At 31.4% G+C, this 72,089-nt stretch overlaps 2 protein-coding genes across 4 annotated transcripts in view; one reads left to right on the plus strand and one right to left on the minus strand.

The window, feature by feature from the left end:
• The first annotated feature begins 378 nt into the window (after window positions 1–378).
• Window positions 379–22,052, plus strand: mRpS30 (mitochondrial ribosomal protein S30). Its single transcript, XM_075364461.1, has 7 exons — window positions 379–997; window positions 4,910–5,051; window positions 10,401–10,725; window positions 13,187–13,357; window positions 16,843–17,046; window positions 19,263–19,492; window positions 21,794–22,052. Exons 1-7 carry the CDS (start codon window positions 549–551, stop codon window positions 21,968–21,970), a joined length of 1,698 nt encoding a protein of 565 aa, XP_075220576.1. The 5' UTR covers window positions 379–548; the 3' UTR covers window positions 21,971–22,052.
• Window positions 22,053–41,344: 19,292 nt separating this feature from the next.
• The window catches only part of LOC142323989 (uncharacterized), a 102,053-nt gene continuing 71,308 nt past the window's right edge, over window positions 41,345–72,089 (minus strand). Inside the window, exons 2-6 of one of the 3 annotated variants that reach the window (XR_012756190.1) lie at window positions 68,291–68,439; window positions 59,997–63,537; window positions 57,312–57,425; window positions 47,513–47,621; window positions 41,345–42,122 (exon numbers count right to left, since the gene is read on the minus strand). Coding sequence is in view for 2 of the 3 variants with exons in the window: in XM_075364463.1 (XP_075220578.1) it covers window positions 42,039–42,122; window positions 57,312–57,425; window positions 59,997–63,537; window positions 68,291–68,439 (3,888 nt within the window). In the remaining variant the exon portion in view is untranslated. Of the gene's footprint in view, window positions 42,123–47,511; window positions 47,622–57,311; window positions 57,426–59,996; window positions 63,538–68,290; window positions 68,440–72,089 lie in introns of those variants that run through there. The other 2 variants (XM_075364463.1, XM_075364464.1) reach the window with 2 other exon arrangements.

The raw sequence follows: 72,089 nt of genomic DNA on the forward strand, positions 1-72,089 counted from the left end.
TTTAACTTCATATTAGTAAGTAATCGCCAGGTCTGCCTGGATATATACTGCATAAGTATATATCGCCAGGTCTGTCTTTCATTCATAATATATTCTTTTTTGTTTCCACAGATTACAATTTTAAATAATCTTTTTTAACATCACTTATTAAACAAAATTTGTTAATGTTAAGAGTGTTATTTACGAGGTTTGCTGTATTAATTGGCAAATATAATCACAACCTATATATCTTTTATGATTTATTCACTGTTAAAGAGCTTTTTAATTGATATGAAAGTAAGGTTCTAATAAAAATTATAAATGTACTCAATAAACATAAACTTGTATCATAGCTTACAATCAAATTTAAAGTTATCTTGTGTCGGTAAAGTGGCAGTATTGGTGAACAAACAAATGGAAGGGGACGTCTTTAATGCGTGATTTGGTAAAGCCCGTTCCAGATAATGGTGTTTTTTTCTGTTTGTTTGTAGGTTATGTGTAATGATTTAATTTTGTATTAGAATTAGTTCAAGAACATTACAGACTTGTGGTTTTTACGGCTTTGAAAAATGTTTCCCGCGTGTAAATCAAAAATTATTTTTAGATTATTGAAAACTTACGGTATTAAAAAATACAGATATTGTAGGCACCTATCTTCAGCTGTCGAAGAATACGCTAAGCCGAATTATCCGCCTATTGAAGATTTGTCACCTGCTGCTCTTAAAAAGAAGGAAAGATTTACCCTTCATGAAAAATATAGAAAATTAAATACGATAGAGGAAAAGTTGATGGCTCTTAATTTTCCAAGATATTGGGGTTGGGAAACAATAGTTTTAAAGGAAGGAGAATTGCCGTACAATTTTTTACCGTTTGCAAAGTATGTGACTAGGACTCATTTTAAAGAAACATTAACGCTTCCCTTGAATAATTGCACCCCTGATATTGATCCTAAAGATTTGGTAAACGTCATTAAGTCACAAATACAAGATGCTATACTTTTTGAGTTGTTTGAACGAAGGTAAGGTAGATTGTTTCATATTCTTAATCCGTATTTTAGTTGTTTGTTTATAACGATGATTTATGTTTTACTATCTGTTATACTTAATATTTTATATTCTGTTATGTTTTTCATCATTTTTCCCCCTTTGAAAATGAAAAAATTTGTTCTATTCGGTTGTATAACAGGTGCATCTTACATTACTTAGTTTTGTTATCTTTTCAATTAAAGGCTTATGAATGCAATTGGTTTATGTAACTGTTTTTCTTATTGTATTTGTGACTTATGCTACATTATTATAATGTCAGTTACAAAAAAAGTATACCCCTATATTTTCAGATAATTGTACATTATGTACTTTCTGCAAAATCATGACTTAATATTTAATAAAACTGGTATATGTTTGCATACACCAAACAAGATTATAGAATTTGAAGAAGATTTGATATATTTTCTTAATTTGTATTATAATTATATCCCCCATTTTCATCTACTTGGAATGTATATATATAAGTAAATGGCATAGTAAGATTTTACTCCATTCTGTGTGTCTACACAGAATTCCCATGTAAAAGCATTATTTTTACACAACTGCCCAGAAAGGAGTGTAATGTGTTTAGGGTGTATGTTTGTTCCCGTAGCAGCTCATTAGCTGAATTCTTACATTACTGGTTATCTTAGGCTCTATATATATAAAAATTTAGATTCTAGCTAATTATATAATATAAACTTAGTCAGCCACTCGGCAAAGTATAGAATTAAAGAACACTCTTACCTTACTTTTTTTTTCATTAAAACGTAATGTGTGTAATGTAGCAGTGGAAATTTGCTGGTTGAAGCACAAACTTTAATGAATTGGGTTATTGAACTGTGAACCTTTATCACTATGTGAGCTGGGTTGGGTTTGAACTGAATAATTCAAATCAATTGAATGAACAATATTACAAAAAAAATAGGATTAAATTTACATGAAATAAAATAAAATAATATTAAATCAATTAAAAAAATTCTGTTTAATAATAATGGCTTCCCATAGGGACTCTGTGTAAGGCTACAGTGGTGAGGTAATGCGAGCACCTTGTGCGAGGCTAGACCAATCATCACCATCAACTGGTAACAAATGGAGTGCCCCTGGGGTGCTGTTTTGGGAGGTTCAATGGGGTGATTTTATAATATCTCTAAACAATCATACAATTTAGAAATTCAAACGGAGAATTTGTTAGTAGGTTAAAGGCTAACTTTTGCATGCATCAGGTACACACTCTATCTAACAAGAACACAATCTATATAGCACTAGTTATTTGGAAATGTTGTTATATCTTTGCAAACAATCTTCTGATTTTCAAAATTCAAACAGGGTATTAGCTAGTAGTAATACAAAATCATGATGAAACCAAACCATAACAGAAATTAACTGATATATTTAGAAATGGACCTTATTACATGACTGCCCAAAAAAGAGTGTAATGTGTTTAGGATATATGTATTATGTTTGTTTCACTGTAGCAGCTCAGATATATTTAGATATATGACCCCATGGTGGAATCCTTACATTATTGGGAGTGTCATAGGCCATATAAACTATATATATATATATATATATACATGTGCGTGTGTGTGTGGTACTATTCAGGAAGATTCTTGCAGCTGATCTGTAGTTAGTTGTTAGATGGTGCCACTGAAAGGAGAAAATAAAGTAGTACATATTTTTTCCTTACAAATACATATGTTGTACTGTAATATCATTAAAATAATACAGTGATACTATAATAATAAAATAGTAAAATAAAGTATAGTAATTTACTGCATAACTTAACAAGAACCTAACCTTTTCAATTTACACGCTTTCATTATACCTGGAAATTTCTCAGGTTACCTGGACTGTAACACCCGTGTAAATTGAAGGTGTACTGTGTAATAAGTTTGTATAAATAACTAAATAAATATATTACATATAAATTTATATAATAAATAAATCTAAAAGTATAAATGTAAGCAACAAACCAAACTTAACTTTAACACCCACTTTGGTCGCTAGTCAAGGTTAGCAAGTGAAGTGAGCGAGGTTAAGTTTGGTTAGATTATATTTATTTTATAAAGTTGTATTATGATTTTAATTTATTTTCTCCTTTCAGTGGCGCAATCTAACAACTAACTGACTAGCTACAGATCGGCTGCGGGCATCTCCTTGAAAAGTAGAATACACACACAAAGTACCATACACACACACACATATATATATATATGTATATATATATATATAATGCATGTTAAAATATTTGAAAATATATTCTATATACAAAATTGTCACATGCTTGCTCTTTAACTATCCTATACTTTCTTTTTCCTGTTTAGCCTCCGGTAACTACCGTTTTAGATAATACTTCAGAGGATGAATGAGGATGATATGTATGAGTGTGAATGAAGTGTAGTCTTGTACATTCTCAGTTCGACCATACCTGAGATGTGTGGTTAATTGAAACCCAACCACCAAAGAACACCGGTATCCACGATCTAGTAATCAAGTCCGTGTAAAAATAGCTGGCTTTACTAGGACTTGAACGCTGGAACTCTCGACTTCCAAATCAGCTGATTTGGGAAGACGCGTTCACCACTAGACCAACCCGGTGGGTTTTAACTATCCTATACTGAAGGGTAATGTTTCTTTTGGCTGTCATGTTTTTTAATATTTGTTCAAAGATTCCATCACAAGTTTTTTCCTTCGTCTATCTGTATTCATATCTTATTCAATCAACTGGCTTATAAAATTCTGTTGTAAACATCTTAAAAGCTTTTTATTTAGAATGGATTTGCTTGCTTTGTAAATTTAGATTACTATTTCATATTATTCTATTTCTGGTATTGCATCATATGTTTATATCCCTGAGGGAGACCTATGGATTATGTTAGTCTCCATAATTTTTATTCATTTCTTTACACCTTTTTCTGATCTTTCTTGGACTATTTTATTCAGCCCTTCTCTCTTATGTCCCAGTCAATTAACTTTCAATTCTGAATTATACTGATTAAACTTCTATTATTAACTCCTCATTATTCTCATCTTTTACTCTGTCCATTTAATTATCCCAAAATTCCCTCATGCTCACATTTTAAATGCTTCCTTCTTTTCTTTTTCAGTGTTGATGTGTCATATTCATACAGAAGCACTGCAAATAGCATTTCACAAGATGCTTCCCATAATTTAACTCTTGGTGTGTAGTGTTAGCTGATTAGCTGTCATAGGTAGAAGCAGTTTGCTAATTATTTTATTAAGGCTTGCAACTGACATTCCAACTTATCTTAAATTTAATCAGTAATCTATCAAATATTGAATGAATGGTAATAGGTTGCTTTAAGCCTATTTGCTTTACATAACCTATGTATTTTTTTGTTTATTTACTCTTAAAATTGAACATTTTGCATAAATATTAAATTATTCTGGAACTTTTTATTAAGTAATATTTTTGTTATTGATCTGTTATTTTTTTTTTTGTTGCAACTAATATACCTTTGTAATCTTTATATAGCTGTGTATTGCAGTTCTACTTTGTAGCCGAGTAGTGAACCCAGCATAACAGGCCTAAAGAAAATGTAATAAGGTTATTACTTAAACTTTGTCATATACAGAAAGTGTTATTGCCTGAAGTTATGGAACCAATGTTTGCATTCTGTTTTGTTGTGTCTAATTTATTATTTATAAAGCCCCATTTGCTCCATTAATCATATTAGTTATACATTTTTATTTATATTTAGCCTGTACACAAATATTTATGTAAATTATGTTGCTTTTAGAAGAAATTTATTGGTCAGCATGATAAAATATGGTTAAAATTTAAGAAAAAAATACATGCCTCCTATTTAGGAAGCCCCCTAAAATGTTATATAATTTGGTTATTGTCACTGTATAGTGTTTCATTTTTGTTATTGTGTCAGGCATCGACATGAATTAGAACCACTTGAAGATATTGATGAAGTACAGTTAAAAAATTTCAGACTAAACTCAATTATAAATCAGATAAATCGTATTTTGACTGTAAATTTGATACAATATGTGCCACAATTGATTCATGCAGAGGTAGGTAATTTTTTCCACTGTATATATTAATAGAAAATAAATTAAATTATAATAGATAATTGAAAATTACCATTGGTTTCTATTCATAGTGAAGAAGAAGGATGTGATCAGAGTTAAAGTTTTTTTTAGATGCCGTTGTTTAAATACTTCATTTTGGTCATTATTGATATACTTCAAGTGTTGTGATTATTGAGCTGTGAACTCAGTTTGAGGTAGTAGGAGAAGGCATAGAGTTGTATTAGAAAAAATGTCATATTGAAATAGAAAAGAAATTTCATATAGTGGGAAAATGATCAAATAAAAGTTTAAGCTTGGCAAAATCTGTTTTGATTTTATTTTTGCATAGAGTTGAAGATGGAATTGTACATGGAATTCTATGCAGATAAAGTCATATGTGCTCCTAAATAATCCTATTTGTAAAAAAAAGTATGATCATCAATTTTGAAAAAAATGCTGATACAAATTTCTGTTTTGAAAAAGCTTGGTACTAGAGGAATTAAACATTTAGCTCTTCCCTAAGGAATATGTGCTGTGTAATTTTCAAGTTTAATCTTTTTAATTAACTTAGAAAATTATTTGAAAAATTGCAAAAAAGTATATCCAAGGTGTTTATATATCAACAGTATTAATGAAGCTTTTATAGCAATAAACTTAATCAAATTGCATGATAAAACATTTTATAGATATTACTTCAAAATGTTTTCATTTATGTTTTTCTTTGTGGTCATCCTCCAGTAATTGGTGCTTTATAAGTTACACAGCCTGACATTAACAGCTGATGTTACTATCAGCAGTTGTTTTTTAAGTCGTAGGCACATATTAAGAATATTGTTGAAAATTTTGCGGTTTGAATTGTTTGGTTTTATTTGTTTTCTTGTTAGTGTAATATTTTCTATTAATAATATTGTTATTGATTAATAGCGTATAAGCTGAATTATCATCACCATCTGGTGTTCCTCCAGGTACTAGATCAGATTTATTACTTAGAAGTGAATTATCTTATTTTTCATTATAAAAATTTTCTTTGATTACTTTCAAAATTTATATGCAACAGTTCTTGTTCAACTGAAATTAAAAAAAAAAAAATTGCTTGCAGTTTGTAAATTGTTAAAAAAATATCCGACAAGATGGAGGAAGGAACCACCCAGCTTATTTGAATATTTTTTTTACTTTGGCTAATTGTTTACCACGTGAAGCAACATTGGTCTTCCAGTAATTTGTTCTTTAGATCTGTTTTTATCTTCTCTATTCTGACCAGAAGTTGTTGGTTTCTTTTTTCTACTTCTCTTGGAAAACCCTGAAGAAATCTATCCAGTTTTCTGAAAGTTGCTTTTCTTTTAGGTCTTTTTAAATCACTGAAGTCATTGAATTCTGTTCTTTTTATTGTAATGTGGTTGAAGATCTGTTTTATGAGAAAATTTTTACTTTTATTTTTTTTTATTCTCTACTCTTGTTTTTAATATTAACGTAGTTTCTGGGTATTAATCATAAAACGGGTGATTCAAAAACGACTTCACAAATTTAAAAGCACATGAACATTTATGGAGATAACTTACAGATTCAGTTGAGGTCTCATTTTGTAGAAAAACACATCTAGTTTGTCATCCAACATTCACTTTGGCACAATATGGCTTCAATTTGTAATGTGACATACATCCCAAGTCGATTTCATTCCAGACAGTAGCCAGCAAGTCAGACGTTAACACCGCAGTTGCGGCGTTAGTTTGAAGTCTTAGCTCAATAAGATCAGCAGGCAAAAACCCAATTTTTATTGAAAACCCAAAAGTCAAATCTGAGGAGCAAGGCGGTCATGCAGTTGAACTTTGTGACCAATCCACTGACTTGGGAATTGAGTATCAAGAAAAATCTCAGACTTCTAAGTTGTAGTGAGATAGCTCCTCGTCTTGCTGATAGTAATGGCATCCATCATCATCTTAACTGATGAATTAGAACATTTTGAGGCATGTCCAGATAAATGATACCGTTTATGGTTGCCTCCTAGAAGAAGAACAGGCTGTTCTGTCCAGAAGAAAAACAACCTGTCTCAGCGAAGGTTTCATATCAGAGTAAATTATAAGACTACTAGGAGGCTTCCTACTGTACTCTCTATGAATATTATGTTAAAGTGCAGTTGCTGACTGCAAATCATATAGCAAGCACTTTCCACACCAGTAAATGTATCCATTTTTAACAACACTGATGATAGCACTGGTGGCTGAATTCGATACTAATAAACTACTTAAGTCAAAACTTAAGTGTTTTGCTATGAAATGAAACCCTAGCCAAATCAGTAAGTTATCTCAATAAATTTTTATATGCTTTTCAAGTTGTGAAGTTGCCCAAAGAAGCAAAGCGCTTCTTGAAGGTCATAAAATCCAAGAAGAAAAACTGGATAGTATTTGATAAATAATTTGCATGCAGAGTTTCTAAATATAACAGGTAAAAGTATTTCCTATGGCTATGAATATTATTCAATGGAATGTTTGTGGTCTCCGTTCACACAGTGAGGATATTGAAATTTTAATAAACGAAGAAAATTCTTTATTATTGTCTGCAGGAGACTCCTTTGTCTACAGGTTGATCTATCCTTTCACGATTATATCTGCCAAAGATGTGATCATCAAACAGGGCATGAAGGTGTGGCTCTTCCTGAAGGAAATCATACTAGCCGCACATATTCTGCTAATGACAAACATCCCTGCAGTCTCAGTGAAGATATTGGCGCATTTAAAATGAATATCTGTAATTTATATCTTCCACGAAATACTGATATCAATGAGGATGATCTGTCCAGTCTGTTTCACAGATTCCTTTATCCTGCCTAATAATTGGCAATTTCAATGCCTATCACTATTCATGGGGCTTATCATCATATTCTTCCCGAGGCACTATAGTTGATCGACTGAGGCAGAACTTAGATTTCTACTTGTTGAAAGATGGGTCATACACATTTCTATCATCTTCATCAGGTACATTTTTGTACATTGATTTATCGTTGTGTTCAGCAGGCCTACTTCCACATCTTACCTGGTGTGTTTCCAAAAATTTATTTGGAAGCAGTCGCAAATTGGTTGTAATCTCAGTCTGTAATAGTGATTTGCCTCAGAGTCAGCCATGCCGATGGGTGGTTCAGAAAGTGGACTGGATCAGATACAAGGATTCCTTTCACCAATACAACAAGAGTGGGTAGCTCGATCCACCAACTAACCAAGTTATACCTTATACTCAATAGAGCAAATGAATTTATCCCTTTAACATCTGGAAAGCCAAGGTGATCTGCCTGCTGTTCCTTGGTGAGATGAAGACCACAGGAATGCACTAAGGGATCATCACAGGGCTTTACATAATTTCAATCAAAGACCTATCATCCTTTCTCCTTGACTAGTATTTGGTGCAAGGTGATGAATGAAGACAATGATAAACCGTTGTCTAGTGTGTTACCTTGAGAGAAATGCCCTAATTGCTCCTGAACAATGCACATTCTGTCAAGGCAGATTGTCTATCGATTTTATAGTTTCTCTTGAATCTGCCATTCAAAATGCCTTACTATTTTGTCAATGCCTTGTTGCTATATTTTTCGATATGCAAAAGATGTATGACATGGCTTGGAGGAGAGGAATCCTAAATAAACTGCATGAATGGGGTATACAGGAATATTCATGCATTTATCAGGGATTTTCTCAGTAGTCAGTCCTTTCAAGTTCGATTTTGAACAACGGTATCCGACAATTTTACACTAGAAAATGGAATACCCAAGGGAAGTTTCCTAAGTGTTACCTTATTTGCCATACCCATAAATAGTAAACAAATTGTATGTGAAAAACTGTTACGTGTTGTTTATTTATGGATGATTTTTCAATTTGTGTTGCGTCTGGGACTTAAGGGACACAAGAGATTGCTCCAAAACACATAACCTGTCTAGAATCATGGTGATAAAGGACTGAATTCATGTTTTCTCCTGAAAAGATAAATACATTTGCCCTTTATACTTGACGGAACAAGTTGACCGTAAACTATTTTTAAATGGTGAACAAGTTGAAACATGTATGCAGGCTAGATTTCTTGGATTGTGGTTTGACCAGCTAATATAGGTAACACATTTAAAGTAGCTGAAGGTAAAATGTCTAAAAATGCTAGACATGCTGAGAGTTCTATCAAAATACTTGTTGGGGAGCTGATCGTGTATGCATGTTGTGTTTCTACTGAGCTCTGGTTCATTCCTGCTTAGATTAGGACTGTGTGACATATTTGTTGGCATGGGCTACCTCCTTCAAGATGCTCGATGCAGTTCACCATTCATTCATCTGTCTGGGTACAGGTGTGTTTTGTTCGAGCCCTGCGGTAAGTCTACTAGTGGACACTGTTGAGCCATCCCTTGGGAATAGACAAAACCAAATTATCTGCTCCTATGTAGCTTGCATTAAAGTGCAACCAAATCGTCCTACTTTTGATGGAGTGTTCTCCTACCTATATCTTATACCTTAATCGATATCAGGAACATCTGAGATCTACTACTCAACTAGGAATCAGAGCTTACTGCCTTTTCTTAGCTGTAAATATACAATCATCTCTAGTATCTCCTACTTTAGGTTAATATTTTAAATTTTATTGTTTGTTATATAAATATTGTGTTCAGGTGCTAATGACAGTACTTCATTTTGCATCAAGGAAAAAAATGTTATTTTGTGTTACTCAAGGAACTGTTCTAGCACAAGGAAAATTTAGAGGTCGGTCAAAATTTTGGAAAGGTTGATGTTTCAAGACCACGTTAATCTAAAAAACACAAAAGAGCCATAGAAATTTCCAGCTGTATGTATATGTGTTCATGCTGGGAAAATTGTTCAACTCTTGCCTGCCTTTTTTTCTTTAATCGTTTTAAAAGAGGAGAGGTTTTCTTTCTAATCATTAGGGCAAGTAATATGATGAGAGGTAGTTACTTAATAGTAGTAATTTTATATAAAAATTGAAAAATTGCTAGAGGATATGTGTTACCTTCAAGGTATTTTATTACAGCTCTATTAATAAAATTTTGATTCTAAATTAAGTAGAAGCTACCATAATCATAATAAGAAAATGTTGCTTATATTATTCTATTTGCTTATTGAATTATATTTCACATAGAGTTTAATTTTTATTGTGTAATCTTATTTATAATTTGAGTTACTATGTATAATATATCCATCACAAAAAAATTTTTTAAGACTTCTAATTCATCTTTAAAAACTATGGTTTTTCTTAAAAAATAAATTTGTATTGTCTGTGTTAAAGTTTAATTTTTCCTTTTTTTGAGTTATGTTCATGTACTAATACAAAACATTTTCCTTTTTTTTTAAATTTTTTTGTATAAAGGTTGATTACAATCCAAGATTAGAAGCATTTTGGAAGGTTGGTGGTTTTAAATGGTCTGAAGAAGAACATAAAATAAGAACAGAGAAATTAGATCGTGATGACATTCCATTTGAATGGAAAAATGAAGCTGGAAAAGAACTTGAACATTGGTTTCAATATTTTGGTGAAACCATTTTACAATTACGCTCTCAGTTACCACTTGAGCCAGTAACAGATGATCTTAAAGCACCTGTTGATCTAAAAGAAATTATTTCATCTGAAGTTCGTTATAGTCCAGATTTTCATGGACTAGGAAAAAAACGGCGGTTTGGTACATCTGTACCAGGTATGTATACATTTCTGCTATATACAAAGTGAACTTATTAATTAGTGGTAGTTAATTAATGAATTTTCGGCAGTCTTTTATATCATTAATTAGAATCAACTAATCTGACTAATTTGATTCTGTTTCCTTTTCTAATGTCTGCCAATCTTAACAAAATAATATAAAGTATGACAGTTAAGGTAAAAAATATAAATAAATAGAATTTTCTGAATAAAATAACAGCTTCAGGAATAACAGCTTTAATGAATATATTAATATTCATTAAAGAATGTTCAAGAAGTATAAAGTCCATTTAAAATCTATTTCCATGTACAAACAATCTTTAGGCCAAGTGATGGAAGAAATATTTTAACTTCTGGTTCAAATAATAATAATGTTTCATCCTCTAAGCAAGTTTTCAATCCAAAGTGAAAATTTTAAAATGAGTTGCTCATATTGCTTATATCCAAGATGTACTCTAGATCATTTTTTATGGTCTAAAAGAAATGAAAATTCAAAAATACTTCAGTTCAAACATATGGACCAAATGTCCTTATTTCAATCATATATCAAAACCAACCAAACCAACTATCAAATACAAATTCTTTTCTTGATAAACTTGAATCTTTTAACATTCTCACTTTGAAAAGAAATAAATTATTTTAATAGGTGATTTCAGTATAGATGTATTAAACCACGCTGACCCCTGCAGCTTCGCGATGTTCTGAACACTTTTGATTTAAATTGGAACGAGCCAACTAGAGTGACGCCCACGTCGAGAACAGCTCTCGACAACGTCATAACAAACATCCCAAATTCCTGAATTTCTGTGGTGAAAACTGCCATTTCGGACCATTACACCCAGAAGGATGAGTTTAATGGAAAGCCAGAAATAGAAAGTCCAACCTTCACAATAAAAAGATTAATTAATAAAGAAAATATTAACTCCAAACTTAAAAATGAAACTTGGAATTTCCTACAGAAATGTAAGTGCCTAAATGAGAAATTTTATAAATTTTACAATTGTTTTAACTATTATTTAGAAATCTGTTGACCTTTCAAAAAATTCAAAAATATATTTAAAGTAGAGCAGAATTCCTGGATGACTCCAGGTATTCTTGTGTCAAGAAAAAAAAAAGTTTTATTATTCTATTTATATGAACATCAAACAAAACCAAAATGAAAGATTCAAACATTTTTTCAGAAATTACAGAAAGATCTTCAAAAAGGTTATTCGCGCGGCTAAATCCTACGATATTAATAAAAGCAAAAATAATAACAAAAAAATAAAAGCAAAACTAATAGCATCTTTTGCACTAATAATAGCAAAAGATTTTTCGAAAACCTTATGGAAAATTATTCATCACAACACAAAGCGAAAAAACCAATCGAAGAGTCAGAATACAATTTTCATTAAAGGAGAAGATAAAAACTGTTTGTTCTCGATGTGTAACGGTGAATCTATAGTTCATTCATTTTTATAAAATGTCAAAGAAACTTAGCAGGATTTTATTTAAATATAAAAACATCAATCAAATTGTTTTTGGTAGACTGTGGCATCCGTAGAGTGGAAAGTTATTTTATACTCAAAATATTGTTTAAAATGTAGTGGATGTGATCTTTTGAAATGTTTGCAATGTCTGTATGCTTGTGTGCTTTCATTTGACGATCATTTAATAAAGTATTATGAATTTTTATAATAATTTTGATGGTGATAGTGATTTTTTGGACCTGAATGGCTCACAATAAAATTTAGTAACCTGCTTTTTTACAATTGAAAATGAAGAGAATTCCTTTAAAATGGAATCTAAACTTTTTTTACATCCAGTAAGGTAAACTTTTTAAAACAATTACTTAATAACAGCTCTAACTTCAAAGTTTATCCATTTTCCAGAAGCAATCAAATGCCTTGCATCTGAAACTTCATAGCATTCCATCTAAAGGATCATACTTGACAAATAACATAACATAGTCATTTCATCATACTTGTGTAGTCTCTGTGTCAGGTCAAGAACTTTCTGAAATTCCATTGTATTGTGTTTTCTTTTTCTGCAGGACTACAGGTAATCTCTCATTGTGTATGTTAATCAACTCTTGATATTTTACTTGCTAAATAAAAAAAATCTTCCAATTTCCTGTGTATTATCTTATTATTATTTTGTGTTTTGTTTAATTTTTATCTTTTAGCATTTTTATTTAATTTCAGATTGAATTTAATTTCTATTAATGAATGTTCATTATTTCTTTTTATCCATTTTCAGTTGTTGAAAAGTATTGCTGTAGAAGAGATTTTTAATCACAAAATGTTTATTTTTTCTTTGAATTGTTTTCTTGCTTTGAAATTTTTTTCTAATTTCCTTTTTTCCTTTTATTATAAACAAATTGAAAATGGGGATAAGTCATATTTTATGTTCTTTATTTTATCACATTTATACTGTAAGCTATATAAATTAAACAACTTTTATATTTTGTTGTTTCTTAGGTTTTTGGCCAGGAAATGATACTAATGAGTTTGGATTATTATCATACCATTCATGTAACCATCTGTCAGTTCGACCACCTCATTTTGGTATAGATGAACATAATGAGGCTATTCATGCCCAGGCCATATTAGCAGCTTACTCATGGTTACATGGTCTTGCTTCTTATCAAGGTATGTAATTTATAATATTTGTTCAGCATAAATGAAAGCAATAAAAGTATATATTTGTAAGTAATTGTTTGGCTGTTATACTGAAAGTATAGTACTAGATCTTTGAAATGAACATTGTAAGTTTTTTGTAAATTTAAAAAAATATTGATTGATAAATTAGCAATTATAATTATCACCTTTTATTCCTAGATTTGTCATTTGCAGCTTTTTACTTCCTTGTACGAAGTAAAGGAAGTATTGTGGTCGCGAAAAATTTCAATTTTCAGATTTCAATGGAAATATCCATTTTGATCATCCCTAAATCCACTTTGACTTGTTTCAGCGTGACGTCTGTACATACGTATGTATCTCGCATAACTCAAAAACTATTAGGCACAGATTGTTGACATTTTGGATTTAGGACTGTTGTAACATCTAATTCTGCACCTATCCTTTTGATTACAATCGACTTTACCAAAAGTGGTCCAAAAAAGCTCAAAATCCAAAAAAATTGGATTTTAGACTTTTTCTTAACTGCAGTAATAAGCCCTTATAAGAGCTTTTCAACAATATATCATAAGTGGTGCTTATTTTCATCGGTTCCAAAGTTATAGCCAAATGAAGTTTTAATTAATGAAATATTTGGATCTTACAAGGGGAAGGCACATCGGTTCGAATCGGACTTCTCCTCCTTTTTTTTAACTTTCTTTTTTTTTTAATTTAAATATATTGATTTATTAATAATTATTAACCTCTGATAGTAAACAATATTTTACAATAAATAATCAGTAACAACAAAAAATAAATATGAAAAAATATCAGAAGTTGTTAACAAAATAAAATTTTATGTACTTCTCATTTAAAAAAAATGTGTTCATGTAATTTAATAGGCATACAAGGAAGTCATGTGGTGTCCACATCAGTTTTTTTGTAGTTGTATGAACTGGCTACAAAAATTAAGTAAATAAAATTTTCTTTCAAAATGTAACCTTTTATTGTTTGTACTAAATATAAAATCGCTATTAACATGATCATCAAAGATTGTAGTTATTCTCAAAGCATACTGAGTTTTGGAATTTAAGTGCATTACAAAATCACCAAAAATTGTTTAATGTAAAGATTACAACATAGTAGTAATTGGTATAGCATACAGTTCTTTTGATACCATCTCTTCACTGGAGGTAATCATCTCTATTCTAAGCTAGCCTCACATAAATCCAACATTACAAATGTAAAACTGCTGTTTTCTAAATCATGAAAACCTTTAACAACCAAACCCTTGCCCTCCTTCAATTTTAAACTTCATGAGACCATATTTATTACCTCTAAAAATGTGCTGCATTTCTCTTTTTCATGTTATTTAATAATAATGTCTGTATCTTATCTATTCTTCTGAGAACTTCTATAAGTGCTTTGAGAAAGTTATAAAAGGATGTTTTTTTCATGTTAGAATAGTAGACTTGACAGTATGAATAGTTTGTTAATGGAAACATTATTTATGATATGATTACGAAAGAGGAATTTAAAAAAATTCACCCATTAATATTTCATGACTTGTATACTTACAATGAAGTGAATTTACAGGGAAAGATCTAGAGGAATTAATAACTCTGAATTTGTTGATAGAATTTGCTATAAAGTCGCTGAATGAAATTTTTAGTTTAGTGATAAAGATTCCAAAGCAAGTTCTGTAGTTACATTCATCCACATTGAATGAAGCATAAAAATTCAAATAGGAGATTGAAATTCTAATTCCACTATTTCTGGGAGAATTATAAAGAAGTGCAGAAATGAGCTGACTGAAAAATTACAAGCTTTTTTCAGATAGTGGAAAATTGATTCATTTATTGATTTTTCTTTTTTCAAAATGTTAATTTTGAATAATAAAAGCTAGATAAATATAAACAGCCTATTAATTATTAAAATTGCTTTCTTGTATGTAGAATCATTTAAGAGTACATGTGATATGCTGATAACAGATGTAAAAGAAGATTTGAAAAACTTTTTTTAGTACCAAATTTACTTTCATATAATTAAAACTTTAAGTAATAAGTATTTTACTTTAAGGTATTTAAAGTAAAAGACTGACAGGTATTGTCAGTCTTTTCTATTTATATTTTTAGCGTTACTGCTTGTAATTTTCATACTTTTCACATTTTCAGATATTTAAGTTGTACAAATAGGAAAGGATTATTGTAGGTGGAAAAGTGACAGTAACTGGAAATAATTAGTTCAAAAATGTAAAGCTTTAGAAAGAACTGAGAAAGGAATGGTTAAGAAGTGATTTAACATGAAATATTTGTTTAAAGCTTTTGGTGATTTTTTTTATATTAGGCATAAATTTGGATCTAATTTTTAAGGAAATTTATGTTGTAGTATTTTACTATGTCTTTCTGTGTTGAGGGATAGCTGTGAAATAAAATTGGACTAAACTGCTGAAAATTAATGGAAATAAAATGGAACCTCTCTTGTATTTTTAACACTATGAGTTTATAATTTTTAGCTGCAAAGTCAGTATAATCTGAAGATTTTAGTCAATTATAAGTATGAACACTACTTGAAGTTTTTTTCCAATTGGCTTGAAAGAACTATTTCAGTATAAGAACATAGTTGTGTTTTTTGGGATTGACCTGGATTAAATGTTGATTGTAGCTCCACGTGAACTTTTCAAAGTCCACCCCTCCATTATTATAAAATGCTTTTTTTTTAATTTTTTATGATTATATGAATCAGTCCACTTCATTAAGAAATGTTTTTAAAAGTAATTTAATTTTAGGTATGTTAAAAAATAATGAAAACTTTAGTTTTTATCAAAAAGGATTTATCTATTCTTCTATGGTATTGTCCTTTTCAGAGTAGTCCTGAAAAAATGGAGCACATGTGTCAGTGTTTCATCCAATGCTTAAAACATTTGTGATAAGCATTTTTTGATACAGCCAAGAAAGTTGGCTGTATCAAAATGTGATTTTTTCTTTTCTTCATTTATTGTCGCACATCACTGTCCTTTTAACTATTATTTAATCAGTGGAAACAAGAAAAGGCTATAGGGTGCCATTTCATATCCAAAATGTCAGTCAAAGTTGTTTCAGTTGTGCCATAATAGGAGATTCCACCTCTTCAGCAACTTCTCTAATAATGATTCAAGGATTATTGATCTCAATGTTCTTTATTTTATTGGTTTTTTCATTGGTTGATGTGTAAGGATGTTCAACCCTGTTGTTGTCTTCACGGCTTGAAACTGTTCATACCATTAAAAAATCCCAATGTCAACAAAACATCCTCACCAAAAGCCTTCTTTAATATCTTCATCACTTCAGTCTACTTGACACTAATTTTTAACTAAAATTTAAAGCAAATCCTTTGAAAAATTATTGATTTCAGTATATTATAATATAAAACAATAAAAGTAATTGTTTATTTTTATTTTAAAATAAAACCAACTGGGTTATCATTTATATTCTCTCTTTATTTAAATTACTTATTTTTAATTACCTATGTAATTTCAGGTTTTTCAACATTCAATGAAATGGTCTACCCATTGGTTACTCAGCATGTAATTACAGATGGCCAGTCGTTTTCATTTTATTTATATCAGTTGAATACTATGCTGATGCATCAGGATTATTATGAAAGTAATGAACGATGCAATTTATGTTACGGTACACCCAGAATTAAATTGTATGATCATGTAAAAGGAAGGGAATTTGTAGGTAAGAAATAATATTATTTACTCATACCATCAATTTAAGTAACATGCTTTTACTTACAGAATTTAGGTTCCTGAATGACACTACAAATACATGTGAATTATAAAAGGGATGTGCTGTACTGTTCCATTAATGTTAGAAAAACATTAATTATAAAATATAGGTTTTATATAAAATAGTGGCATGAATGCTTAACATTATTGCTCATTCTTTTCTTTTTTTCGTAGCTTGTGAAAAAATGCTAGTCAGTTCATTTGTAGAGGTTGAATGGATCTTAAGTTAACTTCTCATTTTTTGTTTGGACTGCCTTATAGAATACTTTGCATTGTGTATTAATTGGTAATTTTATACCTTTAATTTTATCTTTAAAAATAACCATTTGGCATAGCTAAATAATAGTACATATCAAATTAATAAAATGTGGTTTGAATATTAATTTTATAACATTTAAAAATTACTTAATTTTTCTGAAGAAAAAGGTATCAAAAATTTTCTCTTTGTCTTATGAGTGGTACTGATTAATTTAAGATCATTAATTAAGATTAAAATAAATTTAATAATGATTCATATATTGCATTTTTTATATAACATTTATTTATTATTAAAAATTATTAAAGTGAAAATCCACCTTACCAGCAAATTAAAAGTGTTTTCCCTAGATCTTTCAGTCCTTAGCCCATTGTCAGAAGAATAAAATAATATTATGAAATAAAGCTAAAAAATTAAAATATTAAAAACAACCTTTTGGTTTAGAGATGGGTGAACCGTTATCGGCTATTATGGCAGAAATATACCTATAAGTTTTAGAAGATACTTATATTAAAAAAATCCTAACCCAACATGATATGTTGTACAAATGTTTTGTTGGTGTCTCCATAATCGTATGTAATGAAATAATGAATCAGGTACAATATTAAATAAATTTAATAAAATTGATAAACACATAAAATTTACTGTGGAAATAGAAAATGACAATTGTTTATATTTTTTTAGATATAAAAATATATAACAGTAATAAAATAACAAAATAAAATTAGAAATACATCGTAAACTGTCTTCAAATGATACAATAACTACAATTCATTTCATTCATGGTCTCAAAAGATGGCTGTTTTTAGAGCCATACATTACCTTACATAATAAAATTTCTCTAAACAAAGAAATAGAAGTAATTAGAAATATTGCTATTACTTACTAGTGGTTATAATATTAATACTATAAATAAAATAGATTAAATAATAAAATTAATATAGCAGTATCAAATCATCACCAGATAAAAACGAAAAAATATGTATAAAAAATGAATACACTCCATTTAGTCAAAAAAATTGGAAAATGTATAAAAAATTAACATTACACCTGCATGTACTACAAATAATAAATTAATTAAATATATTAGTAATAATTATATTACTAATAATGATATAATATAATGATGATGATGATTTTGATAAACAAGGAGTTATTAGTTTAGGGACGTGAAGATTGTGACATGATATATATCGGTATGACCAATTGTAAATTCTCTGTATGAGCAACAGAAAATTCTAACTTTGCTAAACATATATTAAATAATAATGGTCAAACATACAATCCAAATACATTTATGAAAATTTTAGACATTTATTATAATTATTATAATACATCTAATTTAGAAAAATATCACATTTACAGTATTGATAAAAAGTTAATTAATGAGCAAAAAATTTTTAAAGATGATAAAATTGTTTAAACATGCCATGAGTATAGATATAGACATAGTAATTTAAATAAATAATATATCATTCTTATAACATGGTTCCTGTTAATTTCACTTTGTTTCACCAGATTACACTTTACATTTGAATTCGGTACTGATAAATAGCAAACAGTCATGACTGCTTGCTTAATTGTTTTAATCAAAATAAAATAAAATATTATAAAATATAAAAAAAATAAAATAAATTAAGAAAAATTAAATTAAATAAATAAAATAAAAAATTAAATATTATAAAATAGAATAAAATATTATTTTATTCTCCTGATGATGGTCTAAGGACTGAAAGATCTAGGGAAAATACATTTAATTTGCTGGTAAGATGGATTTTCACTTTTTTTAATAATTTATTAACATAGCGGTAAGTGTTTAAGAAATTGACATATATTTATATTTCATTTACTTTTATTTTTTAATATTTATTTCCATTAAAAACCTTAAGATTTGAGTTTTTTTCTCTCAGGTTGGAATGATGATGTTATATTAAGATTAATATCAATGTATATGAACAAAACAGCAAAACGTAATTATGATATGAAACCATTCGTCAATCCAAATGAAAGTTATGTATCTGAAGTTACTGACATTGATGAACGCCGTGAATGGTTACATAATGAATTCAGATATATGTATTCAAATAGACCGCGAGAGAAATTACCTTATGAAATTTTTGATTGGGAATGGATATATAAGGTGAGTGTTTATAGATTGTGTATTATCAATTATTTAGTCGATAAGCAGTATCATTTTTTATTTTGTAATTTAATGTGTAAAACGATTTAAATTGTTCTGTTAGTTGGAAGTAGAGGTGCTCTGAAATAAGGTAATGTTTTTTCTCTTATTCTAAACCAGGAAGAAGAATATGTAACTATTTCAGCTTGTAATTCTTAATTACAGTTTCACTGATTTATTTTAAATATTCTTTTATAATGCTGCACCTATTGTCTTTCTCTTTGCTTTACTATTGACATCCATATTTTGTTACCATCAAGGGCACTATATTCATTTCAAATATTTAAAAAGTTTTCTCTCTGAATTCTAAATATGATGTATTTATCATTTACCTTTGAAAATTTTCTTACAAACGTATATTTTCTGTGCAAGTTATTTATTTACTTGTACATTTTTCTACTATTAAGGAGTTTACAATAATTGTATCCTTTCTTTCAGCATTCTGTTGATGTCTTATGTAATTTTATAATTTTTTTGAAAAAAGGACAGAATTCTCTAGAACATTACACGTTTCATCTTTTTTCTTTTCATTGTAAAAAAGACCAAAATTCCTCCCAAAAAGCTATATGTAACACATTTTAATATTTTCAAATAACATATAATAATTTTATGATACATCACATGGTTATTATTTTTTTCGTACTTTTAAAAAAAAGTGATTATTTTCTTTTTAATGTAATAATAATAATAGCAAATAAATTAAAAATATTTTTAATTTTTTGAAGGTTTTTAAAAAAAAAGTATTGCTTTCAAAGTAATGAAATTTGTGTTGTTAAACATGGCAACTGTAATTTCAGTTTACTCAATCTTTAAAAAATATGTTTCAAACAGCTTTTAGTTAATTTCCTTTGTGATTAAAGGTTATTTTTCAAATTGTGTCATTAATGTCTTGCTTATGTGACATTTAACATTGTAATTTGACTGCCAAATTAATATTATTTTTCAGTTTTATTATGTAATGTTCTCAAATTATAACATTAAAAACCCTTTCTTTTATTTGCCTTTGCTTTGCTCTTATTTATTTTCAAATCATTTTTCACTTCTGCCAGTCTATTAGTAACACTTAATGTTTCTTCTGACTTATTTTAACTGTACTTCCCTAAAGCAGTGTCTTATGTGTTTAGACACATATACGATTTCTGTCTGTTTTAGAGTTTTTTTTTGTACTTAGTTAAAAGTGTAACCAGTTGAATACTAGCATACTTTAACCTAATGTACTTGATATAATTTAATAGGTTATGTGTTCAAATCATTTAATTAAATAATTATTAATTAATAACAATTTGATGATTTTTTTATCTCTAAATATTCTTGTTAAAAAATCTCTTAATAACAACTCAGCATCCCCTTTGTTTTCTGAACAAAACACTTTTTACCTATTCACAATGGATTATTAAGAAAAGAATTATGAGAATAAATAATATTCTTGCTGTTAAATGTTTTAATCGAAAACCTTTTCAAACTTTAAAACAGTTATTAACAGATAAACATTCACACGGACATTGCTTTTATGTTAAATTTCAATTGCTTAATTTTGCTGCACACTGGTTGTGGTTCCTTACATGCAGTTTTATTGATATTTTGTGAACTTATTCTTTTGTAAAATTTGTAAAGTTGTAAAATTTGCTTACTAGAAGAATGCATAAATTTTCACTGAAAAATAATATCTCATTAGATGATTTTTTAAAATGTTGTTACTCTCTTAGATTAGAAGGTTTTTGTTTTTATTGAAAGTTATAAAAATTAAATCACAGTTTCATGTGACCTTTAGTTTTTGTTTTTCATAGGTAGTAAGCTGCGAGAAGGTATATGATGATTTTGAGTGCTGTGCAGTACAAAGTACTTTAGTAAAGTTGCAGTCAGCCCTACTTAATTATAACCTCGTCAGCCCAGGGTGGATCTTTGCTTCCTCTATAATACATCTCCATTATTTCCTCTTATTCAGTTTTTCTCAAAACTTTGTAAACTTACCGTCCAGCTCTCCTTTAATTATTATAATAATCACTCTAGACTGCCCTTCCTCTCTTTGATATCCTATCCAGGAGTTATATTTGTTGCATTATCATCACTTGTTTGAGTCAACTAATCCTTCCTGTTTTTGCAAACCACACACTTCTTGGAAAGTAATATATTTTCAATGCTGTTTCTTAATCTGTTGTGCTATTTCAAAGATCTAAACATTTTCTGGTAATTTTGAAAGAAACTTTTCTCTCAAATCTATGTGTTAAGTATATACTAAATTAATGTTTTTTATTATTTCAGATAAAATTCATGACACGTCCAATGGATCGTAGAATTAGGCCTTTTGAATTGTGGCAGCATCCGATAACTGAAAGAAAATATAATGATTACTTGCCTCGTTATATACCGAAAAGTCTTAGAGATCCGTTAAAGCGTAAACAGAAGAACTGTAACACTTATTTTCCTGATGCATTTTAAAAATGTAATTCATTGGTTTTATCTAACAATTCATTATTTTTGTTTTGTTCATACAAATAGTAATAAAATTTTTCCATAGTTTTGTTGTTTATTACCATTTTGTTGATCTTCATCAAAATAAAACTTTGTTTATTGGTTTTCTACTTTTGTTTGTGGTCGATAGCAAGTTTGGAGAACTGTAGTGGAAATTTGATGTAAAGGCTAAATTACACAAACATTAATAATATTGCAATAATTTATATAATCTATTTAAGTTTATATATAAAATCGATGTGGAGAGCTGTATATTGAGTTATTAATATAATAATATTTCGGCTTTTGCGGTTAAGCCAGCCATACAATTTTCAATGACATAGTTTTTTTAATATTTACGTCCTTTTGCCTTCAGTCATGGTGTGAAGAAAAATAATAAAGCTTTACAGGACTTACTTAGTACATTGCTCTTCTCACCAGTCAACCATGTGAACTGGTTTTTTTTTAATTCAAAAGCAAAATGTTTATTTTACCTTTTGTTTACATTTAGCAAAAAATGTTTATTTTCCCTTATGTTGGTGGCATTGAGCATTGTAACTACACTGGCTGCTGAGCTAAGTTGCAGTCCAATTAATGATAAGGTAGAATTGCAGTTCTGTTTTCTAAGTTATATATTTAATTCGGATTATCACTTTTAAAATAAAAGGAAGTTTTTATCATGCTTTTGTGAATTTAAAAAAAAAATTAAATTATTTTTAGTACAGAGTTCACATCAACGTAATGAAAATGTTTGAGAAAGTGAATCAAAATATTCTATTAAGATTATAGTGGGTGAACAATGTAAAGTCAGCTGGCTTGAATTGCATTTTGACTGTCATTTATAACACTGCTGGTACAATCATCACAATTGGTTTGTATGGTACTAAACTCATGTATTGCTGCCAGTTGTTAACTGTTCAATATAGTGTTGTTATTTCAGTTGTGTTTTTCTAAAATGCCTTGTTTAATCAAAGAAAGGGTTTCCATTTTGGAAACTTAAGTTTGTTTCTTGGATAAGAAGTAAGTGTGGATTCTTTCAAGAAACATAAAATATTTCCAGAAAAATTTCTGAATACCAGTATCCTAGGTGGGAGTAATACACACAATTTGGTGAATAGGCAGCGTACTACAGGGTTGTTTTCAAATAAGTGATCTGTTAGGACTCCAGAGGCCATAGCTGATATTCAGAGAAGAATCTTTGCCAGTTTGAAAAAATTTATATGCAAGTTATCACAACAAAGTGGTGTAAAATACAAACCTTGCCATAAGATTCTTCACGATTTAAATTTGAAACCATCAAGTAAAACTCAAGAGAAGAAACAAATCAAAATGTTGAGACTCGCATCTCAAAAACAATGATGGATAGATATTTTATTAACCTGTTTTAACCTATTATATAAAGTCTGATATTTTATTTCATGTTGGACAAGGCATGGTTTCATTTATCTTGTTAATGTTTCACTACATCAGGTATTGCATAACTGAAAATACTCATCAGATGTTTGATTATTCACTTCATAATGAGAAAATCTGTTTTTAGTGATCAAATAGGGGAGCAATATTTCTTGATGTACTATTAATACAGCAGTGTTCTGTAGATTTTTTGAAGAATCCTATGCTCAGTTAACAGATTGTGAAAAAGAGTATGACTTCTTCCCATAAGATGAAACAACATGTTGCACATAGAACAGTTCTCCCGTACACCATTCATGTGGCTTTTACAGAAGAATACATTGTCAGCAGAGGGCAATGGGCTCTGCATCCTCAGGTTTGTCTGGATGCAATTTTTCTCTTTGGGGCTATTTGAGGGATAGAGTTTATGAATCGAATCCCCATATTTTCAGTAAAGGTGAACATTCAACAACAAATCAGCAGCATTGACTACTGTTTTGCATCAGGTGACTCAATATGATCATGCTAGCTCAAAAATGCATTCTTGTGCAGGATGTTCATTTCGAACATCTTTTGTAAAAATATATAAATTTTTTCTTTTGTAAATACAGAATTTGATTTAATGTACAATTTCATTTCATTTATAAAATGTTACATATTGCAACTGTGTTTAGTCTTTAGTGGTTTGGTTTTAAGTTTTGCACCTGTATGTGTAATTTTAATTTTACTCTTTTGTACTGATTACTCCTTTAAACAAATAATAAAATATGTAGATAATTATCTTTTAAAAATAGAGATAATTGAAATTGAAGCCAGGCAAGTATGAATAGAGATACAACAGATGCGGTAGTGAATTGGGCGATACTAGGTTGAGAATTGAGAATTAGGGAGAATTAAAGTTTTGTCCTTGTAGCCCTTGTTTTATCTTTCATTCATAAATAGGGTAATGGAGCAGTGCACCATGTGCTTTGCTGTAAGTACATTACAAAAACAGTTATGTAACTACATAGCGACTGTTACAGAATTACTTTAATATTTCTCTTAATGATCCGATGCCTTCTGCCTGAACAATAAAAATATTTACTAAAAATCTTCAAGGAAGTGAATCTCCATGATTCATGTTAGCTGCATGAATCTGAAAGTGTTGCAAGAGTGCAGAGTGCACAAGAAACCTTTGCGTGGTCTGTTTGATAGTATGAAATGTCATTAGGCATTTCTGAACACAGTCTAAGGAGAATTTTACCAAAGATCTCTACTACTATCTGCATAAGATTCTGCTTGCACTGAGTGATGGTAATCATTCAAACTGACTTTTTTTCTGTCATCAGTTATTGATCAAGACAAGCGAGTCATGTAGTTGCAAAACCAGATACATCTAAGTTTTACAGAAACAATTTTTTAGTTTTCAATTAGGAAATATAATAATTTTACTACACTGTTAAAATTCAATAACAGTTACATTGCATTAAAATTCATATCTCAATTTGAGGTTTAGTAGCAAAAGCAGCTACATGACATTACTTTCAATAGATAAATCCATTGTCACTATCTTGTGATCCTGTTGGCAGTGGTAGTAAGTTTTGAGGTTGAGTTGTTATTGTATCGCTTATAAGTTACAAAGTGTTTAGTGTGATTGGCTGTGCTATAGAAATGAGTAAATAAATAATATTATCAGTTACTTTAAACATCCCAACCCTGTAGGGGGAAGACACCCCCCTTGTGATGTTATTGATCACCACTCCAAGCCCTGAGGGGCTTTATCAGAGGTTGTCTTTAGACCCTCTAACCGATTACATCTCGCAGTCATCTGCCAGGATGCCTTAGCAGATATTTGCATCAGTTAAATACATTTCAAATTTTGCCTTCACATAGGCCTCAAACTAACTGACTGAAACCACAGAAGAGCGAACCCCGCGCCTAGTCCAGATTTCACACACCTGTTTCCGGTACGCGCAGCAGCTGGGGACAAATCTCGCGCCCCCCACCCGTTCCCATCATGGTGTCTCACGTGGCATTACCAAGTCACGATCAGGACCGCCAGGGCGGAAGAAAGCAACGCCCCCCGTCGCACGGGTTAACATACCCTGGTGGTGCAGCCACCCCTACCAGCGGGAGCCCCGATTCGAATCACAAACAATACCAGTATAACGATGCCAATGATCTATCTCCAACCAATTCAGTGCCTAAGACGGGATCCTACAACAAAGCACTTCGATTAAACTCCCTCTGCAGACCTACACACTGCAATGGCGCAAAGAAAACCAGCCACTATAGACCATTCTTCGCGGATCATCCAGTTAATACGGAGATCCAGAAAGGAATATATTCTCTCAAGTTACTTAACAGCTCGTGAACGTTCGACCCTGTATCGGGGACAGATGTAGAGGACGTGATTCACTGTATCATCAGTCCCACAATGCGGGCATTGACTCGAATCTGCCAAACTTTCCCGGAGAGAAACTGTGATGTACCGATTGGGGGAGACCCATCCAATCGCACCTAAATCAGACTATAGGAAATATACTTTGCGTGTAGCGACCTGTGGAGAATTCGTCCCACCTGACCTGCCAAGACGCAAAGCCCGTTTTCTATCTCCTGCTTTCGTTCTGACGTCTATAGATTATTTACCTTGGAAATGTAGCGTTCCTTACGCTCGTTAGCCAAGATATCTCTTTGTTTCACTCCGGCTATAACACTGCCGGACTGCCTTCCGCAGTCAGCAAGAGGAGTCGCTGGGCCTACAGCAAAATGTCCGCGCAATACCTAAAACCATGCGGTAAGCCCAGACAGGCGCAGCATACGGCATAATAGCTTCGTCGACACCTTTGTAAAGGATACGCATGGTACGGTAATTCAACCCCAACCGGGTTAAATTACTCTACGGATTCCATAAAACGCATTAGTGGCCTTTTATGCAACATTCTGTAGATGTTCCTTGAACTGAAAATTCTCATCAAGGATAACACCCAGGTATTTTTGAGCCGTAACGTACTGAATGGGGAGACCAGCCATCCGAACCCGGATTCGCTGGGAAGCAGCCAATCGGTCCTTAAGCAACATCATTGTGGTTTTCTCTGGGCTGAAAATAATCTTATGTTGGAGACTACATAGTCGGAGTGTCTTACAAGCATGAGCACCTCAAAATCTATCTAGTTACGCGAATCCCCTTCAATCAGTAGCAGCGAGTCGTCAGCATAAGCGACGACACGGCAACCTTAAACGCAACATGCAATCGAATTCTATCATCCAAAGAAGGGGACTCAGAACACTGCCCTGAGGGCATCTTTCAGTTAAGGTCTTACGAACCGCCGAGCTGCCATCACGCAGGGAAACTGTTCAATGGTTGAAATAACTTGAGAGAACTTCTAATTAATTTCGTGTACACTTGCGCTTCTGCATCTGAAACAGGGCAGAGGGCCACCATAGGTTGTTAAATGCCCCGGATATGTCCAGAAAGTCCCTAATACATATTTACATGAACTGGAGGAACCTATATCCATCACCTTTAGTGTGGCGTCCTCAGTGCTTTTGCCTGGTTGGAAACCATACTGGTTGTCCATTAGCAGCAAATGATCAGTGGCCAATCTTAACATTAATACGCAAATATAGGACCTTGCCAATAACACACGAGTGTTAGTAGACTGTAAGAAGAACTAACGGTAGAATCATTGTCGCCACCTTTGAACAACACGCTGGAAAATGGCCGGCAAAGAGCAACTTATTATATATTCTAGTTAGAGAACTAAGGACTACTGGAAGCGCTCGGACGAGGAGCTCCACTGTGATACAATCATATCCGGGAGCCTTGTGCCGTGCCATACTACAGATCACCTCCCCTTCAGTGAACTCAGAAGATTGTAAATCGGTCTCGAAAATCGCGACTTCCCGCCTGAAACGCCGGTAGTATGAAACTTCACCCATCATAATATAATCCGGAAGCAATTCATTCAGCAAAATAATGAGGACACGGTCCTTATCAATTACCACACCGTCGCGGGTTGTCAAAGAGGACATCTTTCCTGCGCTTATGTCCAAGAGCTCTATACACAACGCCCCAAGAGTCTATATTCCCTTGCTCCTGAACGAAGGAGCGCCAGGAATTACGCTTGGAGGACCTAATGCTATGAAAGTAAAGCCCTCCTTCTGCGGTAACCTGCAGTTATACTGCGTGCGTAGTAGGGTCGCACGCCGATCAGGATCACCCTCTCGTTGCGCAGCCCTTCTGAGTCTATTCACAGATTGCTTTATTACTGTCAGATTCCAAGAAAGCCAACCACAGATATACATTCCCAGCCAGTGCCTCTAGGCAGTGAAATTTTCTGCCAGCACATCTAATAAGTGCAGGCCATCAAGGTCTCCAAAAAAATCTCCAGTTTGGACTCCAACAAAGAGGAGAATTTCGGCCAGTCCGCCTTCCTATGCAGGAAGCGTATCTGGTAAACAGGAAAGTGTCCCTCATGGCCATTGCGCGGCTCATCCGTTATTTCAAACAGAATCAACCGATGGTTGCTAGAACAGTTGTCGACCACAGACCACTCAAGGACCCTGCCAGGGATGTCCCTACCAATAGTGATTTCAATATTCGTACCTGAAAAGACCCTTTGTCCATTAATCATACCGACGTAAGTGGCCAACTGGTCTGCAACATTAAAGACCTCAAAATTTTACTGCGCGATGAAACTGTCAATTAAGCCACCGCCATGATCAGTGATTCCACTGTGCCAGAAAAACAACTTTGCATTAACATCGGCACCAATAAGGAATGGACCATTACCCACAATACGAAGGATCCTATCCCATCTTGCTAGGTGTTCCTCTTTGGGATCCCTGTATTGGAAATATGAACTAACAACTGTAAGGTTCTGACCACAACATGAAGCGCGTCAGAAACCTTTTGTATTAAGACACTATCAAGCGACTTCCTGCACAGAATAGCAGACATACAGGTATAGCCTACACAAAACTTTTTCCAGCTGTGAAAGTCTGGCGATCACCCCTAATTACATATGGATGCTGCAGAAGGACAACATCGAGGCTCTATCTCTCTACAACCTCACCTAACTCAACCTGGACTACATAAGCACCCCGTGCATTTAGTTGACGGAACCTACCCATCTAAGGACTACGCAACGGCCCTTATGTATCAGCCACTCCTTACTAACAACTGGGTGCTCGTGATTCTTGTGCAACCTCTTACAGTTAGCACAGGCTGGAGCCTCAGACCTATGTGAACAATTGTCATGTTTGTGGCCCTCCATGCCACAATGGGCACACACCAAGGCAAACTTACAAAATGTTATCACCAGAAATTCATCTAGAAAAAGGTATCGTAATGAAGAGCTACGAAAAAGAGCTGTTGCAAGAAAGTCTAGGCGGGTAAAGTTATTTCTAATAAATTACATTAGTTTATTCAATTAAAATTATAAATTTCCCTGAAAGTTTTGTAGTCAAAGTCGTGTGGTTAAAATAACCTTGTTTTCTTTTGCAAATCATTGTCCCACTGGTCTGCTAAAAGCTACTACATGCCAGCACAAAAGGAAACCAGCCTACAAGAGCTGTTAAATAGCATCCCAAGACCACCATAAATTTTATTTGGTGGGAAGTGAAAAAAAAATCAAAAATAAACTGATGAGATTTCATCTAAAATACCTGTTGACCAAAAAAATCGAAACTGGTTAAATATTGGGTCCGCCACTGTAAGTTGACAATTGGTGCACTGACGGTGTGGTGGGGGGGGGTTGAAGAGTTGTTATGCGTGCGTTCCACAGACATCATTATTACAAAAATAATATTATGAAGTCATATTTACAATTACATTATCCTCTAATTAATGTATTTACATTTGCATTTAATGTTATGTTTAAATTATGATTCATGTTATCCAGCCCTTATTGTAGTATATGTGCAGGCCGGCGCTTGGATTTATAAACAACTATAATGTATCCTCTAACATGACAGTAGGATCACAATCTTCTGAACTGTAACAAGGTAAGTTCAATAAATTTATTTGTGTGATTCTTATTTAAATTTACAAGTAACATCTTCTTAAGAATTAACTATTTTATCTGAATTTTTACGGGCATCGACTGCTAACGTCATTAGCCCTTGTCACAATCTTTAAAAGAAATTACTATCACCATCTGGATCGTCATATGTAAGGGTGTAAAGGGCCCTTACATTTTATTTAAAAGCACAAACTACACAAAACATTAAGACACAAAAGACAAGAACAACACTTACGGTGTGTAAAGGGCCTCGATATTAAAATTTGAGATAAGGTTCTCAAAAGACCATGAAATTAAAAAATTCAACCCATCAATACCACATCCTTCTTTCTTTCTTCTACGAGTCTCGTTTTTAGTTTGTTTAAGCACCCTTGGAGCGACCAGAACCGCCGTTGAGCAGTACATCAGTCGCGCCAGGGTGCCGTGGCAGTTGAATCCTTCTTATAAACAGGCTACAGGCATGCACCGCGCACACCCATAGCCTCGCGCCCTCAATCCACCCTTGAGGGTCCCCCATGCCATCATCGGACACACCCCGACTCACTGCTCTTGAGTGCAGGTGAGCCAAAATGGCCTACGCAAGAGGGCTACCTCCCGTTACTACACGTGCCACCGCTTCGAGACTCCCATACATATAAAATTTCCATCTTAGAGATTCTCTCACAGCTTTAAAATCTTCAAACTTTTACAGACTTCTAAGAAGTCCACTGGCGTGCAAGAAAGCAACTATTTTTTGTTCATTTCTTTTTTATTTCTCCTAAAAATTCCTGTTGGATGATCACTGCTGGCTTCTTTTTTATTTCTCCCTGAGAGAGATCGAACCTTGTATTTACTGCTGGCAAGAGCCATGGCGGTATTTCTCTTGTGGCAATTGCTAGTGTCTCTGGTATAGCAATTTCGTATTTTCTTCTTAATGCGTGGTACCTAATTCCGGCTGGTCTGGAATAGGTAGCACGATGTTCATATACTGCAGCCATAGGATGACTCGTAAACAATTTATTATTTATATGAGCAGGGAAAGCCCATACATTTTCTACATATCTTAACAAAAGGATCTCTCTTCTATAATGTAGTGGCATTATTCCGGCTTCAGACATCAGACTAGCCGCCGGACTTGTGCGGAAAGCGCCTGTCTTATTCCGCTATTATGAACTACGTCTAACTTTCTTAAGTGCGACTTTCTAGCGCATGAATATGCGATACATCCGTAGTCTAGTTTCGATTGTACCAATGCTTTATACAATCTCAATAATGTCTCTTTGTCTGAGCCCCAATTTAAGTTCGATAAACATTTTATAATGTTTAGGGCTCTTTTGCATCTATCACTCAAGTCCTGTATATGTAAGGGATTTATCCAATACTAGTCCTAAATATCTTACGTTGTCTTTATATTGTATTTGATTATCATCAATTGTCAACGCAGGACTTTGATGAGGAATTCTCTTCCTACAAAAGTGTACACAGCACGTTTTTTCTGGTGATAATTGGAATCCGTTATTCCTTGCAACTTCATTTAGAGCATTGATCGCTCCATAACGCCAGGTCATATCGAAAGCCTCCTGAAGATCAAAGAAGACTCCAACACAATGTTTCCTTTTAATAACGCTGTTATATATAATATCCTCTAATTTGATCAGTGGTGTAATGGTACTGTCGAAAACCTGCTTGATATGGTGATATCAGGTTTTCTTTTTCTAAAACCCAAACGAGTCCATTATTAATCATTTTTTCCAGTATTTTTCCCATAGCGCACGTCAAGGAAATGGGACGATAGCTATTGGGATCTGTTAAATTTTTCTTTTTATTTGGTACTGGAACAACATGAGCTTTTTTCCACTGCTGTAGGTACATTCCATCCCGGCATATTTGATTATACAGTTCTAATAATCTGTTTTGCAGTGGTATTCAGCTGCCTGATCATATTATAATGGATTTCATCCGGACCAGCAGCTGTGTTGCCTGCTTTCTCCAACGCTTTCATGAATTCTTCCATTTTAAATGGTACATTATATGAGTAATTATACTCAGTTCTGAAGTTTAGTAGACCTTCAAGTTCTTCCTGTTCCTCCAAACATCTGACGCAGTAGTGGTTCTGTCGATGGATGACACGTATTGCTGCCAGGATCGTTTCTTCGAGTCAATCATGAGACGTTTTGCATACGCCCTGTATTTTTTAAAGGCAATAAGATTTTGTAGGGTAGGACGTTTCTTGAAGGAGTTATACGCTCTTTTCTTTCTTTTAATAGCTTCACTAATTTCATCGTTCCACCATAGAACGGGTTTTTCGTAAGTTTCCCAGATGTTTTGGGAATATATCTCGATGCCGACTCAATTATTGCATTTTGTTATGGCGTCGACATCGTCTCCGATAACTCCAGTTGTTTCAGGGAGTATCGTTCTAGCTGTGAAGCTCGTCCAGTCTGCCTTATCAAATAACCATCTTTTAGAGATGGAATATGTTTTTCTTGTACTATCAGTTACAATTTGCACTGGGAAATGATCGCTTCCATGTAAATCGTCTAAGACATGGAAGCTGTACCTCGGTGCTATCGATCCGCTTATAAGTGCAAGATCTATACAGGACGTCGATCCATCTCTGGCATTGAAAAAGGTTCCTGATCCATCGTTTAAAATAATAAATTCTGAATTCATCAGGAACCTTTCCAGTTCTCTTCCGCGGGGATCTACTCGATCCGATCCCCAGAGAGAATTATGAGCATTAAAGTCACCCACCAGTAAAACAGGTGGGGGAAGCTCAGAAATTAGTCTTGCTATGTCACCCTTATTCCAATCAAAATTCGGCAAGTATATGCTGCAGACAGTGACCTGAAGCGGAAGCTTCATTCTAACGGCGACCGCTTGTAGGTTTGTGTTTAGAACAACCGCTTCGGTGGTAGCTCTAGTCGATGTTAATATGGCTACTCCACCTCTAACTCTTACATTTGGCGGTTGATCTCGCCGAAATATATCGAATCCGTTTAATTTAAAATTTTCATTTCGGCGGAAATGCGTTTCTTGCAGAGATATACAAATCGGGTCTACATCATGTACCAAGCGTTGGAGCTCATGGATGTTTGAAAAACTTCCATTGATGTTCCATTGTACTATCGACTCGCTGATTTTAAATTATATTATAGTCTGGGTTTGCCTTTCGGCCACCCTTTTGTCCTTTTTTTCTCCATTTTACGAACAGCATCGTGCTCGTGGAGAAAGTCGTCGCCCGTGTAGCTTCCGGTCTCCGAATCGGAGACCACCGAAGCCGCCGACGACGACGGGCATGGATCGGCGCCGATTTAGAGGCGGCAAGCTGGCCGCCCCCAGACACGGGGGGGTCGCACCGGTCACCGCCTGTGGAAGGGGGGACACTCGTCCCCCCTGTGTGATATTTTGTGGCCTCTGTGGTTTAGAGGGCACCTCAGTTGCGGGAGGCTTTGCAGCCTCTATAACACACTCCTGTTTCTTATCATGAAGGATCTCGCTGAGACGGACTTGACATTCTGGTTTGGCGTCCGATTTCTTTTCTACAGGAGCAACTTTCATTTTTACGGATTTATCTTCAGCAGGCTGTACCACTATCTTTGGCTTAACAAATTCTTTATTGCTGAAAGGTTTCATCTTGTTTTCGATGATCCTCTCAATCATGTCAGCCAAAGTAGGCGCAAGTTTATAATTTGAGTCTCATCTACAGCAATTGGAGCAGGAGCAGGAACAGCAGCCGCAGCCTGAGCATAAGATGTTGTTGCTCTAGGTTTGCGGGCGTTAACAATCTTCTTGGCTTCGATGTAGCTGACTTTCTGCAGGGTTTTAACTTCCTGCACTGCTACCTCTTCTTTGTAGACAGGACAATTCCTGGATCTACATGAATGCTGTCCCTTGCAATTGATACATGTAGGGGCTCTTTACACGGCTCTCCCTAATGCACCTCTTCGCCGCACACGCATATTTGCGTTCTCTCACATTTGATAGCGGTGTGACCAAAACGTTGGCACTTGAAGCATCGCATTGGTTGCGGGATAAATGCCCGCACATCCAATCGATGTATCCCCGCTCTAATCTTCTCGGCAAGGTAGGCCGGTTAAATGTGAGAACATGAGAGGCTGAAGGTAGGACTTCGCCATTCCTCCTCATGTTCAATCGGCGACACTCTATTACTCCTTGTGATGACAACTCCTCAACAATTTCTTGCTCCGAGCAATTTAGAAGATCCCGACAGACGACTACACCCCTTGAGGTGTTGAGTGTACCGTGGGGATCGACATGAACAGCCAGTTCTCCAATCTTTATAAGACCCAGGATCTTTTAAGACTGGACATCATTTACAGTCTCAACATGAAGTCCCGTGATGGTCTTCCTTATTTCTTTTACAGGGCCACCAGCGCATTTGGTTATCTCCCGAGCGATGAGAAAAGGACTAACCCTCGAGAAATTTCCATCCTCCTTTGTAATGACCAAATATTTGGGTTTCGGTACATTACTACTCTTAAAAAACCTTTTTGTAAGCTTTTCCTAGCGTCAATCTCAATCTTTCTTGACTCTGCACTCTTTTGGCGTTTCGCCTCAGGCGAAACGGCCGGTTCTGGACGAGGGTGTTTACGTGAACCCTCTGCCACGTTTGGTTGTTCAATATTCATGAACGGTTAATCCCTTCTGTAGTAAGGCTAGCCGCCGGGGTACACCCCCACTCCAGGGCTACCAACCCTGGAGGTCCGTTCCGGTACTCCGGTGGAACCGGCATATGTCCTGGCACAGAGCGGATGCGCAGTCTCTGCACTGACTCCAGGCCCTTACACACCGAGGCTTTCAGGGCTCCCATGCCCCGAACAACATGGGCACCTTAACTACATGCTTGCCATCGTGGGGGGCATGTGGACAACGAAAGGTCTCCGTGGACATCAGCTGAAAAAAGCATATCCGAGAAACAATACTCGGAGCCCCGTTAGCCAGCTATATGTATGTACGTGAATACAGCTGTTGCCGCCCTGGACGTGGAACGTAGATGTTGTGTTCCGGACGTGGGGATTATCTACCTCAGGGCATTTTCTGTTTATAAAGTATATTATGCGCGGGTTTTGAAAACGGATTGTAGTTTCTTTTTGATGTAGGGCTTATTGTTAATGTATTCATATGAAACAAAATAATTTATTTTAGTGACCTATAATTAAAAGCAAAGTAAAATATAAAAAATCAAATGAACAGAGTGAAGAAATTGTATATAATGTGTAAAAAATTTATGGAGAAGCTAAGCTCAACAAATCTAAGAAATCAGACCTTTCTTGTTGCCTTGCAACAAGTTCAGCTTCGTTTTATTACAGATGTATCCGCTAGTGTGATAACGTGTATAAAAAGGAAAGCTGAAGGCATGTTTTCAAAAGAAAGTGATGAGTCAAGTTTCTATAAACTAGATAAAAATCATTGACAATTATGATTCCTCAGCTGTCAGAAGAATCATTCACAATTTTTGCCTGACAGATAAAACAATACCTAATGTCAAAAAATAAACTTCTGGGTTGGCAGGGAGAAATACAAGTTTAAGGACTGTATTACACGATTTGGGATTTATGTGGATGAAAACGAGAAATAACTGAAAACTGTTGGCAGAGAAACATGATATTGATATGAAGAAAATTTTTTATTTGAAAGCCATTAAGAAATTCTGAGAAGAAAATAGAAAAATCATATATTGAGATGGAAGTTACTTTTAACTTAACACATTTGGTAAATCGTGGGAAGACTGTAGCAGTAAGGGACTTCATCCACTGATTTCTAAAGGCAAAGGAGTCATCATAATTCATACAGGAGGAAAAGATGGGTTCTTGTTCCAAATGCCTTACTGACATACTCTGGTAACTCAAAAACAGGTTACTACCACGATAATGAACCACAGGAACATCAATAGGTTTCTGAAAAACATTTGGAAAAATTGAAACCAAATTCTGAAAAAATTCCAAACATAGGAACATGAAGCAGAAATGCATAATTGGCTAAAGAGACGGAATATTTCCTTCAATAAAGAGTTACTTCAGTTAATACAAGTATCAAATCTGATTGTAACTTATTCTCTCAATAGCATTTTAAATGGAGAGGGTCAGAGGTTCAAATCCAATTAACTTATTTTGGGAATAATAAAAGAGATGGTGGCAGATTTAAATTAACTTTTAAAGCAGCAGCTATTATTGCCCTTCTTCAACAAAAGCTTCTCTTTTGATGCTAATATGTGGTTAAAATGTTGAAATTGAAAACAGCTAGGCATAATGTGCCATAGGTATTGAAGTTGACAAACTAATCATCAACCTAAATGGTGAAACTTCTACTGCTGAAACAGCGAGTGATATTGAAGATGAGATTCCACTGGAGGATACTATCTGGAGTTGAAACAAACTGGTAAGTTTGACTTAACTTAATTCAAATGTTAATGAAATATTTAACCTATATGAGTATCTAAATTGCATTATTTGAATAATTAACAAATTGTAATGACTAAATAACCTATTCACCATTAAATAATAACTCCATTCCCCAACTTGTTAAATAATTTATGTTTTTGTTTTCCATAGATTTTTTAATTTCTTAATTTTTTTGTAGTTTAATTTAGTTTCATTTTAATTATTTATTTTGACAGCTTCAGTGTATCATGAATTGTAATCTTATGTGTAAAACATAAATGTTTGTTTGGTTTCGTTTCATTTGCATCTATAACCATGATATATATGTTGCTCTTACAATGATTTGGTATATTAGAAGAATGTACAGTATACTGCCTCTTGAATATGGTAGGCTGCAATCAGATTACACCGTGTGACCTATATATCCCAGCTTCAGCCTGATTTTTTATTCCATTCGACAAGAGTGCCCTAATGCAAATAGTTTTTATTAGCATTTTTTAGGCTTATTGAATAACATTCTACCCAACTGGATTGACTTATTGAATGAAGTAAATAATTACTCCAATAAAACAAAGGAGCTAAATGGAACTCTTACTTAAAATATCAAATTATCTTCAAACAATTTTTAGGATTGAAAAATTTAGTTGTCTGGTATTAATGTAGATGACATGGTAACGTTTTTAAAAAAGGTGTTCCCATGGGACCAACTTTCTGTTTCTTATGTTTTTCAAGTTATGGCTTACTAAAAATGTTACATTAAGTAGCTGTCAAGCAAGGGGGCATCAATGGAACTCAAATTTTTATTTTTATTGGCAATTATATTCTTACAGTATAATTTTGATAATAACATAATTTGGTCATGGGGGTTATATTTTAATTTGAACATAATTTGCAATTATACTCAAATTCTATTTAAAATTAGTTGCTTTTATACGTATTTAAATACTAGACAGTGGATACTGATGAATTTTGGTGGCTGGAGTTCAATTAACCACATATCTCAGGAATGGTTGGTAAGCTGAGACTTTACAAGAACATCTCATTTACATGTCTAACATTATTGGGCAGGGGGGGTTTGCTTATTGTGTTCACTAGCAGGTTAACTGCCAAGGTCACACCATTTTTCTGATTTTTGTTTTAACTAACCAATTTTGCTAAAACTTATTTCATGTAAACCTAAACTGTAATTTCATGTAAACCTCCTTTCTTATGATTTTTTTATATAATTTAAAAACAATTTATTATTATAACCCATTTTTGGATCACGTAGCATTAGTGGCTTGAAAGAACAAACTAGGTCAATAGTATCCCTTTATATGATCCATTTCTGTGTTACATTGAAATAGTCAGATTTTATAAATGAGTGAAAACTGTTTTATTACTTAGAGCATAAGTTAATTACTTATGTCAAAAAAACAGTTTTACACAATAGTTACATGAAAAACTGCAAAGAATTATTAAAAATCCAAAAGTACAATTCAATCTTATAGTAATTTGCTATGATATTATCTTAATAGTTCTCCAACAGTGTTTATGACGACGAGTGCCAGAAAAACAGTTTTTACATCTGTTAAAAAAAATTAGCGTTATTAATTATGTGCCAACGGAAATATTTAGTTACATGCGGCTGGCAGTATTGCGTTCCGCATTACCTCCTCTGTTTAGTTTTTGTTATTGTTTGAGTACAACATGTTTAAGTGTTAGTAGCGATTTTTAGATGACTGAACTGTTGTCTCAATGTCGTAGTCATAAACCCAGCTTTCGTCTCCCATTACGATCTTTTGCATGAATATTTCATCGTCATTGGCTTGTTCAAGGAGTTGCCGACAATTGATCCACTCAAGGAACAAACTTTGCTGCAACTAGATGCATGTTCAATTTTTCAGTCAAAATGTCATGGCATTATCCAATCGAGATTTTAACCCTTTCTGCAAGTTCTCTGACAGTCAATCAGTGATTTGCATGAACCAGATCGTTGATTTTCTGAACGTGTGTGTCATCAGTTGAAGTCGAGGGTCATTGACTGACGACCACTTTTAAATCGTGAAAACCATCTGCAACACTGCGTACGACCCACAGCATCATCTCCATAAGCTTGTTTCAAAACTTTAAAAGTTTCTGCGAAAGTTTCACGCAAAATTTTACATTGTATTGTTGTTCCTGAAAAATGCACATTACAAAAATTGTTACTAACACTCACGTTGCACTCAAATAACATAAAAACACCTCAAATAACGACATAATTGTGCACGAGATATCAACAATTCAAGAAAATGTGGTTACAGAGGAGGTTATGTGGAACACAATACTGCCTATCACACATCACTGAATATTTTGTTGGCGCGTAATTAAAAAAGTTCAGTTATTTTTTGAACAGACCTCGTACACAGCACTATCACTTTCATTACATTGATTTTTTTTGAATGCCCTGCAGCAAAAGTGTATTTTCTCTGCAGAAACCTTTAAATAGCACAAAATGAATCTGCCACGATTACATATTATTAAAATATGTCATAATTCTGTGACTTGGTTTTGAGGCAAAGGTTTTATAAAAAGCAAAGATTTAATTAAACTAAATTTAGTAATCTGCATTTTATTTCCTGTAGTTTTTATAAATAGCATTAAAGCTATTAACTATCAATGTGCTAAGAAGAAGCAGCTCTATTCCAATTCTCCTATACCATTTAAAAGATTTTCACAGGAAAGAGTTTATTATAAAGGGAAAAAATTTCCCTTTATAATAATAATCAGATACAGCTTAATCTTTCCATTTACCTCTGTTACAGAGTCATCACATTTTGTACTTAACATAGTCTTTCTTTATCTTTCAATTTCAATATAATTACATTAGTGGAACTTTGTAATACATGCAGAGTCATCACATTTTGTACTTAACATAGTCTTTCTTTATCTTTCAATTTCAATATAATTACATTAGTGGAACTTTGTAATACATGAAAATAGCCTCTTCTCAGCTTTTTTTTCACCACCTCAGCAAGATTTAATTTCTTGTTTGGGCAAGTGTTCGAACAAGAAGTGTTCACTCAACACATCTTGTTAGAACACTTGTAGTTTATGTACCAGTTGTAAAAATATATACCACTTGTATGTGTATAAACATCGTCCAAAGCCCAGATAATCTTCCATAAACAACATTACAATCCTTGATGAAACAGAATCTTATGTATTTCCAGAAATACATAATATTTTTTCATCTGGGACTATCTATTGTTTGAATTTTTCGATGAGCATCAACTAGAGGTTGTTTTTTCACTTCAGAATCATTTCAGTGAAAAAGAATGGGGGAAAATAATATTTGATCATTACCAACTTTACTCTAATACAGAACTATTATGTGACTGTGGAAAAATAAATGCAAGTTTTCATAGCAAATACAATGTACATTATGCCATATTTATTTCATTTGTGAGTTACGAGTGAGTATGAATTACATTTCAGCCATTACTTATATTTATAACATAAATTTAAAAAAAACAATGACTAACATTTTATTTAAAAACTGGTCAATTAAAAATTGTTTTGCATAATCATTAAAAAATTTTTATTCACTGTCATTTTACATAAATTTTTAGATTTTTAAATAATGAATAATGAAACAAATGTTATGATTCTACCATTTCTGTTATTTTTATTTTACCTTACCTTAATTTTTGCTTAATTATCAATAACTTTTATTATAATGCTATCGGATGTTTTCTGTGTTATATACTTTAGTACTTGTTCTTCTATTAGTTTTTGGTTTGGAGCAAAATTTAAAACATGCAATATAAAAATCCCAAAGAAGCATTTTTAAAATCTTATGGCCATTGGTAAAACTGATTATTATGTTAAATATGTTAAAAGAAAAATTGTACTTTTGTTGTAATCAAAATAAAGATTTAATTACAATAGTCGCTTTTTACAAACTTTAGAAGTGTCTTTAAAAATCAGTACAGATAGTAATAAATTGTAAGTTTTTCTTTTCAGCAAATCATGAAATTACAACAATAGAATATATAACCTACATACAGAACCTCATGTATCAGCTGAAACTTACTAATAAATTCAGATTTTAAGTGAACAAAAAAAAAATTAAGACACTAGTCCAATTAAGAAAATTATATGCAAAATGATATATTAACTAGGGTTTATGAAACATTGTATAACTTTGTTCCTCAAGGAAAATTATACTCTCTGGTTGTTTTTTTTTTTTTAATTAACGACAATATTCCTTAATCTTAGATAATAGAAAGATAAGGTTAAAAAGTAGTATAAGTTATTTTTATTCTTTTTCACTTGATTTATTCTGTTTACACAACTTCCAACTGTAAAAATACTTATTTTCTTTGCATTACTTGTGCAAAATTTAGGGAAACAAAATATATTTTTTTACTTGTATGTAATGATTAAGTTGATGAGAAATGTGTAAAAGGCTTACTGTGGATCTGGGAAAATGATTTTTCTGTAACATACAAGGAAGTTGGTTCCTAGGAAAAGAGGATGTAAAGAAAGGATTAAATGCCAAGATGGTTGATGCCATGCCATGTTAAATGAGTTTCCATAAATTATCAAATAAGACAATTATGTATTATAGAAATATATCTTACACACATATTTGTGAACAATAATTTTTCAAGTTTTCCAATGTGTAAAACTATTTTAATTAGGTTAATCATATTTAAATGTTTACAATTATTTCAGTCTTCAGAAATTAATAAAAACTTAGTACACTGAAAAACTAAATGAAATACTAAAACAATGAAACAGCTTAATAATTATTCTAACAAGTGACTATACTAAAGTGACTTTAGATGGCTAATAAACATGAACTTTCTTTAGAAAGAAAATTATTACTAGAAAGTTACATGTAATATTTGTGATCAAACCTGATGTTTGACCACATAATGTCATAGCATTAATAACAATTAATACATCCTGGCTTGATGATCCACAACATTAAATTACTAACATTAAATATTACTTCAAACTCATTCATTCCTTTATAACAAAGTGAGGTCATCGTATAACATATAAAACAATAAGAATTGTCTTAATACTATTTGTAGAACAGATTGATCTTTCAAATAAAATGTGTCTGTAAAATAATATTTCTATGAAAGACATTCCTTAAACATTTGGAAATATTTTTTTAAAATAATCATTCATCCGAAATTCACTTAATTTTCGATATATATCTTTAAACTTCTATTAAAGATTACATTGAAAACTCTGCACCTCAAACATGATGACTTAACGCACACATGCTGCTTCTGTACATTGGAAACAAAACATGCATGCATTTCACATAGACACACAAACTTGGAGTGTTTCCCTTTCATTTACTGTACATTCATCTCTCTACAATTCTTTGTTCCTAAGCTATAACCATTTAAAATCCCAGTATTATTTTACAGACACACTGTATATGGATTTTTCTATTTCAGTAAAACAAAGAGAAAAACAATTCTATTACTTTTACAGTTATGATAGTCTGTTCTTCTAGATGTCTGTTAAAATAATTGTTAAAAAGTTATAAACAAAAAATTAACACTGTTTACCAGCTTAAATAAACTATTACAAAATTTTGTTAAAATATATTTAATAAAAATCAATAATTTATTTTACAAAAAATTCATGTTTAAAAAGCTATGAGGCATTATAATACACTAAATTATACAAAAAAAATTATTAGTCAAATGGCCAGGCTTAGAATGTTATTTATTAACTTTTTATTGGCAGTGAATGGGTTAAGCTCAAAAAAGTTTTTTTTTATTTTTAGATTTACACAATATTCTGTAGTTACTGCTTCCTGTCAACTAAAGTCACACATTCAAACATACATGAATAATAACAGTTTTCACAAAAAATTATCACAAAAAAATATGAAACATTAAATATATATAATACTAAATAAAAGTATATAAAGCTGGAATAAAAAATGATAGCTTTCAGCTTCAAAATATAAAAGTATTACAAAACCTTAAAATTACTTTTATTTACATATATAAAACATAATAAAGTATGGAAAAAATGTGAACTAAAAAATCTAAAATATTCAAAATCATTATATCTCTATACCTAACAGTAGGTAATAATTTACTATATTTAAAAAACCTAAAAACTTAATAACAATTAATATTTTTTTAGAGGATAAAGAAATATATAAAAAATTGATATTTACATCTAAAATTCAGACTAAAAATATATATCACATTAAAATTATACATATATATAAAAATTAATGTCTATTATATAAAAGTAAAAATTACTTATTTATCAGACTTTTAATTTTTCTATTTCCTCTGGTGTAAGCCTGCTCATACTACAGCTGTTCATGTGTTCTTTGTACCAATGTTTTTCCTGTAACAAAATATTAAATACATAATTTTTTTCACAAATGACTTAATATCGAAAAGATAATTTTCATTTTTCTAAATTAAAATATATACAATAGAACATTTTGGTTATTAAACCTTAAAATAAAAATATTGGCAAAGTCTTTTTTAAATTTATTTTATATTGATTCTTGTGTGATAAAGCTATGAGTACTGAAAAACAATAAAAAGTTATTATACATTTTATTACAACAGAATAGACAATTAGGTGTAATGTTTAGAATCAGACTTTGTTTTCTCCAAAATAAAAACTTTAATAAAGTTGGACTGAGCCTCCTCCATGAGGTGCACCTGGATATATCTGGAACAAATAGGAGAAACTTGTCCAGTGAACTGAATCCAAACAAACTTCACAGCTTGATTTATCAACAAATCACACCTCCCTAGATTCACATCTAGAGCTGTAAATTGGGACCTAGTCCCACCACAGATGATCCCTTGACAGTCAATCATGAAAGGTCTTTTAAGGAATGCTTCACCAACTGAACCAAACAATACCAGAGTTCAGAGAAGGCAGCACTCAGATATGGTGGGCTGCCACTTAAAATAACATGCAATCTGAAGCACTGGAATGCCTGCACACACACACACACACACACACACACACACACACACACACACACACAAAAGAAAAATACAAAGTTCAAAATCAAACCAAAGCAAATCACCTACATTTCCAAACATAATGTAAACTCGCTCATGCAGACTGGTAAACTAAAAATAATACCTGGCTAAATGGACCAACACAAAATTCTCATCATGGATCTGCAGAAATTAACAAACACCAATCAGGATGCCATGGAATCTCAAAGATATAAGCTCTACAAAGGACTTTGGAAGAGTGATGAAAAATGTCTTTTAACAGTTTGGAACAGCCTTTTTAGTCAGCCTCAAAATAATAAACTCCATAAAATAATTCAAATCATAATTCCCAAGAATCTCAACACTCATTCTAAAAGCATCTAATAAAATGTACACTATAATAAACGCCCATGCACCCACTAATAATAAAAATAACTCTCCAAAAGACCACAAAGAACAGAAAAGTTCTGGGATCTACTTGACTTGGCTATAAATAACATCCCCAAAAACAATGTTAAACAATCAATTGGAGACTTCAATGCTGAACTAGGCAGAGAAAGAAGATATCGTAACATCTTTGAAAAAGGCCTGCCCCAAAAGAAAACAAAAATGTTTTGACTTGCTCATCTCTGCAGAAACCACAATCTGATCTTGAAATCCACATATCTCAAGAGGATACCTGAAAACCTTGAAACATCCAGACTACACTAAAGAATGGCAACTAAATTATATCTTCATGGATAAACACCATCATAAGGAGATCTGCAATGTAAAAGTCCTCCAAGAAGTAGACACAGGTTCAGAACATTATGTAATTAAAATTAAATTTACTCCCCAAAGAAAGGACAAAACCAACAAGCCTCTAAAACTAAAAGAAAAATGGACCCTACCCAACTACTAATCAAGAATGAAAATGACAAAAAAGCAACCGAAAAAATAACAATCATGGATGAACTCGAAGATCTAGCCAACAACCTTAAACAAATCACAGAATTAGCCCCAATAAAATCCCATAAAAAATATCAATGGTGGATTGTGACGAAACAGTGGAGAAAAGACATCAATCAAGTATGGCTACTCAACACCAATCCTAAAAATCAGAAACATCCTTCCAAAATCTAGTAAAACAAACAAAAGAAACTACCTGAACCTTAAGGAGAATAAAAAGACAACACCATAAAGACACACTGAAGTCAGTAGAAAAAGAATTCAATAAAATACAGCTGAGAGACTACTACAAAACCTTCAAAAAACAGTTCCAAAAATACGAACCCTCAACCCTACTAATAAAGAATGAAAATTGTAAACTGGCCCATAACAAAGACAACGTGGAAATCCTAGCTAAATATTTCAACAAACGCATAAATTGTGAAGAACTGACAGAACTCCTAAACAACACCAACACCCCGAATAACAACACCACCAGAAAACATCAACCCTTCCACAATAAAAGAAGTCTACCAAGCACTGGGTGAGATGAAGAACTACAAAGCAGCAGCAGATCAGACTTTTGTACAGATCTGGAAACATGCAGGAAGATCAGCAAAAATTGGCCTTCATCAACAGCTTATCAACATCTGGTCAAAGAACGCTGGACGACGGCCCTCATCAATACACTACACAAAAAGGGGACAAAACAGACCCTAACAGTTACAGGGGAATCTCACTCCTAGCCACAAAACACAAAATTCTCTCAAGAGGATCAGTTCACAACTTGAGAAAGAACTAGGAGAATACCAGGGAGGTTTCAGATCCTGGAGGGGCTGTCCAGACCAGATGATCATGAGTCTCAAGTTAATAATGGATTACAAGAAAAGAAACAAGAGGCACGATAAAATTTTTGTAGATTTCAAGAAAGCTTATGACTGCATCCACAGAGAATCACTACTAAAAATTCTAAGACATCTTGGACTACATAAAATTAATAAATATGATGAAGTTGAAGGTAAAATTCAAAGATGAGCTCTTGGAAACCATTTGAGATCAAAACAGGACAGTGCCAAGGCAAAAAAGTCAAGGAAATAGGACTGTGACAAAAATCAAAACAAACTGTCTTGGTTTTGCCAACTTGGCACTGATAGCAAATGACATCAATGAAGCTAAATCACAGATATTAGAACTTCAAAACAATGCAAATAAAACTGGCCTCAAAAATATCATTCAAAAAGACAGAAATTATGCCCCCAAATCCAAACGATTAAAAGTAAACATAATAAACAATAATAAAATCAAAATGGTAAACCAATTTAAATACCTCAGAGAAATAAACAATCTAAACAAAAAAAAACTTCAATCCAAATAAGAAGAAACAAACTAGCTAAAGCTCAAAAATTAAATTAACCTGGTACCACTTACAATAAGAAATGGCTGTCAATAAATGCAAAGATATAAAACTACAACACGGTTATAAAACCAGAAGCCACTTGTGCAGCAGAAAAACTCTTCCATCTGAACGAATAATCAAGGACAGACTCCAGAAAATCAACAGAAGAATTGAAAGAACCTGTATCAATAAAAAGTACGAGGAAGATGGGCAGTGGTGGATGGTGGTGTGCCAGTGGGCATGGTTGGGCAGTGGTGTGCCAAACAAAGTCATGTGCAAAGAGTTAGAACCCATCACTGATACTATATGTAAGAGGAGACTAGGATTCTTTAGACATAAGAGGATGCAAGATTCTGCACTTCTGAAACAGTTAGTACAGTACAATCTTGATTCGAAAAACACCAAGACAGGATGCAGATGGATTAGAGAAGTAAGAGAGGATCTGAAGGAGACTGGCCTTACACCAGAAGTCACCACAGATAAGATAAAATTAAACAAGAAAATCAAAAACAAAAACACTTGCTTCACACTCACAAGAAAAAACTGACAACACAAACATCTTCAACACCAGAAAGGGCACAAAGATTGGAACATATGAAAAAGTACTGAGAGGACTGCAAGGCCCAAATAATTCCATCGAAGAGACTTGGATAATGGACTGACTAAAGTGATCCTATGTGGTCATAAAAGATGATAATAAGAGTAGGCAATTACCATTCCACTTTAAGAAACTAAAGATAATAATGAAATTCCATCTTTTATCATGGTGCATTATACACATTGTGATCAGAAAGAGGTTGCAACAGGTAACTAGATGGGATACAAATTATTCTTAAAAATAGCACTTTCAATATAACAAAAAAATCAAAAAGTCAAACATACTGACATGGAAACAGAAAGCAATTTTGACTAGTGCTTATTGTACCTCACTCGCTTTATGTGTATGTTATTTCATATAAATGGTTTCATTATTGTAAAACTACTAAAAAATAGTTTCAATAATTTACTCTATCAATATTTGTTGAAAAAAATGAAATTTCCAAACAGAAGTAAAGTTTACTTTACTTTTTTTTTTTTAATATAAGCTTTCATTTAAATAAAAAGAATTTTAAATTATTAATTACTTTCAAATTACATGAAAATTAATTACTCAGAGATAATTAAGCATTTCTGATTAAATACAGCTGATGATGGCACATCATAGAGTACCAATGTACAAATACTATAACTATCTCTGAATAATCAATTTCTATGTATTTTGAAAGTAAATCATTTAAAACTTGCAATAATTTTAATGAAAAAATATATTCTAATATTAAACTAAAGATATGAGAAAAGTCAATCTTGAAAGCAACACAAAAAAAGCAAAATATTACTTTAGAAAATAATAAGATATTAGACTAAACAAGGATCTATTAAAGCAGAAAATGAACTGTCTAAAACACTTTTTTTTTTGTTTCTAAAAAATTATTTACTTTTAAAGACAAACAACCAGAAAGTACTTCCACCAGCTGCTTCCCAAAAACAAGCAAGACACTACCACTACACTGTCTAGTTTAAGGCACAAACATATTTAATTTAAAAAATAAAGAAAGAGATTGGGAAAACAAAATGTACAAAAAGAATATTTACAAAGCTTTAGGGAAAAACCAACAGTAATTTTGAATGGACTAAACAAAAGCCAAAATATGTAATCAATGAAAATTCGATAGCAGTTATATAATGGATACACTGATGAATCACCAGAAGTCATAAGAAATCTGGGCATTATCCTGATGTATCCTAAACATAATAGCTATAGGATGACCTTTAAAGTAACTGACCTGCAACAGTGATCTTCAGGGCAATACATATAACAGCCACTTTCTCACAGTTCAGTAAAAGTAAAATATACATACCAAAACTACTTTTTTTCATGACAATTTATTTATTACATGACAAAAACTACCAAAACTACAAACAACTGTTATAGATATTTCTCAGTTTAGTTGGTATTAGTTATGTCATAGAATAAAACAGTAGAAAAATGAAAAATACAAAAATATATACAGGTTTAAGCAGGCTCTATGACAAAAAAAATTAATAAATCAAATTACAGTAGCAGGAGAATTCAATAATAAGAAATTAAAAGCCTTTAAAAGTACAACTTCATAAAATAGCTAAGTACATATGATGTACTCATAAAAATTTAATTGCAAAAATGATTATGTCAATAAAATTCCAATTATACATACATAATGTCAAAATATACACGATTAAAACTTTAATTTACAATCAAATAAAAAAATGCAAGCTGAAAATAATGCATCGCAAGGTTTTACCATTACCAACACTATATTAGTCATAATTCAGATTGAGTATTATGAATGCAGCATGCAGTCTTATTCACAAATAACGGTAATAATAATTGAAAAACCCTCATGCCTTTTGTTTTTAAAATAAATACATACTGATCAATTTAAATAATCCACTGACACTGTACTCAAGTATTTTCTCACTTCGTTACTGGTAGGTGAAGACCAACTGGTGAAGCTCAACTGACTGCAGTTAGCTTTTTGGCTACAAGAGAAATATTTGATTACTTTAGCATCTAGAAATGTAGAGTTAGGATAACTGAACGAATAGAAAAATGAAAAAAATACAATAAAATAAAATAGAAATGGTTTACATATTTGAAATGGTTTCACTTTGATAGAACCTATTTAAGAAGATATATCCTCCTCGTTCATAAAATGAAACTGGACATGTATAGCTTACTTTAGTTACATCCTAAATTTACCTTACATAGGTAAATTTAGGATAAATTTACATAAAAAAGTTATCCAAGATTTCTTTTTTGGAATGGGGGTAATTTATAATGAAATTTTATTCTAAAATTATAATATGTTTAAATAAACCCAAAAAATGTTTTGAAAAATTTAAAAAATTGATAATTTTTAACTTTGATCAGTCCTGTTACCCACAATATTGCCACAAAAATATTTTTTAGTAGCTTGCACTACTACTATGCCCACGAAGACAAAAATTTTTTTTTAAATATGCAATAAATAAAATGAGAACATGTTTTTCAATTTTTGGGGAAGGGGAATTTTGGGGCAAATCTGTTTAAGAAATGGTAAGAAAAGCATATACTGAGCCTTAATATAAAGTGTGGTTATGTTGGCAAAATATTTGAAAATCGATCCCCAAAACCCTCCCCCCACCCTCTGAAAATATTGACCCTAAAATTTTACCAACAAACTGCTCCATACAGATGAGTCTGTAGAAAATTTTATCAAAATCAGTTTATCTAAAATTATTAAGCTTCAAACATGCCAACACACATACACATGTACGTATAAACATTACCTACCCACTATTTTTCTTTTTCTGGGATACCTGGGTCATGAAATATGAATAAATGCAAAAAAACCCCATATCCCATTTTTTTATGATTACTGTACTTTCCTTATAGCATAGCTCAAGAGCTATGATGCCAGAAAAGTAAAAATACATGCAATGCAAAATTGAGGATCTGCAGCTTTGAATGAAAATATTGTTTCAAAGCATCAAAGCACAATTAATATATTAGCATATTTCAGAATCATTAATTTACTATTGAATAACAACAGAAAATTAAGATCTGAGGAATCATCTTACTTCATCGGTTTGCATCTTCATATATCTAGCTAACATAAAACATTCCAGACACTAGACTTTCTAAGATAAAAAAGTAATGATAAATTTATGACATTTGAGATATAATAAAGTAGTTCTTTAAGATTCAATATTGGGTGCAGTTATTCTAGGTGCCAAATTAGCAACTACCAAAATCTTGGTTATTGACACAATTTGACACTGACATAAAAAAAAATTAAAAATAATACTTTTTCAATTCCTCCTTTAAAGTATTATTTTTAATTTTAACAGTATTTTTAATATTTTCATTTTAAAGAAGCTTATTTGATCTTGGTTTTTTAAGTTTTATTTTTGTTAAAAATTTTCTAAAAAATATGCTACCTATATGAAAAAACCACCAGTCAGTAGAAATGACAACTGAGAAACCTGTGTCTTCTTAAGAATAAAAAAAATGCAGAAAAATAAAGTTAAAAACCTACTGAAAGTGTGAGCAAGAACATTTTTTTAAGTTTTTCAAATGATTTTCTTCAATTTTTACATGAAAATACAAAGAATAGTCAAATGACTTCATACAGTGAATAATTACACTATAATAATATAATTTTACGCAATGAAGATAAAAAAGAATAATAATACAGGGTGTCCTGTATAAAATGCAACCGTAAACGCACAAAAAATTTGAGTTGAGAAGGTAGTGATTTCACAAGAGGAAAATTTTTTTATTTTTTGTACTTCAATATGCAATCACTGACTACACTACAAGAATCATTTTGCTATAGACCAGTTTCTAATAAGACGTCAGTATTGAGGATCAGTGATTAAATTCAGAAATAGATTATCACCTGACACAATATTTTGTGTTACACAAATATTTTAAGAACAGTAGTGTTGAAATCAATGACTAATAAATTGTTTATCCAAAAAATCAATTACAAGTTTTCAGCTAAAATTAATTTGATGAAATCGCAACAAAACAGTTAAACCGACAGCCATACTAAATTCAATCCGTTTATCAACTTGTTGGTCCTGACCAGAAAAATGGCCAGAATATTGTCATCAGTTTTGCAGATTTGTGTGCGAGAGGATTTATGTTATGGACTCACTATTTTGAAGAGTGGTTTCATTTGGAAGATTACACACTTAACAGGATTTGCAGTGTTCATCCATTCTCTAAATGTATAGAGAAAAACTATTCCACCTACTGAAGATAGGTGTCTGGTATGCAATATCTACGGAAAAAAAATTGTCAGTTCTATTTTCTTTGAGTACACCATTAATGCACAATATCAAAATATTTTACTGCAATTTATAGTACTCTTGAATTGAAAAAAAACTTTTGTACTCTTGAAAGAAAGAAGTATTGGTTACAAAATGATGATGTAACATCACGTTACGCAAAATCAACATAACTGCTTTCATTAACAAATTCTTTGGTGATTTCATCATTGTTTATGGCTTATGGCCAGAGATCTATTTTTTCTTCTGGGTTACATAACTAAAAACAACCGTAGGGCAATTAAATTTAAAGGAAGCTGAATTAAAATATCCAGTCACAAATTCTGAAAACAGTTGCAAAATATACAGTGAAAATGATGGAAATCAGGAAGATGGCAGCCACTTTAAGCATTTACTTTGAAATTTAAGGTTTGTAAGATTTGACAATAAAATGTATTTATTTATGTCTTTTCCATTAAAATATACCTACTAACATAATGTTAAGATAGTTGGGTTGCATTTTATATGAGACACATGTAGTTTAAGATATTTGTAGAAAAAATATCCATCCGAGTATCTAGAAAAAAAACCTCACACGACCAACAAAGGAATTTCATCTATAAAATAAAAAAAAAGAGAAAATTAGATTTGATTATAAGTGAAGAGGAAAGCTTAAAGAAACAAAACACATTAAGATCATATTAAAATCTTTTTGTTAAGAGATTTATTGCAATATATTTAATAAAGACTGTTAAAAAGATAGTTAAGATTTTTCTGCAACAAACTTCTTATGTGCTAGGGGATGGATGAAGTAAACAAAAAATGTTAATTATCATAACTCTTCCTGTTAAATCTTTGGTAGCTAATGAAAAAAAGAAAGAGTAATAATTTAATTAATTGATTAATCTTGTCTGTAACAAAATTTCAATTTGCAATTTTGATCATAAATGTCTGAAAAGTGTTAAAATTATGAAATACATCAAAGCAGTATTTATCCCTTATAACACAATCAAAAGGTTCAGACAATTATTGAAAAATATAAAAATGTTAGATAAATGTCAGAAATTTGTAAATATGAGGTATTATCTCTAAATAAACACTTATCTTCTATGACCTGATTAATAAATTAACCAGTTATGATGTATTTGTTTTAAATAAATCTTGGTATATTGTAAAAAGGGTCTATGTGAATAAAATCTATCTAGAAACAAATATCACTGAATAATTAGAACATTAAAAAGTGGCATTTCTTATAATTTATAAACAATATTGCCTTTTTTTATCAAATGTTACATGGAGATTGGAGCAATATTAAAATTACATTAACAATCTCAGATCACCTTTATTGAAAATTGCAAAAAAGTGGCAGAGAAAATAGCTGAAAACAATACTGCATTTAGAAAAAAAAATCATTACACACAAAAATCACAATCACCAAACATAATGCCCAGCACCAGTCGCTGAAGATGGTCACAAGAGCATATAAAAATGTTTTGAAATAAGTATTAAAAACATGATAATTATAAAATTCAATTTGGTTTATTGTTGCAGAAGTTTATATTTTCAAATTATATGATAATTTTTTTATAGATAAAAATAATAATGTGTAATCCTAAAATAGTTTTTTTTTGAATGACTTATGGCATTTTAATACTATGAGGCTCGGCTGATAAATTTTGCACACTAGCGTGCTACACGGAGTGCACACTAGCATGCTACACGGAGACAAAAGGTAATATCAAGGGCATGACATCACATGATAGCTAAAATCGCCCTGTACAAACCTGTGACAATGTGTTGAAATCAGTTTACTGGTTTGTTTTCAGCAGCAGCTAAAATGGAGTCGAGTATGGCCATTATGTCAACATGGTTAAAACAGCAGAAAATGTGAATCCCACGAATATTTTTCATCGTTTAAAAGCAGTTTACGGTAGTGAAACTGTTGACAGGAGTACTGTGAATAAGTGGGCATTGGCATTTCGTGAATGTGAAGCTGGTAAAGCGATAACTGAGGATGCACCTCACAGAAGACGACCAGTTTCTGTGACTGACAAGAAACATTGAAAGGTGGACAATTTGCTTCAGAGTGACTGGTGAATCATCCAGCAACACATTGCTATTCAGTTAGGCATATGTAAAGAACAAGTAGGCCATATTATTGAGCAATTGGGTTACTGTAACCTCTGCATGATGAGTACTGCCAAACTCTCTGATGGCTTTCTGCAAGCTGAAGGTTGAGCCTATTTTGCATCTGCCATACTTGCCGGATTTGTCTCCACGCAACTTCCACTTCTTCCCTCATCTCAAAGGTAATCATTACACCACCGACAATGAGGTGAAGGAAGCTGTGGCCACTTGGAACCGAGAAAGATCGCCAGAATGGAAATTATATTGAAAAATAAATACTGTATTTTTTAGCTAAGGTATTGTACTTTTATTCATTTTTTATTTCATTCCAATATCTCTTCATTTCTTTTTATTCCCATGCTTTGCATATATGTGTAAAATTTATCAGCCGAGCCTTGTACATGACTTTTTCTCAATAGAAGCAACATATTCCTAAATATAAGTGATGCATATGATTCACACTTGCATATACATACATACATTTAAACAGAAACTACCCCCTTTTTACTTTCTCTCTCTCTCTCTGTAGAGTTAGCTAAGTTAAGCAAATTAGAAGTACCAATTACATTTATATAAATAATTCATCTATTGTTATGTACTTATCTAAAAGAAATCGCAAGTTGACAAAAAAGTAATTTCAAATTTATACCAGCAATTTATTTATATACATATAAACAACATCTTAACCATTAAACAGTAACAGAAAAACTTACAAAAAAAACAAACTAATATCAATAGTCAACTTTCACAGGATCTTGGATCATGAGTCTGTATATAATATATATCAAACATTGGTGAGTCATTCAAATTACAGTTCCAACTAAGAACAAGAATTGCATCTTTAAGTCATCAGGGTTAACGGTCGCATTATTTAAGTAAATGTATGGGTGCAGACTGTATAAACTTTAAAATAAATGTAATTTACTCACAGAAAACTAAGTGTATTTAATATAATACAAAAATTGCATGCATACTGGGATGCAAATAAGAACATGATACATAGCAATTGGAGATAAATAGATCCTCATGCAAGCCGGTCTGCGAGCCATATGACAAAGCTGCAAATGCCTACAATGCAGTATTAAGAAAAATACAGAAACATGCAGCCAAACTATCAGGTTGCCAAGCACAACTTAAAAATGCAGACTACTGAATGACTTACAACATGGATTAATAATGTTGTTAATTCTTTGTGAAAGAATTAAATACATTCATTTAAATTCTTATCATATAAAAATTCTTATTCATTTAAATCATATCAATCGTGTTACTCAAATGCCCTAAATATTTTGTAATTTTTCAGGAATTTAAAACAATATTTTGATTAAATTTCTGCTCAGCAAATTGGAAAATGGCAGCAACAATATCCACGCACACTACAGTGGACATTAGTAAAAGAACTCTTTCAATCAAACACCGACATGAAATTTATTTCACATAATTACACTACAATATTAAATCATTTTTTAAATAATCTTACACAACCACATATTACACACAGCTATACTGGATATTATGTACCTTTACAACAGATTTATAAATATTCAAATTTTTTGAACCGCATGCTTCCCACAGAATATTTAAACATTGGCATTTTATAAATTTTTCATGTCATAAAATTTTTTTTTATCACAAGTTAGTAACATTATTTCAAATTTATGCATTCAACACTTTTTGTTCTTCATACTTTACGACTGCATAGGATCATTTAAGTTAATCCATTACCTGAAGGGACTGTTCAGGCTTTGCTGTCCTCTCGGTACTTTTTCATACATTCCGATTTCTGTGCCCTTTCTGGCTTTGAAAATGTTCATGTCGTATTGTTTATAATAATATTTAGAAAACTTAAATGTGCGACTATTTAAAAAAAATTCTAATAACTTTTGTATACTTTAATATCTACGTATTATTACAGTCTAAAATGAATAAAAAGTAGTTTTCAAGTAAATTAAAAAACAGCATCTGAGATGAGCAAAATAAATGACACAGAAATATTCTCATACTTGGCAGATATAGAGATACTTTGTTGCACTCTATGGGCTCAGTACGTTAACGACATCCTTTAGTTAATGCACTAAGATCCATTCTCTGCTAGTCTCTAATCTTCTATGATAACCATTATAAAGAGCAATTATATTTTTATATGGTTCTAGACATTACAGAAAAAACAAAAAAAAAAAAACTAGCAAAGGGTTGCATGATTTTCCTGGCTCTACCATATATTATAGGGTTTATAAATACTAATCACTAAATTATGTAATGTTTTGGAGTAAAATTGAGAAAAAGATCAAAATGTTCAGTAAGCATTTGGCTCCAATTTGATTCACTTGATCAAATTACGTTAAAAATTATGCTATATTAAAAGTATAATTAAGAAATAACCAAAATTCTCAGTAAAAAAAATTTGATCCCATTTGAGTCCCTTGTTAAAATAGCTAACTAGAGATTCTAGTTAAATAGCTATGAGGTTCATTCAAATATAAACCTGAATTTTCAAATATAAACCTCAGTACAGACTGAGGAAGAGTAATGAATGTGATGGAGCGCTACAAGTAGTTAGTTGAATATGTGTGGAGGGCAGCAACCAGCCAGCCACGCCTGTACATCATGTTCCCATGTCAGTAGCAAAATGTCTGAGCAGGAAGTACCATCGCCGCCTGTTGCGTAATGAATTATAATATGATTTCTTGCCAAGAAAGGTGTCAAATCCTCTGAAATTTTGACTCGGCTTCAGGCACAGTTTGAAGATGCTACCTTGTCAAAAAATCAAGTGTTTGTTAAGGCCAAAAAATTTTGAAGTGGAGATGTGCAGTGGCAGAGATTGAAAGTTATGAATGTCATCCGCAGACCAGCATCAAAGATGACAACATTCAGGCTGTTTGTGGCCTTGTGGAAGGTGACCAAAAATTACATCAGAAATGGGTAGAAGTGTTAAAGTGTATAAAAAACTTTTTAAAAACCACTTATATTAAATGCACTAAAAAGTAGAAAATAAAAAAATATGTAAAAGTTTTTAAAACATCACTCAAATTAAAAACACTAAAAAGTAAAAAATAATTTTAGGACGGTATTTCAGAATGGATTTGACAACAAGCTTTGATGGTGGTATGTAAGAGTGAAAGTCTTAGATTAAAAATTTGATGTTTTTGCCAATTTTTTCATATGCATGATGAATGGCCTAAGTAGTGGGGAAAAAAGATTTGCACTTTGACATGAGCTCCGCACTCTTTAGGCCACTCATTACACATATGAAAAAATTGGCAAAAACATCAAATTTTTAATTTGAATCTATGACTTTCATGTAATCTTATATATCACATCAAAAAGCTTATGGTCAAATCCATTCTGAGATACCGTCCTAAAAATTGTTTTACATATATTTCTTTATTTTCTACTTTCTAGTGCATTTAATATAAGAGTGGTTTTTAAAAAATTTCTTTATATATTTTTTATTTTCTACTTTTTAGTCTTCATAAGTTTATACTTCACAGCTGAGCTAGCGCACAGGTTTGAGCGATCTTCCAAAGTTTTCATGCCTCCAATTTCCAATACCGCAGACAAGAGTGTAGGCAGCTTTAGAGTTCATATATCTTTAAATATTACTGAATATACTCATATACACTTCAAACATCACAAATCTTAGGTCTCTAGTCTCACATATTAAAATCTCTCATGTATTCATGCACTGAACCAGTCAGTAATGTCACACAATACACCGAAGGAAATTCCAGATTTCCAAACTCCAGCCATAATTTGATTTTTTTGTACCTTTTTGATTTTTTTTCAATTTTAAGGTGATTTTGATCTTAGTTTTTAATCTATGCGGGGAAAATACGCACTTCTCACTTATGATTGAAGAGGGGTATGACTTATTAGCTCATAAGTATCGTGAAACATCAGACATAAATATTGAATGTAATGGTTTATATGAAATTTAAATTTTTGCCTCAGCCGTAAAACAAATACTTTCGTTCAATTTAATCAATTGAAATGACAATAACACAAACATGGATAATTCTTTCACTAAGAAAATATACATGTAAAAGAGGTTGCATAAGTTGAAGATGCTACCTTGTCAAAAAATCAAGTGTTTGTTAAGGCCAAAAAATTTTGAAGTGGAGATGTGCAGTGGCAGAGATTGAAAGTTATGAATGTCATCCGCAGACCAGCATCAAAGATGACAACATTCAGGCTGTTTGTGGCCTTGTGGAAGGTGACCAAAAATTACATCAGAAATGGGTAGAAGTGTTAAAAAAGTATATAAAAAAACTTTTTTTTTCACTTTAATTAAGGGGCTTTTTTCACTAATTAGCATATAGCAACTTGAAGATGTTGCTAAAATGTGTTATCAGGGGCAAACCTGTATGCAAAATTTCAGAGCTAATGGATAAGTGGAAGTGCTTCAAAATTCGACAAAGGTTCCGTACCATGAATCTTACACACACAGTCCAAGAGCGAGTTAATATAAGAGTGGTAAATCACACTCTGGGAGTGTGCATACAACCTGTTATCAGACACTTGTATCAGCAGTGTCTGAGGTGGACTCCACGTCCTCTTACTAGGCACAGAGAAATCTCTGGAAAGACATCCGTCTTTGAGGAAAGAGGAGAGTCATCTTTGGACTATATTGTGATCTATGATAAATAAATTGTGGATTCACCACTACAACCCAGAAAGCAAGATTATGGAGTGGAGAAAAAGTGAGAAGCTGCACTAATCAAGGCCAAGAAGGACTTGTCAGCTGACAAAGTTCTGGTAACTGTGTTTTGGAAATGAAAAGATGTGCTACTGACCGATTTACTGCATGAATGAAGGATAATATATGTGGCATATTACTGACAGTTGTTGGATAATTGGAGCAACCATCTTTTGTTTTTAGATGAGGGGATCGGAAGCTCCTTATCCAGTGGAAAAAATTTATTTCTGTTGAAGGAAACTATGTAGAAAAATAAGGTTGGCTTTAAAATCATAAGGAAAGGTAATATTTGCAATTTTATCTAATATTAATAAAGCTACGTAAACAAATTCTGGTTTATAATTGAATGACCCTTGTCCTCATAAAACATTTTCAACAGACACAACATGAAAGAAGAAATAAAGTATCAATAAAAAACAAAATATTAAATTTATTAAGCCAACTAATAAAAGTTGAATTTCTATTAAAAATATAATTTCTGCATTACTGTGATATCAAAATATGTTTAGTACTTTCTTTTCACTTCCAAAATAAAGAAAAGAAAAAAAACAATTAATACACAAACAGATTAATACAAAATAAATTATACACACTTGACAATTGGAACTGCAATAAACAACATCTTCACATCCACTGCAAATTACAGTAGCTCCATTATTACAACTATTAACTCTGCATTTTATTTCTCGTCTAAAAGGAACATTATCCTAAAAAAAAAAAAAAACAGTTATAATTATATAACATAAAAATAAATATACAAATTTCTCACCAAAGACTTTCAGAACTCTGTTGGTATTGGAGATGAGGTTGAAATGCTCTGTTGATCGTGAGAACTATGCTACTATGCTGACAGCAATTTAGAATAGGAAAGTTAATTGGATGGGATAAATCATGAAAGGAGAAGGATTTATTAACTATGCTAGCAGAATGCACAGAAAAAATAAAAATTATATAGGATCTAAAAGGAAATGGGAGCCATCAGGATCTTATCTCAAAGCAAATAACCTTATATTATATGATGCACATGGCTTTAAAATCTTAACTGATTACAAAAATATTTGCTCACATTTTTAATTACAACAAATAAAATGACATTCATTTCATTTACCATGAGAACAGGAATATAACTTTTCACACTATGGTTTCTTATTTTAAAGACAAAAATAGTATCCTGCCCTCAAAATGAAGTGTCAAATGAAGTGCCCTCAAAATATCTATATACTTCCATATATAATTACTTATAATCTAAAACTACAGTTGTTAAAACATCCAACCCTTTTGTTGTTTACAATATCTTCATGATCTTTTTGAACTCCTTTGCACCAATCATTAACCCTTAGTGTTCACATAAAATCCTCACCATAAACCTTCTCTAATATTTCTACTACATCAATGCACTTTTCCATTTTTAACACAAAATGTTTAATGCAAGTTCTTTGTTCTATCATTTCCTAACAAAAATAAGTCCTAATTATTTGTTTTTAAAATCTAAACTATGCATCTAATATGACTGAAAATTCATTGTAGACAATGTTGCCATTGCTTGTGAAAAAGATGAACTTAGTCAAAAAGACACAGCAAAACAAAAAAAAATTGTTTTTGATGCCTTGTTTATTTACATAACACAGAATACAATCTCAATGAAACAAATTATTTCCAGACCCAAAAAATTATATCAAGCAAGTTTCTCTGTATTTAATTTTTTAGCTAATATTGTTGAAAATTCATTTGCCTTGAGTGTTTGTGACTTGGAGAAGAAAAAATAATCAGGTAAACCAACATATGCCTGCAACACATTTACACTTTGTGCAAAGAGTGCAGCTGTATTCTTCTTACATAACACAAAAATCAGATTCTTCCTCATTTTTCATCCCACTGTTAAACCAAATTATAAAGCTATGTACATATTGTAAAAATATGTAGACTAAAATAATTTCCTACATTTACTTGAACCAAAATAGGAATTTTTTTTGATGGCTGCCGTATTAAAACCAACAATCATGAATATATTACAAATACTCAAAAACCAAGAAAAATCTAATCTTAAATGACTGAAAAAGGTACTTTTTCTTTTTGTGTAATCTTATAATAATGTAATTAACAATGAAAATTAAAGTTGATACAACTTTTCTAATTCAAATTTACTTTTTCATAAAAAAATTCTGTATCAAGTTTTTTACTCTGCCTAGAAAGATGAATGAAAATTCACCTTTCTAGGCAAAATTGATGAAATTCTGAATACAATAACACGAAGTGGGAAATTTTCTTTTACTTTGGCACTAATCAGTGGGTTGGTAATGCTTAACCTTGTAGCAATATCGTATACAAAACAATCAAGTAATCTACTTCAATTTTGTCTGTCAGTGGTGCTATAAAAGGAGTTATGTTCTACATAATTTCAAAGTCCATTTATTCTTGAGAGTTTTTTAATTACAATCATTTTTAAAGTGCCAGGAAGACTCTGCTGATGTTCTTCCTAGATCAAACACACCCAGTAAGTCAACAATTTCACGCATAATCATTTCATCAGTCAATTTCATTCATACAGATGAATGAAAATGGCCTGGCTATCTCGAAAGTCAATAAGAAAGATATCACCAGATTTCATCTAAGTAGTTGTTAAAGCAGAACAATCAATACTGGAGAGCAGAAAACATGTTTTCCCCATCACTAGATTATATTCAGAAATGGTTGGAGTTTGGTGTATAATTTTTCAGAAGTGAATAGTGGGTTCAATAGTAGTTTCCATGGGAAACAGTAACATCTGAAGGCTACTAGCAGGTGAAGGCTGCTAGAAGATGAATACAATTGCTGGTTGCAGCAATATTGTGCAACAGCCCACACAATGAATAACACAATGTTGCTGCTACATGAGTCGTTTCATAGTCAGCTGTATCACCAGATTTATCTCACTGATTATTTTATTTGTGATTATTTAAAAGAAAAATAGTACAGAAATAATCTTTGCACAACTAGACTTATACAACAAAATTACTGTAAGTTATGAAATTATGTAATGTTTGTTTCTTACTGAAAATTTAATAAACTTTTTTCGTATATTAATATCGATACATGTTTTTTTTTTCCATTTATGTTGCATACCTTTTCGCTCACCTGGTAGTAATTACAAAAATTTGGATTTAGTTAATTTTCCTACTTTATAGTCAAGTAAGAATGTCACCTTTTTATTCTTTTGTTTTAATCAAAAAATAAAATGGAAATTATATTGTACTTACAAAAATAATGAATAATAATAAAATTAAAAAAATATAACTTACCTTCTTCTGAATACTTCTAGCTGCTTCTTTTGTATTTTGTAAAACCACTTTGTTAGCTGTATTAGAACTAGACACATTTACAGAATTATATCCACTGTTCGTATCACTTGACTGAACAACCGACTGATTTACAGTATTAGATTTACTATTACTATTACTATTAAAATTAGACGATAAAAATGAAATAAGCGTCTCTGGAGTTACTGATAATGATTTAGTGGAGCATAAATTATTTCCATCGCATATAGGAGTAATAGTTGCCAAATCCATCCCTTCCTTGTTAGTTATCTCTGTACGGTTACAAACATTAGTATTAGAATTAGATAAATTACATGATCTTTCATTAGTAGGCTGTAGGACAAGCGAATTAGATTTTAACAAATTATAAAGAGCAGCATCATTAGGATTATCTGAAGCAATAAGATTTAAACTTATTCCTTTATTGCTATTAACCATATCTTCTCTTTTAATCTCCGAAACTGAATCGTTAACAGTACTAGTTTCCAACAAATTTATCTGCTGACATGAAGGTACTGCTGATGAATTTATTACAAGCAAACTATTCTGTACTCTATCAGATTCTTTATTTTTTTCTGATTCAGCAATATTTTTATTAATATTTGAATTGTTAGAAGAGGAAGGGTTTTCAATTAAATAGACGCCATTCCGTGTAAAATTTTCATATTTTGATGACTCCGGTTGTTCAGTAATTTCACATCGATTTTCATTTAAAGTTTTCAGGTCTTTAACTTTTAATTTACAAACTGGTTTCTCATGCTTACCATCAACAGAACTGTTACCTATCGAGTTATTTCTAATATTATTATTATTATTATTATTATATATTAAATTCTGATTAAGATGAGCAGAATATACCTCATTAACATTTTGAGGAGAATTTGAAACACAAAGAGCTGATTTAATTACATCAGTTAAGTTTTTTTCTATATTATTAGATCTATTTTCTGTAAATAGGTTATTAGTAATAGTTTGATTTTTGTTTGTATTAGAATCATAAGTTTTTGTAGTATTCTCTAGATGGAGTAAATCATAATTGGTTTGAACAGACACACTTCCTTTATCATTATTATTAGATGTAGTTGAAGTTGAAGGAATAATAAACTGTTTATTGGGAATATTTTGATTAGTAATCTTATTCTGTGGTAACATTCCATTATTAATAATAGGTAGTGGTAATTGACTTTCTGCAGATTTATGCATCTTTCTTACAAAAGTTTGCATTTCTTTACTGTTACTACTACTACCACCACCACTACTATTATTATTACTATAATTGTTATCACTTCTTAAAGTTGAAACATTATTAAATTGTGGTAAAACTCTGCCTTTATTAATAGCATTTAAATCATTACTTGAAGATACATTTTTTTTCTGTTGAGGTGGATTTGATGTAATTGTTTTATCAAACACCTGTTTTACTGTAAATCTCTGAGTAGATTTTTGGGTGAATTTATATTGGTTACCAGACTGAGGAAACTGCTGACGAATTCTTGGCTCTTGCATAGAATTTTGGGGATTAGAAAACTGAGGTACATTATTAATGATATTCGGCTGTACATTCTGGTTAATCTGTGAAAAGGTTGCACCACTAAACTGTTTCATATCTGATCGATTTAAAGTCTTTTGTGAAATCATTTGATAATTTTGATTAGAATGAACACCTTGTTGCATAAATTCACCTGTTACAGGAGAATGTACATTAGGCTGTCTCTGATAAGGTGAATAATTCACTTTAATATTATGTGGACCAGAAGATTGATAAGAAGAAGGAACTGAGTGGCTTGAAGGTAGTGAACTTAGACTGGGACTGTTAAAACTAGAAGTATTCGAAAGTTGAGAATGTTGTGGCATATTTTTATTTAACGATATGTTGCTACTTGAATAACTGCTGTCATTCACTGAAGAACAACCATTACAATTTTTATCAGTAGGTTGAATACAACAAGAGGAAACAGAATTATTAACAACTGAATGTTGTAACTGTATATTTATGTTCAAATCGGCTGAATTCTGCTTTAAATTCGCTTTAATTAATTGATGTTGTAAATTACCCTGTACGACTTCACTAATATTTCCAGAATTTTCATTAAGAGATCTAACAGAGGTAATGCATTCATCAGTACTGTTCTGTGAGTTAACCTGACCAATAGTTTTTGCTGCATCAAAGTTATTATTATTATGTGGTACATTATTTCCACTGTATTGAGAATGGTACATGTTTATTGCGTTCCATGTACTATTGACTAGATTAATAAACAGAGAATCTTCAAGCATAAATACTTTACTTAGAAGATCGTTTCTATAACCACTTTTAGTTAGAAGCGTTGAAATTATACGTCTACCATTTAAAAGATCTATCTTATTTTTCTCAGAAATAAAAAAAAATATTTTACAGTACAAAATAATAATTAATTCCCATCTTGCATTTATGCCGAACGAATCGATAATTTCACGAAAGATTTCAGTAAATTTTGTGCTGTAGTTTGATTGTAAAATACTATTTAAATAATTTTTTAAATCATTTATTTTCTTACTACATTCTTCAATGGTAAACTGGGATTTTTGAATAAGCACTATTTGTTTTATAAATTTACTCATGACATTATGCGCTTGAACATAGATGCTAGACAACATTTTTATTTTATTAATAATAGGTTGGTTAAAGTGTAAACAGATCAACATGACGATATCATTTATAGTTTTGTCTGGAAAAGGTGAAGATGATGATGCTGCTGCTGCTGAATGTGATGATTGAAAATATGAATCAGAACTGATTGGTTTCCAAGCACTTGGTGATATATCACTTTTACCTGTACTTTTTTGTTGATCACTTACATTAAGATCCACAATATTTTGATTGCTTCCTACTGAAATATTGTCAGTGCTTGTTAAAACCTTTACAGGAGTCTGCTTTGAATTAATTAAAGGCAGATTAATAACATTATTATTATTATTACTATTATCAGATGTATTAATCGATTCTAATGATTTATTGCTTAACTGATGAGATGAAGAAATAGCTAAATCAGAAATACAGGTTTTCTGTGCAAGTTGTTCTGGAGTTAATATTCTTAAAGCAAACGATTTATTCAATGATGTGTTCTTAAAATCTATAATACTTGGATTATTTTCAATGACGGTTTCAATAGGTTTATTTAAATCGCATAATAAATTTTCTGATAACATTTTACATTTTTTATTATTCTTATTTACTGCTGTGTCTTTCTTTTTTCTCTTTTTAGCTCCTGTAACTGTTACTCCTATACCTCCACTAGTTTTACGACGTTTTTTATCAATTTTGTTTTCAGCGTCATCCTTCTTAATTCTTTTAGATGTTGATATTTTTTTATTAGATTTATTTTGCTCTTTATGTGCAATTTTTTTGTTATTAGTAGATGCAGAAATAGGTTGAGTGATATCTGGTGACACGTTTACTTTATCGAGTTCAACACTGTTAGCAATATAATCCTTTTCATCTCTTGCTTCAGTGTCAGTATGCTCAACTTTCTTATCAGTTAGTCTATAGAAAGAAAAAAAATATATATAATTTAAAAAAATGTAAAAAACAAATGTAAATACAAATAAATCAAAATAATAAATACAGAAATTTAAAAAAGAAAAATAATTTGTCATTAAAGGGATACTCAATATTTCTCTATTACAGACTGTGACATGCAAACTGTTAATAGCATTTACATTTTGTAATAATTATTAGAAAGTATTCTTGTGTACTAAGTAGAATTTTCTGGTCCTCGGGCTAATTTTAAAAGGTATTTAAATCTAAAACATGAAAAATCTATACATATTTATAAAGCTGAAAGCATTTAATAAACTAAGGTGGAATAAATCATTTAAAATTTTTAGGAAAATTGGGGGTCTAGATCGCACTTAAACTTATATGTAAAATGAGTAACACAGGAAATTCAAGAACAAAATGGAGTTTAAGAAAAAATAAAAATGTTAAGATTTAAGTACTGCTGACTAAATGTCTCTGTACTGTGTTACTCTATATGAGGGCTGTCCAGAAAGTAACTTACATTTTGAAATAAAAAACCAACCAAATAAAAAAAAAGAAATTTTCATATATATATTTGAAAGGGACAATCTTAAACTATTTTTCTACACATTTGTCGTTTAAACTGAGGCACTTATCAGAACGATACACAAGCTTTTCAATTCCTTCTGGGTAAAAATCTGTCACCTTAGATTTATGGCACCAATCTTGCACAAAACTTGTGATAACCAAACTTCCCCGATACAATATCGTGCAGTAAACTTCGTGAAATTTGGGGGAAATGAAGCAAGAGTTCTGTAATCATAATGTAGCTCTGTTCACGAATTTTAACATCAGTTCATCAGTCACAAGGCTACGTCGACCACTGCAGTCCTTCATGAACAATGGTGCGGCCATTTTTAAACTGAATGCACCACTGCCCCACTCCATTTCACTCATTATTCCATCTCCATACAGCTCACAAAGACAAATTTCAACTGGTTTGAGGTTTTTTGCCAGTAAAAACCTAATCATTGAACATACCTCACAACTCATGTGGGATTTTCTATTGAAGTGCACATTTCAATAATTCACAACGAACCAACGAGAAAAAAATCACATTTACACGCTATGACAGCTCGATGCATACTAAAAGTAGAAATGTTTGATGTCAAGACAGCAGCTCTATCCCTACCCATCCCCACGCTAGGCTAAGTAAGTTACTTTCTGGACCGCCCTCATACATTTTACATTATACATAATTAAATAAATAAATTTGCTGACGACATGGTTTTTATAGTAAAAACTGAAAATGATAAATTCCAAACTTCTGACTTCTGTAACAATTGAAAATGGAAGATGACTGTTAGCAATATACCCTGATAAATTGCTAACAGTTTAAAAATAGGAGTGAATCAAAGACACATAATAAGAACTTAAATATTAAAATAGGGGATTGTAATGTACCAGAGATTGCCTAATTTTGTTATCAAGGTTGAAAAATCACAAAGAATGAATTAGTAAAGTAGAAGAGACCATAATCAGACTGGAAAAAGTAAGGAGAGTTTTAATTTGGAAAAGTCAAAGATCAATTTAAAAATTAAAAAGAATAATTATTGGCGTGGACTGCAATAATTGAAGATGGCTGTGTTACTCTACACACTGACACTGTCCAAAACACAGAACAGGAAAAATGTGTGCTGCCTTTGGAATACAATATTACACAAGGATGTTGAAAATTAGATCAACCAGTAATGTATGAAATGAAAAACATTTTAAAATTAATGAAAGAAAGAGAACCTTGAAAATGGTCATTTAAGACAGTTTAAAACATTGGAAATGGAGCGTAAGAAATGTAAAAAAAAAATAAAAACCACTGAGGATGTACGCTGAAATAATTGTCAATGTTAAAAGATTAGCATAGGAAAAAAATTGAGAACTGCGTAAGACCTTTCACGTAAAAGAATAATACTGCGTGAATTTAAATTAAAAAAAAAATTTTCTCAGTAGTAGAAAAATGTTGACTTTATATATGATAAAATAATAATAATAATACATGGGATGCTTTGCAGCAACAGAAAAATGATTAAGGAGGCACATTCACTACTTTCTATTTAACCATTATTGTCATACTGATCTGTGAACAGTTAACAGCAATTACCTACATAATTTTTTCAGAAATTAAAAATATTATTTATAATAATAAAAACGTTTAGTTTTAACTTAACTCAAAAAAAAAAAAAAATGGAATATACAGATATAAAATTTAAAACATTTTACAATATAAGTAGTAACAATAAATAAATACAAAAAATATAAATATGGATTAAATAAAAATGCAAAGTATCAGCAAAAGCAAAAAGCCTACACCATGAAAGAGTGTATACAACAAAAAACAAATATGTAGGATGGGTAAGATTAGGCACTGTACTGCAATAATCTGATCTGAAATCCTGTATGGTACAGAATATGTAACACTAAATCAGGTTTAAGAAGGGAAAATTGAAATTAGTGAGAGGATACTAAGAAAGATACTTTGAAGGTTAGAAAATGTGGAAGAACAATGAACTATACCTCAAAGCAAATAATACACCACAGATGCCATATGAAAGTATGAAATAGATTTCATACATAAAAGGCTAGAGCCTTTTATGCACATTTAAAAAATGAGTCCTAACAGACCAATATCAAGAGTATTTTTGACTAATGTAATGCAGACAAAACTAATGTCAGATAGTTCAAAAGAAATCTTGGAACTCAGAATTAAACATATAAAATGTCAGAGACAGAACAGAAACATATTCAGAAAAAAGAAAAAGACTATGAAGAAATCCAGAAAAGAAACAAGGAGTTCTGTAATAAGAAATGGTCACAAAAAAAAAAATACAAAATAGAGTTTGAAAAAGTAGATGGAAGAATAGCAGACCAGCCAGAAATTAATTACTGAAGGTGGTCTTATATTGACAGCAGATGATTCTAAAAATATACACCACACAAGTTCTATAGTATATATCACAGAGTTCATTACAATTTCGTTGGTAAGAGGTGACGAAGTCAACAAACTTTGTTTACAGTTCTAAACATGACCTAACATAACAGTGAAATGAAAATGGGGGAAAAAATATGTGAAAACATTATATTTCAGTTCAATTAGATTAGTAATAAAGAATACTTTCAAAAAATACCTTGTACTTTGACATGCTTTTTTTTCTATTTGATGAACTGCAGAACTCAAACATGTCATTTTATTAATTTTTTTAATGTACCTTTACGAATCGCACTGCTAGAAAACAGTACTTGATAGTACTAGGTTAGCATAGAAATACTTGATAATGCACTAAAAAAAATAATAAAATTTAAAAGAAAATATACTACAGCTTGTTTTAATAGTAAATACTGTTATGTAAATGAAAGTACTAAAGATGAAATAAATTTTTTAATTTTCATCACTTCCTTAAAAAAAAATAAAAGTATTAGTTTACAAGAAATTACACTAGTTTCATTAAAAAAGGAATAAATAAAACATAAATAATTCAATTGTTAAAATTTAATTTAACGATTAAAAATCGAGGGTTATTCTTACAAAGTAATAAGTTCAATATTGTATCACGGATTTTTTATTCGTAAAGGTCATTATACTAGTTTTATTAAAAAAGGAAAAATATGATATGAAGTGACTATCAACAACAAAAAAATTGGCCGCTGTGAAATTCAATTTATTTTTGTTCTAAGGTAATAAATTTTAATAATAAATAAATCCATAAGATAAAAATCATTAATTCATTAAAAAATAAAGAATAATCTAACAAAACGCAGTGTTATCCAAAAAAATTACAATGAATTGTAAACCGTATGGTAAGAGTCTCTCAGATATTATTTCTTCTGCTCCAAAAACAAAAATTTCTGTAATATAAATAAAACTCTTTTCAACAAAATGATACTGATATCAAAAAAAGGTAAGACCACTACTAACATTTCTATTATCAAAATCTGTTATTAATTTAGAATTTTCTTTTAAAAAAAAATTTACCAGCCTGATTTCATGTATATGTAATACATATCACATTTACAGAAATAATACAATTCTTATAATTAATTGTTTTTACAATTTCATTGTAATTTTTTTTGGATATATATTCTATTTCAGTTATACATAGTTAAGAAACCAGAAAAAGTTTTAGAAGTCCAAGGATAAAAAATGTTAAATTTTGATGTTTAACTTATTGTATTTTTAATCAATAACATGATAGGTGAAACAGACAAGAATAAAATAAAGATAAAAAAAAATGTTATCAATTAATACCATTTTGATTTTAAAATATAAATATAATATCTTTTAAAGTTAAAATGTAATGGATCCCAAACATGATTAAGTTTATACTTTTCAGTCAGCTGTAAAGATAGTATTGACAACAAGTGGTATGTTCAATAAATGATTTGAATGGATTGCAGAACTGTGAGTAGCAGTTCTTGAAAGAATTCAGTTGTCTTTCAAATTTATTTCAGAAAAATCTAAATAGTCTGACATATAGAAATAACTGAAACAATTATAAAGTAATAAACAATATTTGAAGAATTTTGATCAATTTATGAAAAAAGCACAGCCAATTTTTAAAAAGTTTGAGAAACATCTATATAAAGGTTACTTTACGCTAAGATATTAAAAGATATTTTATATCCCAAAATCAGATAATCATTAAGTACAAAAATTTATTATTATTACTATTATATTATAAAATATATATATTATTGTTTTACACATATTATTAATAATGTTTACCTATTGGTATAGCAATCAATCTCTTCTTCTGTCAACTGCTTTAATGAAACTACACAGCGCTGCGAGAGCTGCTGAAGTATGTCTTTTATAGCTGCTTTCTGAAAGCCGCTAACAGAGAATGATCCTCTCACAAGAGATCCTGAATTTTCCTATAAAATTAAAATAAAATAAAAACCAGTTAAGAACAAACAAATAACCACGACTTAGCATTTATTTTATAACATTTCACTCATATTTCATTTTCATTCCTTTAAGGAAAACAGCTACTTAGGCAAAGAATATAATCATTAGGGTTTGATTGAAATTTTTTTTTATTATATTAGAATGGATTAAGGGGCCAAGCTTTAGCTGACTGGCAGCTCAGGCTGGGCTTATAGTAAATAATACAGCCTAATGTAGGAAACAGAAGTTCTTAACAGTCTGTGGGCCTTGCCAGACTAATACTAAGAACATAAAAGTAGTTCCTAGAATCAAGGATAAAGGAAAGGAAAAGGGGCGGATATGAAATAAGAGATGGGAATACAAAATTGAACATCACCATCCATGATGCGAGTATTCATCTGGCTTAAAATTCTTAAGGAGATTGGAACATTACTGATAATAAAAACTTAAATATTAAGGGTAACAAAATACTGCAAACACCGATGAATTACCTGAGGCGACACTATGGCTTCCTTTTGAAAAACCATGTCCATCCTCATAATTGTCTAGAGCGTGTAAGGTACATCATAATAAATTATAATAATAAGTGTTCTGCCTAAAGGCAGGCTTTCACATGGCCGCCCTCCATTCTGCTTGATTCTGTGCCATCCGCTTCATTTTATAATAACTTCCTTCCCTTTTTATATTGTCTACCAGCTTCATTCGTCTACCGCTACAAATCCCTCCAATGCCATCACCAACAGGCAGTCACATCTCAGCCAGTGTCCCAGCAGACTACATTTTCTTTTTATTATTTTGATAATCGCCCTCCCTTCTCCCACTCTACGAAACACCTCCTATTCCTAACTCTCTCCATCAAGCTTATCTTTGCCATCCTCCTCCAAACCCACAATTCAAAGGCCTCCAATCTTGTCTCCTCTCCCTTCCTAATAGTCCATGTCTCTGACCCATAAAGGCCAAATAAAATATTTCTTTATAATAAATTATAAAGAAATAATATTCAGATAAAAGAAAAAAAATATTGGCTATATTTAAAAATTACTTAAGTAATAATAAGTAGTAATTAATAATAAAAATGTATAGAGTTATATTTTGTTATTGCCATATATAGTAGTGATATGTGTATGGAAGTAAATTATTATCAGTCTATTTAATACACACTTCATGTAAAAAACATTTTTTGATGTACAGTAAATGAAACATTTTTTTGAGCATGGAATTTTAAGAAATTTAATCTCAGATACCTGATTATTCAATGTGTTTTATGAATTTAATTATGGTCAAATAAAATCTGGAAGTAAACTAATGTTCTCAGTTGTTGCCACAGACGTTAACGCCTTTTTTTAAGTTTTCTTTTGTGTGATATTTACTATTATTTATGCTGTGCGATTTTTTGTAAATAAATTGTAGGCTAATTTCTACGGATTTTATGGAAAAAAAATAAAACAAATCTTAAGAAATATTACAATAATCTACTACATTGTGTTTACTCTTATTTTATACATATTATGCTACAAATTACATTATTATTATTATTATTATTAATTCATTAAAATAATTTTCTTTTATAAAGCTTGCAAGATGAATTGACATAATACAGGTCTGGAAATATTTATTTTCTTTTAAGTGTATACTGTAAAAAGCCACAAATTTTACAATTCTTTTTACTTCCTTGTACAAAGTAAAGGAAGTATTATGTTCGTGAAAAATTTCGGTTTTCAGATTTCAATGGGATCCATTTTGACCATCTATGAATCCATTTTCACTAGTTTCAGCTTGATATCTGTCTGTATGTACGTATGTATGTATATGTGCCTATGTATTTCGCATAACTCAAAAATGATTAGCCATAGGATTTTGAAATTTTGGATTTAGGACTGGATCTATCTAGTTGTCCACCTCCCCTCTTTTGATTGCAATTGACTGGATCAAAATTGTCCAAAAAAGCCCAAAATCCAAAAGGTTTGGATTTTGTACATTTTCTTAACTGCAGTAATAAGCTCTCATTGAGAGCTTTGCAACGATATACTGGTACTTATTTTCATTGGTTCCAGAGTTATAGCCAAATAAAATTTTTATTAATGAAATATTTGGATCTTACAAGGGGAAGGCACATCGGTTCGAATCAGATCCTTTTTTTATAACTTTTTTTTTTTTAATTTAAATACATTGATATATTAATAATCCGATTGCAAAAATCTTTTTACAATAAATAATAATTCAATAATAACAATAAAAAAATCAGAAGTTATTAATTAAATAGAACTAAAAAGAATGTGTATTATGTAATTTAATAGGCATACAAGGAAGTCACTTTATAATTTAACAAAATACGTTTTGTGCATTACAAATTTGAAATTACAAAAAACTTTTCTCCGTTTTGGGGGCTCCCATACTCAAACAAAAGCATTTGGGTAAAATTAATTTTTAAGAAAATAACCTCAGCCATAATTCTAGATAAACAAAAGCTGTAATTTTATGCTAAGGGGTGAAGAAACTTTGAGTAATTTTTTTTTTATGAAATACAAAGAGTAAGGACTATCAAAAAATTACGACTTTCATTTTAAATTCAATGAAATTTAAAGCGAGTGGATTTAAATTTTAAAAAATTATTTTTTAATTAAAAAAGTATTTTCTGTTATCACACCATTTGAGTGAGATGAGAAAAAAATTTATAGTGGTTTGAAGGCCGACTGACATAGAAAATATAAATATACATTTTCTACTCCCTTTAACTGCTTTTTTGCTTTTCTGAAGTGCCTCAGTACATAGTTTTGAAATATTATTTCAGCCAAAATAATATTCCTTTTTTCCAATTTTTGCAAAAATTTAATACCTTTTTCCCCCAAAGGTAACAGCCGTCTACCGTTTGAAGAAAATCGGTCTACGGGGGTACACATTTATAGACCAAATACAGGGCAACATACATAATTACGTACACTTATGTTAAGTCACAAACGTCAGCCTGCAAAAAAAAAAAAAAAAAAACATTTGTTCTAGGAAGCATTGGAACAAACATTTTTCCCCCAGATATTTTACAATTTATTTAAATCTTTTTTTCTTTTTTTGTTAAAAAAAAATTAATGTATCCTTAAGGCACAAACTTAAAAAAAGGCCTAAAAAGTTTTTAGATTTTTTTTTTACCGGTCTATATACTTTCCCGTTGTAGCTATAGCAGCATTAATCGCTTTATGCGGGAAATTAATAAAAAATACTTTAAACAGAGAAGTTCTAAATCACAACCGTTTTAATAAACATGCATTATAATACCATTTTTTATAAAGTCTAAATTTACACATAAAACAATCGTAAAACTAATACGCTTCTTAAAAAAAATAAAAAAAAAACACTGTAATAAAATGAAGCATCTAGCATACAAAAACAGATTAAAAAAACAGAACCTAAAAAGTACGAGGCATATTCATAAAGTAAGGGCCGTTGGCTTATATTTAAATATTAGCGCGTCTGAATAGATTCACGCATGCAGGGCCATTATCGACTATTTACGAAATCACTGCAGGAGTAACTTGCCTGCCGGTGAATGCAGATCGCTATGTCCGCGACAATCGTTTCTCCCGCCAGTTGTGAAGTGCGCGCTGTGATTCGATTTTTGTGTGCAAAAGGATCTTCAGTTGCT

This window comes from Lycorma delicatula, chromosome 4 (genome assembly GCF_047948215.1).
Source record: "Lycorma delicatula isolate Av1 chromosome 4, ASM4794821v1, whole genome shotgun sequence".
Taxonomy (NCBI): Eukaryota; Metazoa; Arthropoda; class Insecta; order Hemiptera; family Fulgoridae; genus Lycorma; species Lycorma delicatula.

Excerpts from the sequence above, each read along its gene's own strand:
- mRpS30 (XM_075364461.1), top strand. The coding sequence starts at position 549 with ATGTTTCCCGCGTGTAAATCAAAAATTATTTTTAGATTATTGAAAACT. Across the intron at positions 10,726-13,186 it reads GTTTGGTACATCTGTACCAG|GTTTTTGGCCAGGAAATGAT; the intron begins GTATGTATACAT and ends GTTGTTTCTTAG. Across the intron at positions 13,358-16,842 it reads TGGTCTTGCTTCTTATCAAG|GTTTTTCAACATTCAATGAA; the intron begins GTATGTAATTTA and ends ATGTAATTTCAG.